The sequence below is a fragment of the Mixophyes fleayi genome, chromosome 4 (assembly GCF_038048845.1).
Source record: "Mixophyes fleayi isolate aMixFle1 chromosome 4, aMixFle1.hap1, whole genome shotgun sequence".
In the NCBI taxonomy this organism is placed as follows: Eukaryota; Metazoa; Chordata; class Amphibia; order Anura; family Limnodynastidae; genus Mixophyes; species Mixophyes fleayi.
In genome coordinates, this window is record NC_134405.1 from 91,161,952 (window position 1) to 91,234,040 (window position 72,089).

The window sequence follows — 72,089 nt, forward strand, 5'->3', positions numbered from 1 at the left end:
TGAGTTGCATAATCTGTGCCATGGTAAATTGGCTAGGAAGATGGACAGCTTATCAATGTGGCTTAATTTCCCCAAAAAGTCTGACAATTTTCTGTAACTGGTCTCAAGTTTTTTTTTTTTGTTTTTTTTTAAATACGTTTTATTAGTAACATCTTGTCTTAAACAATATTACGGTCTCAAGTTTTTTAAAGACACTTCCACACCTCTCCTGCCCCCAGGGCTTGTGTCTGCGATACTTTTTTCAATCATTATTTGCATGTTGCCTGATTTAATACCCAATTCTACTGTGACCTAACTTCTCTGTGGAGTGTCACACATATCCAATTTTATTATTAATAAATCCCTTATGACTTGTCCATCTTTTGATACCAAACATGATGAAATTTTGACAATGTGACATACCTTTTCTAGCTGTTCCAGAATACCACCTGTACCTGTCATTCACAACTCTGGTGTGATTTCTGCTCCTCAGTATTGAGTGACACCCGGATTTCCCAAAATATGAGCTTCCAAGGAAAATGCCTTCATAGTTCATATTTCTATATACCTGTATAGGCCTTCAAAATGCTTCCTTGGTCTGCAAGGAGGTCCAGCTGTGACGGCCCCAAAATGTCTATTCAGGAATCCAAAAACTTGTGTCAGGATATATCGTACAGCAAGAGCCCTTTGAAGCTGTCATAGGTGACACTCCTATCTTCTCACATTGGAATGTGCAAAGTCCTCCAATACATTGACATCAGACTTTCTGTCTTCACATTTTACACTTTAGTAGCTAACTTATCAATGAATTCATTTGATATAACATATTTACACTGCAGTTATGATTTATGCCTTATAAATAACTAAGTTCTTTATGTTCACAAAAATATTGCAAAACAAATTTGATTTTTTTGGTCCTTATTTTATGAGATTTTTCAGTTTTTGTTTGAATTTCAAGGTGGAAGGAGCCAAGGAATTCTCCACAAGTCCCTCTGTGCCGGCTTGACAATCTGCCAAACATGAGAAGGACAAGGGGTACCATTAGTGTCAACATTAGGGGCAAGCTCCTTGAATTTCCCCCAGTTAAAACGGGAAAGTGCATCCGCTAAGGCATTCTCCACCCCCAGCATGTGTTTGGTCCTAAATCCAAAGTTGTGTTCAAGGCAGCGCAAAACTAAGTGTCTAACAACCCTAATTGCAGGGAAAGAAGTAGTGCTTTGTTTATTTATGGACTGGACCACCCCCTAAATTGTTGCACCAGAAAATAATGTCACAGTCCCGCAAACGAGGAGCCCAAAGCTCCACAGCTACTACATGTGGGTGAAGCAGATTAAAAACCTAACCTGTCAAAACCCATTTTGAAGGCCACAGGGCCGTGCACCATGCGCCGTCGAGATAGGCCCCAAAACCCCTAGAACCTGGTACATCCGTAAACAGTTGACACAAAGGAGACAGCAGGTCCCGGCTCTACGCAAACTTTGATAAATTCGGCCAGAAAACAAACCCACACAGACAAATCCTCCCTAATCTCCTGCGATAGTCTAACTCGGCTTTAGTCACCACAGCCTTTACCCTCAGGAATTTCTGCCAAAAGACCTTCCCCATGGGTATAATGCGGTAAGAGAAATTTAGAGATCCTAACAACTATTGGATCTGCCTAAGGGGTGCTTTACCTGAAAGCCTAACAGACAATATAAGCTCCTTCAATTTCGTTTCCTTTAGCATGGAAAGGTGACAGTAACCACAATGGTGTCAAATTCTATGCCCAGTAATGACAGACACGTAGTCAGGCCTTCGGTCTTGTCATGTGCAATAGGTACACCAAACACTGGACACAAGGCCTGGGTATCAAACAAAATCCTGATGCATTTAGGGAGGGCAACAATAAGGAAATCATCCAGATAGTGAGCCACTCCCAGGTGCCCCATGCCCTCTTCCATGCACCAGTGTAAAAACGAACTGAAATATTCGAAGTAGGCAGATGATATAGAGAATCCCATGGGAAGGCACCCATCCACATAAAAACCCGCATGGAAGGTTTGATAGACTACTCTGGAGTGCTGGGGAGCAACAGAGTCATTAACTGAACTGCCTTCTGGAAAGGATGAGTGCTGTATAAGCTGAAATTTGGCAGGGGCCTTTTTGGGAAATACATCAACTGGCGTAACAATTAAATCTTCTAACAGGGGGAAGGGGGAAAGGACCACACATTCGGCCGAACTTCCTTCCTAATTTTTTCTGCAAGTATTCTAAGATGAGCCAATCGCAAATTCTTATTGGTGACCACAATACCAAAGCCTAAAATGGGCAACCTAAAACCCTGCAACAGGAACAACACAATTTCTTGATCGGGATATAACTGAAGCCAACGAGACCTGTCTTCTTTAGAGACAGAGGAAGAAGCTTTACTAAGGTGGAGCCCCCTGTGGAGTTCTTTTAGTGGCCAAGGGACCTGACCCACTGGTCCATTCCTTGATAGGATGTAATCTACCGCAGTGCAAGCAAGAGTGCATGAACCTGCACTGAGTGCCTTTACCGCAGTGGGAGTTGTTGAATGTGAAACATTTGTTTCTGCCAAAAAAGGTTGAACTGGCACAGCTAGTTTTCTACATGCAGCTGCCGAATGGTTTGACATGCTAGCTTGCTACATAGCCATCCAAATCTCCATGCCTTTAAACTTAAAAGGAATGTTAGATGCCTCGCTCATTTTTTTTTGTGAAATTCCTTGTCGTTAACCCTCCAAGCCGTGTCATCAATGGTTGTGTGCATATCATGTATCAAATGCAAATACTTTAACACCTCTTGATGCACGCTGGGCCTATTCTCAAGATATGTTGAGGCAAAAAACTACAAAATCTGACATCAAGGGATTGTATGTCTCAAATGCTTCCTCGCTAATACCATCCTTTGCCCTAGGCTGCGCTAACTTTTTCTTACCAACTTCCGTAATAGCAAACAAGTCAACATATACACCCTGGTCAATCTTTTGATGTAAACTAGCCCTTAGACCTCTTAGAATAGCAGCGTTCGCACAGTGCACCATGCCAACCCCCTTGCTGAATCGTCTCAACTGTGAAACCTACCTGTCCACAAACTTGTCGGCTTCCCATCTCATGTGTGACTGCAAAGGGCGCATACATTTATTGTGGCCCTGCTCAGAATTCAAAGAATCGTCCCAAGTACTCAGAATATCCAAACCATAGCCCAGGCCCCCAGCACTTGCATGTCTCATACTCACCAGGAAAAAGGGTACTGGACACACCTGCGACCGTCTCACGTCATCCATGCTGTCTGATCCTGACTGATATCCTTAGGCTGGAGCCTGCAGCAGACATGGGCACTGATGCTGCAGGCTCCAAATCTGTGTGGAGGGGGAGGGTGGTGCTCAGGTCACACATTGCTGGCTGTGATGACAGCAAGTATCTGACCGGAGAGTAGCTGGGGGGAACCGGGTGCTGAATCTGTGCTTTGGGGGCAGCTCCAGGACTGGCTGGGGAGAAAAGAGCAACTGTAGAGGCCATCCGACTCCTACAGACGTGCTGTGACACTAGTCGCGAATGCAAGGTGGCTCACAGGACCAGATATCCCTCCGCTGCAGGTACTCTGATGGTGGAAGTGCGGCCGCAGTTGTCAAAGCAGGCAACTCCAGCAAGGATGAGGGGATAAAGGAGTGGCTACAGTTGCACGGTCGGGTGGGCAAAACAGTGGGTACGGGGCATGGTGCACAAGTAGGATGGGATCATGGAAATGAATAATAGAATTTGAGCAGGGTAAAACGAGGCAGGAAAAAGAGCAAGAGAGAGCAGGGGAGGAACTAGGGCAGTGTTGGCTAACCTATGACACTCCAGGTGTTTGTGAACCTACAAGTCCCAGCATACCCTTCCAGCAATAAGCTGCTATATATTGGCAAAGCATGCTGGGAATTGTAGTTTCACAACACCTGGAGTGTCACAGGTTAGCCAACACTGAACTAGGGAAAGAAAAATACGGACGAACGGAATCGCAAAAAGCAGGAAATTATTAGCAGGTAAAGCAGGAAGGAAGGAGAAGAGAGAATACAATAAGAAAAATGACAGAAAGCGCTGTGAATTATAAATAAAAATAATGGATTATCCAGCACAGACTCTATTCCTGGGACTTCCTGTCCTTGGAAACTTATGAAGCCTTGTTTCGACACACTCCCTGAAGCTCATTGGCTAGTTCAAACAAGTGCATTGATCCACATGCAGGTTTTCATATATCATTATAAAAAAGCTAAAAACATGTTTTGGTTGAGAAGACTGGAAAAAAGAAGTTATAGTTACTTTTTAATCTTAAACTACTTAAAAGTAAAAATATAGCCTTTGCCATTTTTTTACATTAAAATGCTTACAGAGCTATAAAATTGCTTGTAAAATACAAAAGTGAAAGTTTGTTAGGTACATTGTGTCAGAAATGAAGAGCTAATATAGGAACAGTGTGTCTAGTTTGAAAAATAATGTGGTAGCAACAGGAGGTTGAAGTCTGTGTTTTATGTTATTGCTTTCAGAACTTGGAGCTATAATACTTGCAATTGGCTTCAGTTCAAGGAGAACATCAATTCTTCAGGAGCTACCTTACCAATATAGCCAATTTCTAAGTGAGCTAGCCTGGAATCACTACAATGTTTGTTTGTTTATGAATACAATTTGGTATCGTTTCACATTATTTCATGAAGTAGAAGCAATTTATTGACAGAATCAATGACAATACAGCATATGAAGTAACTAGAAACTATTGACATATGTTTGAAGTACTCCGTCATGTGTAAGTAACAGGTATACAATAATCAACAATAATGCTATTGCTAAAATATAAATTTTAAAAAATGTTTGTTTTTTCAATTTAGAATTGTATTTTATTATATTCTTCTTTGCTTTTAAGGAGTCGGGAAAATTGTGCCGCTATGTAGACTGTTAATGGACTTTTATAAAACTTCAGATCCGTTTGTGGGATATCACACAGTGGAGGCCATTTACAAACCACATTCAATGGACACGAAAATTCATTGAGGTTTTGCACACATGCACCTAGATGGTCCGCTAAGCACACATCAAGGTGAAGTCCTACTCTCCACTCTACGAAGGCATCTTTGCTACTAAATGTGTGCCTGGAGGCACACTGTGCAAAAATGTAAATGTCACATGAGATGTCCACTTCAGAACCACTTCTTTTTTTAAGTAAAACTTTGCATTTTTTTCTCATAAAACACTACTTATTTTAGCCTCATGTATGGCTTAAATGAATAAGGGAAGGTTTATCAGGACTGTCTCTATTACATGTGGCACTCTAGTGTGTTTAAAGCTTTTATTAGGCAAAGTACACTTAAAAATATGCTTCACTGCATTCCATTAAAAGTATAGGAAGACAAACGATTTTTGCCACCTTATATCTGTGTGTCCCTCTGCACAGCCTCCTCCGAAGCGAGTGTGTGGGTACAGTGCACCGCTAATAAAAATTCATCCTGCCGAGGAATCTCTTTCCCCTAGTACCAGAATAATTTCAGTTATTCTTAATTCCCATAATACTTTGTATATCCTGCTTATGTATTTTACCTATGTTTCACTGCTTATTGTGTCGCTGGTTGGTTGTAGTCCCTGTGTTGTGTTCTTTGAACATAAGTGTTCCTTACTTACTTGGCCTTGGTGGTGTAAGTGTGTGTATGGGGAAACTCTGTGACTAGAAATGAATGGGGATTATGGTTGCCGCTGAACCAAAGCGCTGAGAGCAGTAGCATGCGTTTGTGCAAATCCAGCTGTGTAGGCAGAATTGGGCATAGCTTGTGAGCTCACTGAAAGCATGAATACACCTGGGCTTAGTCATTGCCAGGGTGGAAATAATAATTAGGGAGATAGAAGAATCTATTGGGGCCAGTAGCAACAAAGCTAGAAGTAAAGTGTGTCCAGCCCGCCTTAGCACTTAGTGTAGGGTGGAGTACAATGTTCTGCTTAGAAAGGTCTAATTTTGCAGAGTCTCTGTCTGTGTGTGGACTGTCCTACCCGCACGAAAGTACCCAGGGTGCCTGTTCCCCTAGTCCCATAAAGGAGTAAGGCTAGGTTAAATAGTCGCTAGGTGAGTCATTGGTATGTGTGGCTGAATATTTAGAAATAACTTATTGTAACAATTTATTTCAATTAGTGACGCAGTGCGGCAATGTATATAATTGCAAATATATTGATTTTTGTTTTAGAAATGTATTGATTTCTGATGTAGTAGGCATATATTGGAGGATTGGTGATTTTGCAAGTAAGGTAGAAAGTAAATCCCATGCTAATTAGACCTTTCATTTGTGAGTGACCAAAGCATCTGTTAGGCTGAATGCACAGGAGAGGGGGGTCGTTAGACTTTCATCCTGTGTCAGGAAACCTAACAGCAAGTAATTTAGGAAATCACAGATTTATGTAAATTTTGTTAAGGTGAAATTGCATTTAAATCCAAGTTTAAAGAACATATTACATCCTGATGCTAATCACTGAATGTAATATCTCAAACTTTGTAGTGTCATGTAGGAGAGGAGACTGGCTTAACTCCTGCTAATATGTGTGCCAGAAACAGTATATAAAAAGAGTTCTGTTTGGCCATGTAATGTATTATACTATCTGTACTTCTGGATGATCACTAGTACCTCCAAATAGAGTATATTTGGACTTTGTAAGGACCCCCTTGAGCAAATAAACATCACTGCTTGAATATCCTGCCTTATTGCCTGCTGTATCCTGTGACCAACAGATAAGAACTTACTCTTTAATCCCTTCCCCGGCTGTCTTCTGTTGAACCCAGCGTCTCTGCCTGCTACCCAGTGCCCTGATCCATAGCAAGCAGCCAACCGAAAGCAAAGAGGCGCTGTAGCAGCTATACCAGCTTCCCCAGAAGTAAGCAGTTCTAGGCATCGCGAAGGAACTTAGTGGTGGCAGCGAGATTCAGTGTCGGGCGGCAAAAGGACTCCAGTAGGAGTGGTCAGTAACAGTCAGGTACTGACAGTGAGAAATCTATAAACTGTGTTGAGGACATGTATTCACATTCCTTAACCAACATTTCGCTTTGGTCTATTTAAAGTGAATTGCTCAACCACTTACCTTTGTGCAATGCGACTGACATTTTTTTGTAGCATTTACAGCAGCACAAGAGAAAATACATTAACACAATGTAATTAGTTCAAGGTCACATGGAGCAGACATTGGAATGCAAATTAGGGTCTACTTTTGGTTGGAAGTAAATAGAATACAACATCTCACTGATCTGTGCCGAGGTGATAAATGAATTTGTTTGGTCCCCCCATGGCTGTAATAGTACAGGAGATACTTTTTACTGCTATCGCCTGGATTACTGAAACATTCATTGGTGGTGTTGATGCCCCTCCCCAGAAAAACACCCATTGATACAAATGAGAAGATCACGGGAGAGGGCAGCTCAAATTTTATAATAACCATCCAAGCAGGATGAAGGATGTCTTGCACTGAACCATTACAGGCATAGGGGGAGGTACTGCAGGTAAGGTGTGCTATTTTATTCAATCTAATTCCAGACAAGACTAAAAAAAAAAATAAAAAAAAATAATGGCATATAGGGTGCAAGGTGATGAAGTGAGGTGGACAGACCTTCTTCAAAATTAATGACAGATCCCCAAGTTTGGTTGTAAATGTAATATTTATTAGTGAGCGCATCTCAAAGTTTACATTGCAGGTAATCACTTGTCTTCTAAAGATTTACAATAACAAAAACCACCAGTGTTTCTGAATTTTAAATTAAACTACACGGTTCACTTCTCTGCAACTAATGTAAACATGTGTTAAAACTGTCAAACACATTTATTTTAGAAATGTAATCAGCCAGGAACAGACCTACATGATTGAAACTGTGCACAGTATAGTAAATAATCTCAGTAAAGATCATTTTTCAATTACTTTTGTGCTATATGCATCACAGTGTCACTTTATTCACTTATCCAGAAAACCAGTTTCCAGATTTAAATGCATACAAATACAGATCAAAAGAAGCTAATACAGTTAAATACATTTGTGAAAAAAGTAATAAATATAATACTATAAAAAGAATAATAAATTTCAATCTGCAGGAAAAAGCATAAATGTGAGCCTGTTACCTACTGCCAATAGAAGCAGCCATAACATTCATAGGAATACAATTTACAGATATAGGATCTTTTATCCAGAATGCTTGTGACTTAAGGTTTTTTGGATAAGGGTTTTTACCACAGTTTGAAGCACCATACCCAAAATATACTAAATTACATAAAAAAATTATGCGGATTTAACTCACACTTGCCAATTGTATTGCTTTGCACTGCCCCTCACAGTGACTATAGAAGGACACACTTGGTGGTCATGTCTGCAAAAATCTCCTTTTATGTCCTATTTTTTAGAACTTTCTAGATAACTGGTATCTGGATAACACATCCTATACATATACTTGAAACTAGTAAATCAATTGGTTGAATATTGGTACACAATTTTGGAGCTCATTTAGAGTTGAGCGTATATACCAGCTATTTGAGTTACTTCCATAACGCATTTTCAAATCGAATATGCCATTGCTTGCGCCCGTATCTAGATTGCTCACTTGCATCCCCTTCCGTCTGAGAAAGAAGAGGACTGGGGGTAGGCAAGCATAAGCAGAGTATAGTAAGTGTGCGTTCACATAACTGTGACATAATTAGACATCGCCATATCCTTTTAGGAAGGATCTGTTTTGCGGGCGCAACGATACACAATGAGAATGACTGTCAGCAGCACTATGGAGCCACTTCTGATTGGCTGATTGTGTATTGACTCCTCCAAGTGACAGTATTTCAATATTAGCTATATTATATAAAGTCAGGGCCATCTATTTGCATTACTTAATTGACATATCTATTGGGACTACTGCAGGAAAGATTCCCATTTTTATTTTTAAGAGTATACAACAGATGAATGACTTTTTGCATATATTATTAACTATCAAATCAATATTATCTTGTGTATGACAAATCATTACATCATTAGATTGCATACAAGTACACAACTTTAGCATTTACTGCTGTCAAGCCGCATCGCTTATGCCTTACCCTATTGTTAGGCGAAAGTATACACACTTGTACAAATAGGCCTGGCAAAAATACTATGGATTTTGAGCTGGACTCTTCTTAAGACACAGCTGACTCAACATACTTAGTACTATTTTTTTTTTTCAAACACAAATGCATCTAACTCTAAATTAACCCCTTTTTGCAATCAGTGTAGACCTGAGCGATTCCATGTTAGTAAAAGGGAAACTCACAATGAGAAGGTCACCAGAGATACCCCTGGAGCAAGGGAGGCAGTGAAGGCTTGAGCAAGAGGGGATAGTACCTGGCAACAGCTTCTCCAACAATAATAGTTATTTGAGGACATGCATAATGACTCAACTAGGTCTCCTTTGTTAGGTAAGAAAACAAAACAAAATATTGTCATATGGTTACTTCTGTTGTAAATTATAAATACCTGTTATGGAGTAAATTTTCTGGATTAGCACTAACTGGATACAAAATGGTTATGTGCAAAGTGTACTGGCACATAATGGCGAAAAAAAACACTAAGGGGGGAAATCAATTGGCCGCATTATAGGTAAAAGTAACGCGGCATGCGCTTTATTACCGGTTTTACGGTAATAATGCGCTTTATTTCTGATTTTACGGTAAAAATGAGCAGGCCGTAATAATGCGCAGGCCCTGAGCTGCGAGCAGAAAGCTGGGTTAAAACTACCGTAATAACGGCAATAGTTTCAACGCCGCACAAATTCGGGGGGGGAATTGAATTTCCCTCTAAGGAGTTTATCTGGATATGTGTCTAAAAGAAATCCACAGGTGTCCCAAGAAAAAAGTATAACATTTACAAGAAAAAGAAAGTTAAAAGTTATTCTATTGTACCCTACAAATCGCAAAATTGTAAAAACTGATTTCATAGTAGGTGTATCCATAAAAAACAAATAAAAAAAACGCTTCCCCTCTAACGCTGTTGGTGTTTGAATTGTGAGAATATTTATAGTGAGAAACTGAACCTGGAGGTCTGGACAAGTAGAGCACAGTATATAGAGGTCTATAAAAGTATAGAGGCTTAGAAAGCTGGATACTGATATTTTTGGGTTTAGGCACATTAAAGTTTAGTCTTAGGATGTCCACAGACATTAAGATCTGGATGATTGGTCCAATTGCCAAATGTTCACACTTGTGTTCAATTTGCCCGTACACATACTGCCCAAATTGTACATATCTGCAAAGTTCACTGGCTGGATTCATGGAGGTCTATTAATACAGTAGGCCGATAACTAACTGCACACATGGTCGATGGCTAATTGCAGAAGTGGCATTTGATGCAGATTGTGCAATAAAATTGCTATATATTGCCAGCTATTGTGTCTATATTATAGCTCGGGAAGACATGGTATGTTATTGTATGAATTAGGAAGAAGCAACTGTGCTTTTGGAGGTCCCTGCTCCTTCTATTATCTGGGCCTCATTCTGTCACTACCTACTTGGCTCAATGCTCCTCACCACATGACATTGTGCAAAAATAGGCCTGCATGTTACAGGGTCAATCAGACAAGTTAACATGGTCCTGCCAACCAATGGCAAACTGAAATTGTACTGAAATAATCTGTACTGCTGTGATCATATCAATATGACTGGTAATGAATTGTATTTCACCCACTGCAAAACAGGGGATACATGGATGAGCAGGAGATGGTGATTGAGAACAAAAAGGTGCACACACTAACAAATTAATATGTGGCTCAATTTGAAAGTTATTACAGCTTTCAAAAAATGCAGTATGTTGAATAATGTAAGTTTTGTTGTATTTGGATGTTAATAGCACTTGCAATATATTACCCCTTAATAATTACTTATTACTTTACTGTGTTTCATCACATGCAAACACTCGGTCATCATTTATGTATGGAGCTTATCGCTAGTGTGAAAAGCAAAAATGGCGAAAACAAAACGGTTTACCAAACTCTCTCTCCTTTCATTTTTAGTCTTGATCCACATTGCAGAGAGATTCACCGTCATGGAATCAAAGAAACCACTGTTCTGTATATATGAGACACCTGGTAGTTTCTTGAAACAGAGACAGCGAGAATGGAGCATTCAGAGCCCTGGACACATCTGTTACAAAAAGAGACATAAAACAAACATAAAAGTTGAAAAGCCTCAGGGTTTAAAATGTTCCGCATGTAGTTAGCGCATCTGCCCAGCAAATACATGTTATGACGAGAACATCATTTCATCCACTGCCAATCCTTCCAGGGCAAAGCTAAATTGTTATGAAAAAGAAAACTATTCATCTCCTTAAAGAATATTATAGCAGCTAAAAAGCAATTGCAAAATAGGAGGCAATCTGCTTATTAGTCATACGGCAGCTATTGCACAATGAAGGGAGCAGACTTCAAGCGGAGCTGTCACCAAAACACAACTGAAGGTTTATATTTACTGTGTGTTACAGCTGTATATTTTTTTCTGTAATCACTTTTTCACATTCCTGGAGCTAGCCCTCTTCAGGGCTGTATTAAAGATAAATTAAAATATCGGTTAAATCAATCTGAATTGCTTATAAATTGTTTTGCCTGTGTGATTGCGAGACTAGCGACTGCATGTCACCGCAAATGCGGCCAATTGTAATTGCTTGGTGACGGCGAGATCGCTGGTAACCACATTGCTGGTTGTATCAATATCACAGTTCTATCATATTTCCATTGAGAATCATTTTGCAATAGGATTAGCCTAAGCATTGCGAATGGCGGGAGCTTCCATTCAAAGAGGTCTGAGGACAATGAGAGTTGTCTCCTGAAAGAGGTTTTCACTCAATAACACTCAACGCCAATGCAATACTAACTTTAGACATTAGATATGCTTAAGCTGTACCAATATTCATTTACGGAGTCTTTGACAAGATTCAAAATTACTTTGGGACATCAAACATGATTTATTGCCTTTCACTATTCTGAATGCAACATTGCATTGGTTAGTAAACAATTCTCATTGTCAGTGTGTGCTAAATTCACCAGTTATTATGCTCAGTTCAACATTGCAGGAATGACCATTGTCCTTGTATGACCTATATACCAGAGACCTGATGTTGGCAATAATGTAATTTGTGACCCTATTCCTGTGAATATATTGTACTACTCTGGCCCAGTGGAAGGCAGAGTACCCCAGAGACACTGCTGTGCTAGACTAGATAACATTCTATTCTTTGTGCTGTTTTCTTTTCTATGCATCCGATTATTCTGTGTGCGATCCCCTTGCATCTTAATAAATAGGTTTTGTGCTTTGAAACCACAGTGATCGAATGTAATGGAATATCACTTATTTACCTTTAATAGCAGCTAGGCATATTCAGAACAACAGAGTGTGAACAGCCCCTGTACTGGCAGGAGCATGCTCTGTGTACTCTTGGGAAACTTTCAGTGACATCAAACTGCCAGCTTTCAGTACACTGGTACTGAATGCTCACATACGCGAATGGAGGAGGGGCATACAAGTCCTGTGTTGACACGCTCTCTATAAATGACCCCCTTCCTTTTCTGCCCTGATGGACCACATGCTATCCCTCACAGTGGCAGCGGGTAGCTGAAGTGGTACCCATTCTTACAACACAAGTGAATGTCACAACAAGCAATATGTATCTGCAGTGTTCATGTTCACCCAAGGGGGCTGGGGACTGTGGAGAAGCTGAGTACCCCAGGGAGAGGGCCTGGGGACAACAAAAAACAAAACAAAAAGACAGTCAGCTTTTATTACTTTGTCTATGTACCCCCTGAATCAACAGTACGCAGTGTAAAGAATAGGATATATAATCTGTATACGGAGCTCCATAACACACATAGATATATCTATCTTGCTTGTCAGCTGTGTATATAATTATATATATATACACACACACACACACACACGAAGATGTTAACACTAAAATGTTAAGGCAATTTTAAAACACCCAACTGCTACAAATAACTATTATCATGTGTTATCATTGATAACTGCATTACATTTAACAATAAAAGTCTGTTGTACTAAATGTTGCACCATTTATTTAATTAGAACACTTCATGAGAGGGTCTGCATTTCTCAGGAATTGGACAAGGTCTTGCACATTGTTGTCCTATGCACAGTAAGGGTGGAGAATGAATAGGGGAAGGGGATGGATAGTGCATGCAGCAGCCATGTCCCTCCAGCTTATTTGCAGAGTTAAAGAACAAAAGTAATAACTTAGTTTTGTTATCTTTCATGTTAAATGTATCATTTTATGCCTGTACCAAAAGCACTTTAACTTTTTGATAGGGAGGACTGCAAAGTCTTCACCAGTGGCCCCCAGCCAATTGCTCCCGGTCTTATCAGAATGGTGGCAGCTGACTGCCACGTCATGTGACCTCCTCGGCACAGTGCAGGGAGGTCACATGGTATACCTGGAGGAGGGAGCATAGTTGCCAATTCCGCTTATAACAAGCGGAATTGGGCTTATTTTTGTGAAGTTGTTTTTTTTTCACTGCCGCGGGTAGCTTGTTTTTGGGCTTGGACTCGTTCTCCAAGTCCTCAGGCTGCATAATCGGTTTTTTTTGGTTTTTTTTTTCTCTGTTACCATTTTGTGATTGGTGCATTTAGGTTTTTTTCTTTGTGGGCGGGTTGTGCAGAGAATTCCTCCAATAAAGTGGCGCTTTGTAGGTGGGTGGAGTCAGAGAAGGACGTGGAAGAAATCATAGGAAGACGGATCTACAGCAACCTACTGAAATAAGTGCTGTGATGTGACAGACACTCGATCGCTGCACTTATAGCAGGTAACACTGATATATAACACCCTCCCCTCCCTTTCAGTAAGCTGCTCATGTCAGAAGACTGCTTATACTGTTATATCATGGGGGCTGTGTGGTATAGACATACCAGTGTCCTAAATTACAGCATTTGCTTTTTCATTTGCCATATCAGTGTATAAATGTGTCCTCTTATGTTTATAAAGGTTTTCTAAATGGAGATTCACTGTAGAAATTAGTGTTATAGAAAAGGACGGTCCCCTGTAAATTGGGCTTTTTAGGATTGGTTTGGGCTTGTTTTTCACCAAGTGGTTGCTTGTTTTTAATTTCAGAGTTGGCAACTCTGGGAGGGAGTGCACTGTGTTCTGCCTCCTTCCTAGAATGTCAGAGCAACCTTTACCCCATAATACAATCACCATATTTTAGATGTTGGCACCATGCTGCTATTATGCAAATATACATGTATTTGTACATAAATAGACAGTAATAGATAAGATAGAATTTCAGATAGATGAAATAATTTTAGGCTTCTCTTTCTATTGAATCACTTTTTAATTGTGTTCTGTATTTTATAATTTAGCAACGCTTTAAATGAAAGCTATATAAAGGAAATACATATCTATACATACATACCCATAATTAGGACTAGTGCTGACATTTTCCAGATTTCTATGGAGATCAGTAAACACCCTTGTGAGGGAAATATTCTGTAAATAATTTTCATTCCCGGTGAATCAAAGCAGGGAAACACTCATAGAATGAATTACATTTTATATTATTCAAGAAAGCCTGTTTAACCCAAGATTAACCAGTCTCACTAAAATATCCACACAAACAATTCTACAGTGCTATTTGAATGATCCTTTATGCTAAACCAATTCTATAACACATTCCCTTGCCAAGTGGTTGCATAGTGTTCTTGGAATCTATTGCTTCGATCTGGGAACGCTGGCAGTCTTTATAAAAGGATTAATGAAGTCATGAGGTAGCCAGTTGATTAACATTATAGCAGCTTAAAAATGTCAGAACACTGGAAATGATCATGATGGAGTTGATGCCAACAGCAGCCCACAAAATAAATTCAGGGCTCGGTTTCTAAAAAGCCCAGAATGCTGTCTCAGCTAAGGTTTTCACTTTTCCTGCACATCATGTGTGTGTGTCTAAGTTCCAATTCAATTAATTGGGGGTAATGGTAAGATCAGCTCTCTTCAAATAATCAGTTCTCCTTTCCCCAGTCATATTTGGCAGACATCCCCGGTAATGATGAAAACCACAATCTGCTCAGAGTCTTCTTGATTTATATTCCTCTTTTTCTTTCTTTCCAATAGACGAAAGAGAATATGACTAACAATAATTCCACAAACCAGCAGACTGCTTCACAATTATATCAGTAATGATCTAACAGTGATGGTCTACTGGAAAAAGAAAATGAGGAAAAAAAAATAAAATGGCTCCTGAACAGTTTAAGTTAAAGAGAACACTTTGCCTAAATATAATGCAGGCTGCTATTTTATGAGCTGACCCAAAATTCATGAGAAGGCAGTTTATTAACAACTAGTGACATCCCTCATAGATGAAGCATTTGATCCACTCACAAAATGGCTTTCACTACTGTATGGAAGGTAAAAGGTAAACTTTAAAGGATTATTAAAAGGAAAACTTTGTTTATTGCATGACATACTGAATCAGTCTGAAATTGTTGCATAGTACACATTCACTTCAAAATTATAGTTTTATTTCTTTGCATAAGAGACAGTAGCAAAATATTTCAGGGAATTGTCATAAATGACACTTGAGAAAACTTCATCCCGACGTACCAGATGTGTCCTGATTTATCTGCTGCTAATAAGTGCATACTCTAAGTTCATGGATATGAATTTTAGAAGATCTATCCTTAACCTTACCCATCCCAATTCCTCTTCTAACCTTTTCTGTGTAAACCTGGGTTTAATAGGAAGTGTAAACAATTTGGGCTACGTTCACCTTAATAGAAATATAATGGTTACATTTGATGTCCTTACTAGATTAAAGTCACATTTACTATGTTTAAGTTTGCCTTATTTTATCTCAAACCTTAGGTATGTTTTATTGTTTGTAAATGCTCCTTGTAATACTGCAGAAATAAAAAGAAAACAGGTATTTATAAATATCTAACTACATTTGTCTCGTCATTGGTTTACCTTTTAGTGACATGAGAAGTGATCAGTTATAAAGTTCACGCTGGCACGTGCTTCCAGGTGCTCACAAAAGCAGTGGGTATCAGGGAGTAAGGCACAGTCGTGATACTATTCCAGGAGTCAGATATTGGATCATAACAGTCTAGTGTTTTACACCTTTGAGTGCCAAAGTATCCTCCAACTACATAAAGTTTATTGCCCGAGGCTAGAGCATGGCAAGACATACGTTTGGCAGTCATATCTCCAATTCGTGTCCACTGATTTGTTTCACAGTCAAATCGATAGGCAGAGGCAGCTGTAAATTCTGTGTCCCCTCCCATAATGAAAATCTGGCTTCCCAGAACAGCAGCAGCAGTATAGCGCCATGGCTGGGGGCATTCTGCCTTTATACTCCATCGGTTTTCAAATGGGTCATAGCACTGCACCTTGGAGACCCGATCTCTGTGTATACTTGTTCCTCCAAATACAAAAAGCTTCAGCTTGGCACTGACCACAGCTGCATTGCTCACACCATCTCTTAGTGGTGCCACCATTGTCCACTTATTAGACAGCGGATCATACTTCTCCACTTGCTTTAATGAAACTGAAGGGGACGCTGGAAAAATTCCAGCAACTGCTGTATGTCCTCCGACTACACAGAGGCAGTTTTGTAACTCCGCTGAGCCATGCCCAAACCTTGCAATAAGCATGGGCGCAGCCTTAGACCATTCCTCATGAACGGTGTCATACACCCAAACATCTTTAGACACTCCGTTCTCAGAGCCCCTTCCACCGGTCACATAAACCTTGCAACCAATGGCACAGGCACTAAATTCTTTCCTAGGACTTGGCAGATCAGCTTTAGGAATGATTTCTTTAGCCTTGTGATCAACTTGGTAAATTTTATCGCACATAAATGTCTGCCCACCTAGAATCAGCAGAGTATGGCCTGCTTTCCGAGGCTTAGCACATAGGCTAGTCACAATGCCATCATTCTGCAGTATCTTTCTCTTGCAATGAACAGCCTCCTCCATAATTAATTTGCTCCTCTCATCGGCCATTACCAAGTCCTCGCAAGCAACGGCTTCCTTCAGAGATTCAGAGGGGAGCAGAGCCAACCTGATGTTTTTTAACAGTTCCGGGAAATAATCTTTCCTTTTGTCCAAGTCATATTTAACCCACTGTAGTACAGCATTGAAAACCACCTGCTCATCCTCAATCTCAAGTTCATCACTGGAAACCAAGTCGAGCAAAATGTTTTTTGAGAGGCTGTTAAAGTCTTCTGTCCTGTGCACGGTTTCAAAGTTAACGAGACACATTAGCAAGGACAACTCGTACAGTCGTCTGCATTGATGAGCATCGGACAGCAGCAGCATTCCCAAGCAATTTGAGGGATAAAGATTTTTTTCTAAAAACTCTGCTGCAGCATCTCGTATGTCATGAAACTGAAGCATATCTCCAGCCTCTAGTAGGGACTCAGCATTTTCTTCATTAATTATGATGTTTGAAGAGTAAGCAAAGTCAAGTAATAGTTCCAACACTTCAGGATGAAGACTGTCGTGGAAATTCACAGTGTTATCAAGGCTCTCTTTCAAGCCATTACTAAACATGGCCTCAAAGTACTGGCTGCAGGCTGCCAGCACCACACGGTGGCAGGGGAAAGAGCGGTCTCCTGCCCACAGGGTGACATCGGTAAAAAGTTGTTGCTTTCGCATGGTGTTGAGATGGTTCAGCACACAGTCTGGATGAGCTTGCTTGTGGTATAATGAAATATTCATAGACCCAGAACTGGTCCGGGATTTGCGGTTCTCATGGACACTGACTGACATGATGACATCTAATGCAGAAAAGAAACAAAGAAATAATAATTATTTCATCTTATAGGTTTTTAAGCAAGACTCAAATGAATGGTTTACAACACTTCTACACAAACACACTAAACTAAAGCTCAAAAACCGAAGTAGGCTCCATGGTATTTTTCAGGAGCATTAACAACAGCCCTTGGACTCAAGGGAGCCGCAGTTTATCTCTAGAGAGAAGAAATCAGATCAGAAGAGAGCAGCAACTACAATGCAATACAATAATGTCAGCTATTTTGTCCAATTGAGACTATATTGCGCATGTGTGGCCTCAAGTGATATGCTCAATAATAATCTCATTAAATTGGATTGGACTATTATCAGACATGCTAGTAAATGTCGTTGGACAATAACCGCTATCAGAAAGGGTGTTCCAGTAGTGATCCCAGCACTCTGCTTGAGCTCTGAGTGGCAGTACCTCGTACAATTTGTCACCGACACTCTTGTGTCAAGATCCGTGTGTCCCCAATTATATGGTTGTCTAGTCCACTTATCTAGTGAAAAGACCCGGTAAACGTCTGTTAGTGCACTGCATTCACCAACATTTATTTATATAGCATCAGAAACTTCCGTAGTGCTTTACAATTAGGAACAAACCGCAATAAAACAAAACTGGGTAATACAGACAGACAGATGGGTAAAAAATGCCCTGCTCAAAAGCTTAAATCCTCTGCAACTTCCAAATCAATATAAAAAGAAAACAAAAAATTGGAAGTACTCCGTTAATGCAGGCAGCATGTGACCACTTTAAGAGCAACACATGAGAGGGATGGAGGGGAAAAGTGAGTACAGGCAGGTAACTATGGCCCAAGAGGGTGGGCACGGATGACAGGTTGAGAGTCACAGAGGGGAGCGGAGAGAAGCGAGAGGAGACAGAGGGCAGAGGGACTGAGAGGAGGTGAGCTGAGTAGCTGGAGAGCGCAGTTAAAAGTGATGGAAACAGAAGGTAGGAGAGCCCTGCTCAAAGGAGCGAACAATCTAAAGGGAGGGGAAGACAGACAGACACATGGATGAGACGGAGAGACGGGAGGAAGGGGGAGAAGGGAAGAAAGGATGAGAAGAGAGGTAGCCGACCGGTGGGAGTTTAGGCATGAGACTGGAAGGCTTTAAGGAAAAGGTGGGTTTTTAATGTTCGTTTGAAAGAGGACAGATTAGGGAAAGTTCTGATGGAGCGGGGGAGCTTGTTCCAATGGAGGGGAGCGGCGCGGGAGAAGTCTTGGATACGTGCGTGAGAGGAGGTAATCAGAGGGGAAGAGAGGCGACGATCATTGGACGATCGCAGTGAGTGGGAGGGAGTGTGAATAGAGATAAGGTTAGAGATGTAGGGAGCAGTGGAGTTGGCGAGGGCCTTGTAAGTCAGAGTGAGGAGCTTGAAAAGGATTCTGTAGGGGAAGGGGAGCCAGTGAAGGGCTTGGTAGAGTGGGGATACAGAGGTGGAACGGCGAGAGAGGAAAATAAGCCTAGCAGCGGCATTAAGTACAGATCTAAGGGGAGCGAGATGAGAGAGGGGGAGGCCGATAAGGAGAAGGTTGCAGTAGTCCAAGCGGGAGATAATCAGAGAGTGAATGAGAGATTTGGTGGCATCCTGGGAGAGGAAGGGCTGAATGCGGGCAATGTTGCAAAGCTGGAAACGGCAGGATTTGGCGAGAGAGTGAATGTGAGGGGCAAAGGAGAGAGAGGAGTCGAGGATGACACCTAGGCAGCGGAGTTAGGGAACAGGGGAGATAGATGAGTTGTCAACAGTGATGGAGAGGTCAGAGGGGAAGGAGGTACGAGAGGGAGGAAAGACAATGAGTTCAGTTTTAGCAAGATTGAGTTTAAGAAATCTAGAGGACATCCAGGAGGAGATGGCAGAGAGGCATGCGGATACCCTGGAAAGAAGGGAGGGAGAGAGATCAGGAGAGGAAAGGTAGAGTTGAGTGTCATCAGCATAAAGGTGGTACTTGAGGCCGAAGGAGCTGATGAGTGCACCCAGAGAAGAGGTGTATAGTGAGAATAGTAAGGGTCCAAGGACAGAGTCCTGAGGGACCCCGACTGGAAGGGAGGAAGAAGGGGAGAGAGAATCAGAGGTGGAAACAGAGAAGGAACGGTCGGCAAGGTAAGAGGTGAACCAGGAGAGGACGGTACCGGAGAGGCCAATGGACTGAAGGGTGTGAAGCAGGAGAGGGTGGTCAACGGTGTCAAAGGCCGCTGAGGGGTCGAGGAGAATCAGGAGGGAGTAGTGGCCCATGGCTTTAGCCGAGAGGAGATCATTCGTAACTTTAGCCAGGGCAGTTTCAGTGGAATGGAGGGGGCGGAAACCTGATTGGAGAGGGTCAAGGAGGGAGTGTTCAGAGAGGTAGGTGGAGAGACGGTTGCAGACAAGTCTCTTGAGTATTTTGGAGGCAAATGGGAGAAGGGAAATGGGGCGGTAATTAGAGAGTGAGGTGGGGTCAAGATTGGGTTTCTTGAGAATGGGTGAGACGAGAGCATGTTTAAAGGTGGAGGGGAAGATGCCGGTGGAGAGGGACAGATTAAAGAGGTGAGCGAGGTGGGAGCAGGTGGAGGTGGAAAGGAGCGAAGAAGGTGAGAAGGGATGGGGTCCTGGGGGCAGGTAGAAGGGGGGGGAAGAAGAAATGAGAGAGTGGACTTCCTCACCCGAGGTGGGGCGGAAGGAGAGAAGGAGTTGGTGGCTGGGGGAAGAGGGGGGGAGAGTGGAGGGGGGAGGAAGGGCGAGAGGGGGGGTGGCGGAAGAGTGGGTGGAGGAGGAGATTTCAAGTCTGATGGCCGCGATTTTAGAGGAGAAAAAGGAGGTGAAGTCAGTGGCAGATAAGGAGGAAGGGAGGGGGGGGGAGGTGGGGGAGACAGGAGAGTGTTAAAGGTAGCGAAGAGGCGGCGGGGGTTGGAGGACTGGGAGGGATTTAAAGAAGGATTGCTTAGCGAGCGAGAGGGCAGAGCTGTAGGAGGAGAGGATAAACTTGAAGTGGAGGAAATCAGCCAGGGAGCGAGATTTTCTCCAGTGGCGTTCGGCAGTACGAGAGCATTTTTGGAGGAAACGGGTAAGTTTGGAGTGCCAGGGTTGGGGATTGGAGCAGCGAAGGTGGATGGGCTGGGCAGGGGCAACCGCATCGAGGGCAGAGGAGAGGGTTTGGTTATAGAGGGAGGCCGCCTGATTAGGGCAGGACAGGGTGGAAAGGGGAGAGAGGAGAGTTTTGAGAGAAGAGGATAGAATAGCAGGATCAAGGGTGTCGAGATCGCGCCTGGACCGGGTAGATTTGGGTGGGGGGAGGGGTGCAGGAGTAGAGGAGAGAGAGAATGAGAGGAGATGGTGGTCCGAGAGTGGAAAGGGGGAGATAGAGAAGCCGGACAGACTGCAACGGTGGGAGAAGACAAGGTCAAGGGAGTGACCAAGGCAGTGGGTAGAAGAGGAGGTCCATTGGGAGAGGCCAAGGGAGGAAGAAAGGGCAAGGAGTTTGACGGAAGCAGGGTCGGTGGGGTTGTCAATAGGGATATTGAAGTCGCCAAGGATAATGGAGGGGATGTCAGAGGAGAGGTGGTGTGGGAGCCAGGCAGCAAAGTTGTCAAGGAAAAGGGAGGAGGGCCCAGGGGGGCGGTATATGACAGAGACGCGGAGATGGATGGGGTAGAAGAGACGGATAGAGTGGACTTCAAAAGAGGAGAAGGAGAGGGAGGGTTCAGGAGGTATCAGGTTCAGGGTCCATTAGTGTAGTTGCACCCACACTAATGGGCACAGGTTTCAGTCTGCTCTGAATATATCCTTTGCACCCCAGTGGCTGTGTTGAGAGTTGTAGTGTTATTTGTTTACTATATTGTACGGTTATACCATGTACTGCCTTGTTGTTTTCCCTCTGTACGTTGCTGTGTACCTCATATGGCGCCCTATAAAGAATAACACTGACAGGTATGTAGCTTGTACTCAGTACAAGTATAAAAACAAACCAATGCTTTGGATATTGAATACGCTTTTATGTTAGACTCTATGGCCCTTTAAGAAACAGCATCTCTAAAATCATGGAAAATCTGGAACCTATGAGGACTGATTTGAAAACTCTCCAAGAATCCATATTTAACAAAACTATGTTGAAACGAAGATCTTATTTATGAAGTGTTACTGTGATGTGGGAACCACTTCTGTAAGGTATTTTCACACCTGACACTTAAATGGGATTTTTTATGCTCAACAACATGGGTGGCAATGCGATCTATACAGTCATATTAAGGCAAGTGTTTGGATACATTATTGCATGATTTTGGAGATTAAAAAACCCAAAAACAAAACAAAAAAACACCCCTAGCAGCATAATCCTAATTGATCATTTTGCAGTTCAGATGTGTAATCTTCTGATACACAAATAAGAATGCATTGCAGTATTTCCCAGGAGTCCCAAGCCAAATCATTAGATAGACATCTCTATATTCTGACATGACATCATCTGTCATGTGGTTGCTGCAGGAAACCAGCATGGGATTCATTACCGCAACATTATTTGTTTAGTGAAGTCACTGAAAAAAAAAAAAAAAAAAATTAAAAGGAACCTCAGAAATTGTGCTTACTCTGTGCAAAACACAATGGCGTGAGTCATTGTAATTCATCGACAGATCAATGTAGTACCATATCCCCAGTGTAATGATATAGGATATGGCTTGTGCCTACATTACATGAGCAATTCAAAGAGCTCATGTCTGACAAATGCACAAACTCCTGCAATTAACTGAACAAGCTCTAACCTGCAAATAATGCCCAACAATGGTTCTCCAGCAATGTTTTACCTTAAAAGCGCAGAAAAAAAAAAATGATTGCCCTAATTCATTAGACATTGTTAGAAAAATGAGGAAATACAAAAATGCTCTAAGTGACTGTATCAGTTGATATATGTAAAATCCATATTATACAGTGTGAGAAATGGTGAGTGTTCTTCTTTCAGGTCTTTACTGTGAGATTACTAGTGTAAAAAAAAATGCTGAGGAATATATATATATATATATATATATATATATATATATATATATATATATATATATATATATATATATATACATATATATATATATATACATATATACACACACACACACACATACTTATATACACACATACATATATACACACATACATATATACACACACACAGCAATTTTTTAGAGTGAATGTAACAGAGAGATGAAAATGTCATTTGGGCCAATTAATGAGCCCAGACTGCTGATCATTGCAGAGATTTTCTGCTGCACTTATTACACTGGGACTGTCACTCAGTGGTATTGAAGCTAGTAGATCCCGTACATTAAACCAATCAGAATGAAGTAGGGTTTTGTAAAGTTCATTTAAAATAAAACAAGAAGAATGAGGCCATGTTTTTATGGCCACTATATTATATACTATTATACAGTATATGTACCAAACTACTGCAACAGTCGCCCTCTCCAAGTACAAGAGATGAAACTATACTTTAGAGGTAGGCGGGGCACTGCAGCTACCACACCAAGTGACAAATCTAATCTTGCAGAGTGAAATACTTCAACACCACAAACAAAAGAGATTCTTCAAACCCACAGTAAATGCTGTATTCAAAATGCTATAAAAATGGATCTGTTTTTATATATTTTGCAGAATTTCTGTTCGCGAGAGATGTGAATAATATTGTTAATGATTTTTCCCCCCCAACTATACAGTTTATTAAAAAATGTAAGCAATGGAATTTGAATTCCAAAAAATGCTAAAATTACTTTGAACTGAAGAGTGTGTTTAAATAAAAACAAATTAAAATAAAATATGGATTTCAGTAACATACTGTGGCTCAAACACCTCCCTTTACCACCATTTTAAAGTAGCAAATGAAATGGACTTGCCATTTCAGTATTACAAAAGTGAAGGAGCTCCTGGGAAAATGACTACATGGAGCATCTCCAGAGCTCCGTCTAGGACAGTGTTGGCTAACCTGTGACACTCCAGGTGTTGTGAAACTACAAGTCCCAGCATGCTTTGCCAATATATCACAGCTTATTGCTGGAAGGGTATGCTGGAACTTGTAGTTTCACAACAACTGGAGTGTCAAAAGTTAGCCAACATTGGTCTAGGAGAATTAGTACATTTATTGTCATCCCAGGCCCTCCACACAATCCAGTGGACGTATTCTCAACACCAGACATTTATTTCACCATCAATTTACCTCAGCTGTTAGCGCTGCCACATTAACATCTCTGCACATCGGCTGCTTCTCACTCTACAGCAGACAGGAGATAAAAATGATCAGACCTAATACTACATACAAAGTGTGCATTTCAGGATATACGTCATCCATTAGAAATCTCCATTTTCCCTCGATGTTCAGCTCACTCAGGTATTAAATGAAAGAGTATTGTCCTCTCATCCCGCTGTATTTCCTTCTGTCTAGTCGGATGGGTGTCTGCATGTAATTTGGAAATAAAATTACTATTCTAAATCAGCTCATTAATTTAAAGATTGGGTTTACTCTAAATGTACTGTGGAAGGCTATATTTGCTAATAACTAAAATAATTTCCAGTAAACTGCCAAACATGTACAGCTAACCCATCACACGTGGTACAGTATAGGGGGGCGATTCCCATCAGGACCTGTGTACTTCACTTGGTTATCATGTATTTTTGTGTTTCATACATCTCCACTAAAACTAACTTTTGAAGCACAGAAAATAAAGAACAGTGAAGTACATTCAATATACAGAATAAGTGAAACTCTACTGTGTAGCTATCTGGTCATACTGCAACATAGGGGTATTGCCAGGAAAAATAATAACTAGAATTAGATCATTAGTAGTTGGGACTGTTCCTGGATATCATGGATCTTTGTTAAGTGAAGTACGAACAAGCTTTGCTCCACTTTGGGGGGGGGGGGGGGGATTTGATTTTGGTCATGAGTTAATCGTAGAATTAGGGTACGGGCTACATTTCAGGACTAAAACAAAAAATCAAGTTGCTGAAACATTTTTTTTTTTTTTTAACTATTTATTTTGAAAAATAGCAATCATGTACAGATAAGAATCAACAATTAGTACATTTGCAGGACAAGAGACCAAAACAGAGAACAGTACATTGCATGGGCATAAGTCAAAGAAGCTGAAAATATTTGAGTAGCAAATATATAAAATAGCCAGATGTTGTCAATAAACAGGCAGGTAAGTATACAATTGTTATGCAGAATACTCAAGACACTATCACTTTTTATATCAATATAGTGTGTGGGGGGGGGGGGGGCACTGGTCGCCACCGAGACTGAAAGAAGAAGAGAACATTCTTCACAATTATCCACATAGTTCCCCAACCATATCCTTCCTTTTTAATAGGAGGAACAAATAAATAGAAGAGGGGCAATGAGGGTTTCAGAGGAGATTACTGCTTAGATTCCCTGGGAAGGGAAACAACATCGAGAGTCAAGAGTAAGGCCACCTATGAACCTAGGGAGTCTATTTAGGAGGAAGGAGATGGTACAGGAGGTAAGGGGGTTATAAGTAAAGCCAAGGGGCCCAAACCTGGTGAAATTTATCATCCTTATCATGCAGGTGGTATGTAATCTGTTCCATCCGGGCAATAAACCAGATATAGGATCGCAGGGCCACCATAGTGGGGGGATCAACTTGTTTCCAAGACTTAGCTACTAGGCAATGCGCAGCAGCCAGGACATGGGAGGCCAATTTTGCAGACTCTCTATCATCCTCAATCAAAGGGTAACAGTGAAGAAAAGACCATGGGTCTTTCCGGACAGGGCATGGAAGGAGGGAGGAGAGGAGGGCCCTAACTCGGTCCCAAAAGGAGGATATTTTAGGGCAGGACCACCAGATATGCAGAAAGGAGCCCAGCTGGCCACAACCCCGCCAACATAATGGAGAACTAGAGGGGAACATTTTAGTGAGTTTGTCAGGTGTATAGTACCACCTATAGTATACTTTATATGCGTTCTCCTTTACCAAAGTGGAGATAGAGCTGGTGGCAACTTGATCCCTTATGATTTCCCAGCAATCCTCCTCTGGGGGGGGGCCCAGATCCCTCTCCCACTCCCTCTCATGCCTACCGCCCGGAGGTGAAAGTACATTGAGAATTAAGCTGTAGATAGAGGAAATCATGCCCCTACCCAAGGGTGAGGAGAGACATAGGGATTCAAAGGGAGACCTTAGAGGGGGGAGAGGAGCCCCCCCGAGGAGAGAGCCCACAAAGTGTCGTAATTGGAAATACTCATAGAATTTAGGATGGAGCCTTGGATATTTAGAGCGTAGGTCATCCCAGGAGATAAAGGCCCCCTGAAATAATAGGTCTCCAACAAATCAAACTCCCACAGTGACCCAGGGACTATAGAAGGCAGAGGAGAGCCCAGGAGGAAAGGCAGGGTTACCCCAAAGAGGTAGGACAGTAAGAGAAGACACCGGTATCTTGAGATGGGGTCCGCAGGTCTCCCATATTGCAGCTGAGAATAGAAGGGTAGGGCATTGTGAGGTAAGGGGAGATCTAGTTTGTTTTGAGAGACCCCATATACAGGACAAGATTGGAAAATTAAGATTATTATTATTATTATTAATATTTATTTATAAGGCGCCACAAGGCATCCGCAGCGCCGTACAGAGACAAACAAAATCACAATACAATGGGAGACAGCACAGTACAGTAAACACAGCAACTCAGTACGCTCAATGCACAGCTAGAGTGGGCAGGGAAGGGGGAGGGAGGATCCGCAAACGATGGGGCCCAAGAAGGAGGGCGCGGAAGACAGGGAGACCCCCAGGGGGGAGGAGGAAGCGAGAGTGGACGTGGGGTGGAGGGCTAAGTAGCTGGAGAGCAGAGTTAGAAGTGGTGGAAACAGGAGGAGAGATGGCCCTGCTCAGAGGAGCGTACAATCTAAGGGGAGGGGTGGACAGACAGAGAGACGCAGGGGAGAGAGGGAGAGTAGGGGGACAGAGGCAGAAGATAAGGTAGGAAGTTAAGTGGGAGACAGAAAGGCTTTAAAAAAAAAAAGGTGGGTTTTTAGGGCCCGTTTGAAGCTGGACAGATTAGGGGAAGTTCTGATGGAGGGAGGGAGCTTGTTCCAGTGGAGGGGGGCAGCGCGGGCGAAGTCTTATATACGCGCGTGGGAGGAGGTTATAAGGGGGGAAGAGAGGCGACGGTCAGAGGCAGAACGGAGAGGGCGGGATGGAGCATGAATAGAGAGGAGGGTGGAGATGTAGGGCGCAGTGGAGTTGGCGAGGGCCTTGTAGGTGAGTGTGAGGAGCTTAAAGAGGATTCTGAAGGGGAATGGGAGCCAGTGAAGGGCTAGGTAGAGGGGGGAGACAAAAGAGGAGCGGCGAGAGAGGAAAATAAGCCTAGCTGCAGCGTTAAGGACGGATCGAAGGGGATCGAGATGAGAGTGGGGGAGGCCAGTGAGGAGGAGGTTGCAGTAGTCCAGGCGGGAGATGATCAGAGAGTGGATAAGGCATTTGGTGGCATCTTGGGAGAGGAAGGGCCGGATGCGAGCGATGTTGCGCAGCTGGAAGCGGCAGGATTTAGCAAGAGAGAGGATGTGGGGGCCAAAGGAGAGAGAGGAGTCAAGGATGACACCAAGGTAGCGAAGTTGGGGGACAGGGGAGATAGAGGTGTTGTCGACAGTGATGGAGAGGTCAGAAGGGGATGGGGTATGAGAGGGAGGAAAAACTATGAGCTCAGTTTTGGCAAGGTTAAGCTGGAGGAATCGAGAGGACATCCAGGAGGAGATGGCAGAGAGGCAGGCGGACACCCTAGAGAGGAGGGAGGGAGAGAGATCAGGAGAGGAGAGGTATAGTCGAGTGTCGTCAGCGTAAAGGTGGTAGCTGAAGCCGAAGGAGCTGATGAGTTCACCCAGGGAGGAGGTGTATAGAGAGAAGAGTAAGGGTCCCAGAACAGAGCCCTGAGGGACCCCGACTGGAAGGGTGGATGGGGGGGAGAGAGACCCAGAGGTGGTGACAGAGAAGGAATGGTGAGTAAGGTAAGAGGTGAACCAGGACAGGACTGGGCCGGAGAGGCCGAAAGACTGGAGGGTGTGAAGGAGGAGGGGGTGGTCAACGGTGTCAAAGGCTGCAGAGAGGTCAAGGAGGATGAGAAGGGAGAAGTGGCCCCTGGCTTTTGCAGAGAGGAGGTCATTGGTGACTTTAGCCAGGGCAGTTTCAGTGGAGTGGAGGGGGCGGAAACCAGACTGGAGAGGATCAAGGAGGGAGTATTCAGAAAGGTAGGAGGTGAGACGACTGCAGACGAGCCTCAAGAATTTTGGAGGCAAAAGGGAGAAGAGATATGGGACGATAGTTCGAGAGAGAAGTGGGGTCGAGATTAGGTTTCTTAAGAATGGGGGATACGAGAGCATGTTTGAAGGAGGAGGGGAAGATGCCAGTGGAGAGGGAGAGATTAAAGAGGTGAGCGAGGTGGGAGCAGGTGGTGGGGGAAAGGGAGCGAAGAAGGTGGGAGGCTATGGGATCCAGGGGGGCAGGTAGTGGGGGGGGGGGAGGATAAAATGAGAGAGTGGACTTCCTCGCCGGTGGTGGGACGGAAGGAGTGGAGGGAAGGGTGGTTGGGGGGGAGGACAGAAGAGTGGGAGGGGTGGAAGAGAGAGTGGAGGAGATTTCAAGTCGGATGGCCTCGATTTTAGAGGAGAAGAAGGAGGCGAAATCAGAGGCAGTCAGGGAGGAGGGGGGTGGGGGGAGGGGGCCAGGAGAGTGCTGAAGGTGGCAAAGAGGCGGCGGGGGTTAGAGGACTGGGAAGAGATGAGGGATTTAAAGAAAGATTGTTTAGCGAGTGAGAGGGCAGAGCTGTAGTATGAAAGGATGAATTTAAAGTGGAGGAAATCAGCCAGGGAGCGGGATTTTCTCCAGTGACGTTCGGCGGAACGGGAGCATTTTTGGAGGAAGCGGGTAAATTTGGAGTGCCAGGGTTGGGGTTTGGAGCAACGGGGGTGAACGGAGTGGGCAGGGGCGACCGCGTCCAGAGCGGAGGTGAGGGTGTGATTGTAGAAGGAGACCGCCTGGTTGGGGCAGGCCTGGGAGGAAAGGGGAGAAAGGAGGATATTGAGAGAGGAGGACAGAGAGGCAGGGTCAAGAGCATCGAGGTTGCGTATGGATAGAGTAGGTTTGGGCAGGGGGAGGGGAGCAGGAGAAGAGGAGAGAGAGAAGGAGAGAAGATGGTGGTCGGATAGAGGAAAGGGAGAGATGGAGAAGTCGGAGAGATTACATAGGTAGGAGAAGACAAGATCAAGGGAGTGACCAAGGCAGTGGGTAGAGGAGGAGGTCCATTGGGTGAGACCAAGGGAGGAAGAGAGGGTGAGCAGTTTGCTGGAAGCAGGGTAGGTGGGGTTGTCGATGGGGATATTAAAGTCACCGAGAATGATCGAGGGGAGATCGGAGGAGAGGTAGTGAGGAAGCCAGCTAGCAAAGTTGTCAAGGAAGAGGGAGGTGGGGCCAGGGGGGGCGGTAGATGACAGTGACGCGGAGATGGATGGGGTAGAAGAGGCGGATGGAGTGAGCTTCAAAAGAGGAGAAGGAGAGGGAGGGTTCAGGGGGAATGACACGAAAAGTACAGGTGGAGGAGAGGAGGAGGCCAACTCCACCGCCAGGGCGGGCACCAGGCCTGGCGGAGTGGGTGAAGGAGAGGCCACCATAGGAGAGGGCAGCGGGGGAAGTAGTATCAGAATCGGAGAGCCAGGTTTCAGTAACGGCAAGAAGGTTAAAGGAGTTGGATAGAAAGAGGTCGTGGATAGCAGTCAGCTTGTTGCGGACGGATCTGGCATTCCAGAGGGCACAGAAGAAAGGGGGAGAGGAGAGGGGGGAAATGGGGATGAGGTTAGCAAGATGAGCAGCACGCGGGGATGGCGGGGAGGAACGGGAGAGGTAGGGCGGGGAGAGAGTATGGGTATGGAGTGAGAGCGGGGAGGCATAGTAGGGAGAAAGAGTAACAGAACAGTGAGATAGTGGGGACAGTGAAAAACAGGTAAGAACAAAGGCAGGAAGTCAATGAAAAGGTGGAAGATAATAACGAATTAGGGCATGGAGGGCATGGAACAACAGTACAGTGAGATAATAAGGACAATGAAGACAGGTAAGAATGATAGCAGAACAGTAAGATAATAAGGACAGCGGATAACAGGTAAGAATAAGCAGGGAGACAATAGCAAGATGGAGGACAATAACCAAATAGGGCGGATAAGACAATAACCAAAGATAAGCGGATTCGATGTCAACCCACGACAGTGCTGCGGGGGGGGGGGGGGGGGCAAAGGAGGCTTAGATCTGGCTCAAATGAGCCGCCCAAGAGTAAATTTTCAAATCCGGGAAACCCCTACCACCTCTGGTGAGTCTCTTTAAGAGAGCCAGCTTAATTCTGGGAGACCGGCCGTTCCAGATAAACCTAGAGAGACATTTTTGGATAAATGTCAGATCCGAAAGGGGAACTCGGACAGGAAGGGTCTGGAAATAATAGAGGAGCTTAGGGAGGAGGTTAATTTTGACAGAGATAATCCTGCCCAGCCACGAAATGATCAGTGAGCGCCAGGAGAGCAATTCAGACTTGATCTTAGCAAAGAGGGCCAGGTAGTTCTCCCGGTAGAGGGAGTCATAGGAGTCGGTAATGAAGATACCCAAGTATTTAATTTTTTTTTCTCTGCCACCGAAAGTTAAAGCGGGAGGTGAGTACCAATCCTTCTGGGGAGGGAATATTAAGGAGGAGAGCTTCTGATTTCGTAATATTGATCTTGTAGCCTGAGAGGTGCCCATAATGGTGTTATATGTTAAAGAGTCCAGGGAGAGACTACTCGGGCTGCAGGAGAGTCAGAAGGACATCGTCCGCAAAGAGAGAGAGCTTACTCTCCAGGTTCCCCATCCGCACACCCTGTATGTTCGGGCAGGCCCGGATAGAGGCCGCTAGAGGCTCAATAACAAGGGCAAAGGTGAGAGGAGACAGAGGGCACCCCTGGCGGGTACCGTTGGATATGGCTATAAGGTCAGAGGGAGAACCGTTGATCATGACTCTTGCGGAGGGTCGAGAGTATAAGGCTTGAATACCCGTGAGGAGGTTGCCCGAAATCCCAAACGCCGACAAGGCTCGGGACATAAAGCTCCAGGAGATCCTGTCAAAAGCCTTCTCGGCATCAAGGGAGAGAATAATGGCTGGGGCCTTCCTGGTATTAATGATATGAATCAGATCAACGACTCTCCTGGTATTGTCTCTGGCCTGACACCCCGGTATAAAGTCAACTTGGTCATAATGTATAAGAGGGAAGTACCGAATTTAGTCTATTAGCCAAAATTTTTGCATATAATTTGACATCTATATTAAGCAGGGAGATAGGGCGATAACTAGCGCAGTCATGAACATCCTTGCCCTCTTTATGAATGACGGAGATCCGGGCCTCCAATGAATCCCTAGACCAGGAACCCCCAGTCAGGACTGAGTTGAATAGGGTGTGCAAACGGGGGACCAGGAGCCCAGCAAACCTCTTATAGTACACAGCAGTAAAGCCGTCTGGCCCCGGAGCCTTTCCTGTTTTCTGAGACTTTATGGTTTGTTCAATTTCCTCTCTAGAAATCTCAGCCCCCAAAAGAGTACTAGCTTGTGAAGAGAGTTTTGGAAGCTTAGCGGAAGAAAGAAAAGATTCAATCAGCTGTGAGTGTTGTTGGGAGACTAAAGGATCAGATGGTTGGGGGAGGTTATAAAGTTTGGTATAAAAGGATTGGAAGGCAGCACGTATCCGCTGAGGGTCATAGTGTAAAATTCCATCGGAGTCCCTGATAGCCAGGAGAATCCGGGCCGCTATCTTAGCTCTAAGTTTGGTGACCAGCAATCTATCGGCTTTGTCGCCCTTTTCACAGTAGCGTTGATTGAGCCACTTCAGTTTATCGGCAACCTGGTGGGACAGCAAAAGATTTAATTCACCACGGACAGAAGCAATTTCCTGGAGAACCAAGGGATCAGGGATCAATTTGTGGCGTTGCTCTAAAGCTCTCAGCGAGTCCATCAATTGAATAGTTTTAGCCAAACGGAATCGCTTAGTCCGAGACGCCAAGGCAATAAGATGACCCCGTATTACAGCCTTATGGGCGTCCCAGAGAGTCATAGGAGAGATATCAGGAGTGTCCTTCGTCTCAAAGTATTCAGAGAGAAGAGAATTTAGGCGAGTAGTGGTTTCTTTATCATGTAGGAGTGATTCATTGATTCTCCAGGTTGCTCTAGGTGGGCGGTGAGCGAGGGTGGTGAGAACAGTGGAGACAGGGGCATGGTCTGACCAGGTAACAGGGAAAATTTGGGAGGAGCAAAGTTTAAGAGTGAGGTCGTGGCTGAGCAGGATCATGTCAATCTGGGAGTAGGTATTATGGGGAGAAGAAAAGAAGGTATAGTCCCTGGCCAGAGGGTCCAATACTCTCCATGAGTCATACAAGTTATGGAGTTTTAGAAAAGCCTGTAAGGCAGCTGTGGTGTGAGCATCTCTCCTCGAGGGAGAGGAGGAGGGGCCTGAAGAACGATCTATAGTCGGGGCTAGAACAGCGTTAAAGTCACCAGCGACCATAAGTTCACCTTGACGAACACGTGCTAACAAAGAACCCAGTTTTTTGAAGAACCTATGCTGGCCGGTGTTGGGTGCATAGAGGTTCACTAGAGTACAGGGGAGATTATTCATAGTGCCTATAAGGATCAGGAACCTACCTTCCCTATCTTTATGAGAGTCCTGTAGATCGAAAATTAAATGGCGTGCAAACAGAATTGCTACACCTCGCTTTTTCTGCCTATGGTCACATGCATGAAATGTCAAGGGAAATTTTCTGGAGCAAAGCTCAGGGTGGAGATGATGGACAAAATGAGTTTCTTGTAGAAATATCAAATCTCCTTTAAGAGAGTTAAGAGAGGAATGGAGTTTAGCCCGTTTCTGAGGGGAGTTGAGGCCCTTGACATTATAGGAGATAAGGTTAAGGGTCATTGGAAGATCAATGAGGGGAGCGCTAGAGACCAGAAGAGGGAAGAAGTGTCAGGGGAGAGGAGAAAAAAGGAAGAATGTACAGGGGCTGACCTGGTAGGTGGCGACCAGTGAGGAGAAGGAGGGGAGAACCAAAGGTAAGGGATACAAGGGGATCGACATAGCGGACCAAAGTCCACTTGTCGTGAATGCTGCCAGGGGATAGGACATGATGGGCATGCCATCAGGGGGACCAGCATAGAGCCCTAGGCGCAACCACAGAAGAAAACGGAGAGCCGGGGGACCCAGAAGGGGAATCCGAGAGACCATTTTAGTGTGTATGACCTATTGGGAGGGAAGTGAGGAGGGAATAAGGAGATTACTGACCTCTACGGTAGATGGGGAGAAGGGGGAGTACAAGAAGGGATAAGGCAAAGGTAACAATTAACAGCAATAAACATATTATATGAGGTAGGAAATAACTCAAAAACACCAGGAATATTGTAGAAGACATTTGTGAAGCCACCGAGTGTGGCCCAGTAAACGAGCTATAGGAAGAGAATCAAATGAACAACATAAGAACCATAAATACAACATAGAGACAAATATAACAAAGTGTCACAGCTACTTATCGGTGGCGAAAGCAGGAGCCGTGATGTGCGCGTCGTCAGTGTCTCGCCCCACCTAGACGATATAAAGAACAACAACTCGCCTTCTCAGGGGGCAAGCAGCGAGAAGGCAACAGATGATATAAGGCATTACAGTGTCTAGCACCAACATTATAGTTTTAGTGTAGTAAGAAATGGACGCCTTGAGTTCTGTGTCCAATTATAGGACTATACCAGGAAGTGAGAATGGCCACATCGAGGCCTGTAGGGGAAAGTGCGGCCGCACATTGAGGAGGAAGCAGGGATGGGAACTTGCCGGTCAGGGATCCGCAGATTGCTGTTTAGAGTGGCGAGGGACAGTTGACCAGTCTCTACGAGGGAGCCGTTGCGCTCTCGGTGTGGCGGGGCCCGCCACATTAGCAAGGGCTTGAGAAGCACCCGGGGAGGCCTGTTGACTCAGTCCAATCTTTCGCAGGAGGTCCCGTGCTTCGCCTAAGGTTTTAGCTGACAGTTGTTGATTCTGGTGCCAAAGATAGAGACGGAAAGGAAACCCCCATCGATATCTGATGTTGTTCTCTCTGAGGATTGAGGTGACAGGTTGGAGTTCCCGCCTCCGAGACAAGGTAGTGGGAGAGAGGTCTTGAAAAATTTGGAAGGCAAATCCTTCATAAGATAGAACAGGGAGCTTTCTAGCTGCTTGTAGGACAGCCTCTTTGGTCGTAAAATAATGAAGGGGGAGGAGAACGTCTCTAGGTGTAGATTGATCCGATGGACGGGGTTTAAGAGCTCTGTGGGCTCTATCCAGCAAGAATTGATCTTCTGGGACTTCTAGGGTAAGCTGGGAAAATAGTTTCCGGAGATAGGGGCCAGATGCACAGTTTCAACGGACTCTGGAATGCCTTTAATTCGGAGGTTATTTCTCCGGGCTCTATTATCCATATCTTCCTGACGTTCATGGATATTATTGAGCTCCTGGCGGATTTGAGTTAGGTTATCAGACGTTGCTTCCTGACCCGAGATGAAATCATCCATCTTCCTCTCTATATGGTCCGTGCGAGACCCCAATTAGGACACCTCTGATCTCAGACTATGAAGAGCGTGTTGAACCTCAGCGTGGACTGAAGACCGAAGCTCCTTCATTTCTTTGATCAAGGAGAGAAAGTCTTTCTTGGTAACTGGAGCAGACACAGCTTCGTCGGAGTCTGAGTCCTCATGAGAGCGGGGGGAACCTGCTTGTTCTGTAGAGGACTTATTAGGGTAATATTGAGCGATACCCTTCGAGTGGAGTTTTTTGTTTTTCGGCATAGCGAAGTAGAGACGGGTCAGAGATGAAGGAGGAAACGGAGAGGGTAGGTCCCATACAGCAAATTTCAGGGCAGAAGATTCAATCAGAAAAGGCCTCTCGGGAATGAGGCAACCGTTACATCACAACTGCATACTAGATAGGGTCCCCGGCCATCCTCAGCGAGCCAGATGCGAAGTTAGAACATATGTGCAGACTTTTGGTGTCGTACAGGTTGTAGGAGCTGCAACTGGTGGACGACCCCTGGAATTTGGCAGCTGGCACGGGGCTTGCTCACAGGCAAAAATACAGATTTGTAAGAATTGTAATTATAGAACAGTAGGTCTCAATCGTGAGGCTCTATAGCAGATAGTACAGGGTTTTCAGCGAGATGTTATTCCTCTTGCTTAATGTTCGGCTACTCTCCTGTCTGAGGGGGCTCAGTCTCTGCAGGTCTTCCTGCGGGCAGAGAGCAACTCCCCACTGCAGTCAGCTCCGTGTCACACTGCGTCCGTGGGTAGAGGGCGGCTGTGTGGAAATTTTTATGTGGTAGAGTGACACTACCTACACTTATATGAGGTTCACCACCGGGTGGCAGTAGAGAGTTAGGCTTGTCTGTATTAAGTCAGGAATCCCTGAGAAGCCTCTCTTCAGGCATGATCAGGAACTGGCCCAAATATGCTATAGTCTGTTAAATTTACAGAGTGAGGGGGGGCACACACTGGCCTAGCAACCCCTATACCCACACCACTTTCTTGTGTCAGGCTGTGACCGGCGGGGCCCGCAGCCGTGGGTGGAGGGAGGCTGGATACCCCTTATCCTGCGGCAAGACCTCTTTCCCAGGTGCCCTCAGGCTTTAGTATGGGGATGAAGAGAGAGTGTTGTAGAGGCAGGTCCAGCGCCACGGAGCTCTGCGCTGTCCGACCGGAAGTCCTGCGGCAAGACCGGAAGTGGCGGGGTCCGCTGGGCAGGTCTGAACTTTACCTTGGGGTCTTAACCGGAAGTAGGCCCAAAGGCCCGGAAAATGCGTCCCGGGTGACCGGGACCTCGGCCGAAGATCAGCGGGGTCAACAGGGCTTCTCCGGAGGCGTTGCTGAAACATTTTGAGACATAGCAAAAGTGCAAATAAAGGAATGAGTAATTAGCTCAAGTAACAGGTTGCATGTGTGCTCATCCACCAGGGCAGATTTAAGTAGAAACCTATATTAATAGTAGGACTACTAAAAGCGAGACATTGCTTTCTAATTTGGATACCCCTAAATACAGTTCAAAACCAGACAGGTGGCAACACTAAAATGAAAAATCTTTTCATATGCATTTTGTGAGTAAAATCAAATAGAAATTTAACTTTTTACCTTTGTTACTTTCCATTCTCTTTCAAACATAATCTTGCCCATTACATATGTTGCTTCTTGTGATTATCCTCCTCTTTAGAATTTGGAATTTATTTTTATAATAACCTGCAGGTTTCACTGATGTCCATGATAACCTAGGAATATAAGCTCTTTGAGCAACTATGTACATTTCTCTATTTAACTAAATTGCTCAATTGCATTTCATGTTCCACATCATTTAAAAAAAATAGTGCAGAAAGGACTAAAACACACAGTACGCTATGTGCACATGTTATTGGCCATTTAGAACAAATTAAATCTGACAAAGACATGCTGAAGAAAAGCAGACAGTGAAAGGTAAAATGTCTAAGCAAGAACTACTGCAAGTCACACAAAATGTATCAACAATTCCACTATATGGGACCAAAAGAACATTGTGTTAATTGTGCTCTATTAGCAGATTTGTCCCATTTCCACACTATACCAACAATTGGTTACATTTTTAGCAGTCAAGGAACATAAAATAATTAAGGTCCTCTAGGAGCCGTGTCTAGATAAGACGCAGCAAGTACAATTGTGCAACATTACATATCATAATGAAGCCAGGTATAATAAAGCCTAGAGCAGTGTTTCCTAAACCCAGTCCTCAAGTACCCCTAACAGTGCATGTTTTCCATATCTACTTTTTGGAGCACAGGTGTATTCATTACTGACTGACACTTTGTAACAGATCCACAGGTGGTATAAATAGAATGTGTCAGTCAGTAACGATTACACCTGTGCTCCAGCAGGGAGATATGGAAAACCTGCACTGTTAGGGGTACTGGAGGACTGATTTTGGGAAACACTGGCCTAGAGTGATCTAGACTGGACTAGTGAAACAAGTATTCTCACAGCATTATGTGACTTTATTCACCATTTTCTAAAGTTTAGTTACATGTTAAGCAACCACACACAATAAGACCTGTATACTGGACTGTATTGATGGGCAGATGGTTCACCATCCAGTACAACAACTATCCTAAACATTCCACCAAGGAAACAACACAATGGCTTATGAATAGGAAGGTGAATGTCCTTGATTGGCCAAGACAGAGCCCTCACCTAAATAGGATAGAAAAATTGTGGATGGAAAGCAATATCAGCCACAGCTATAAATGTGCGTGTTCCACATGTGGACCCAGAGTTCTCACCGCACACTGACTTACAAGATGTTTTATCTCCTGCGGATGGATTGGTTGGAGACGTCCCTCCAAAAAGACAAAGTAACCCATACATTCTTTGGGACTTTGGAAAGCTATATCAAGTACACTGTATGCGTCTGAGGGAAAAGCTTCAGGAGTGCTTTCACCGGACGATTTGGTATGAAACTAGAGTATTTCTACAGGATCCTCTGATTTACCTCTTACGGGTATGTGTGCCCCCCCCCCCCCCCTGGTCTCCCTGCACCTTGGGACTCTACTAATATTTGTATAGTCATTTCTTTTCGACTCTTAGTGTAATTGTTTTTTTCAAAAATAAGTGTTACAGCCATTATGCTATGCTTGCTATACTCCTGCTTGTTGAATCCGACCACTTACTTTAGAATGTAATGAGTGATTGTACATAGACGGGTCTAACCCTTTACGACTGTGAAAAACAAAAGGTATTCTCTTATCACCTGGAATTTTTTTCATTTGCACGTGTGTTATTCCCATACTGTACACATCTGAACTTCTTTAATAAGAAGGTTGCTTTAAAGAAAAAAAAAAATAGAAAAAGAAAAAGAAGAAAATCTGTGGATGGACTTGAAGAGAGCAGTTCTGCAAGGTAGAATGGGCAAATATTCCCCAATCTAGGAGCACAAAGCTGGTAGAGACATATCCAAACAGACTGATGGCTGTAATTACAGCAAAAGGTGGCTCTGCAAAGTATTAAATCAGGGGACTGATCACTTTTACACCCGTTATTCTAGATTTTCACTTTTTTTTTTCATTAGTTCAATAGTGCAAGATGAAACGTGTAAATTTGATTTAATTTATTTCAATGCCCATGTGTAATGTAACAAATTACTTATTTGGACAGGGTATGATGATTTTCTGTGGGCATCATCATCATCATCATTTAATTATATAGCGCCAGCAAATTCCGTAGTGCTTTGGATTCTACTGTTTCCTACTTCATGTTATGGGTACCTGTTTTATATACTCAAAATTTGCATTTGTTTGGTTTAAATTCTTATTTTGATGTTTTATGAGTGATGCTGTGAGTCAACACTCATCTGCTTTGTATTTGCAATGTGTCACCGGTTTATATTTTGAGTTATGCTTTGCAGCAACATTTATCATCATTTAAAAAAAAAAAAAAAAAAAGTCTTAATAAAAAGAAAAACAAGGCAAGCAATAATACTGAGAATATCAGTGATATTATGCAATCAATCTATATTAAAATGATAACACCACCCAAAACCAAAAATTCAATTCCCTAACATATGATAAAACACAAAGGGATAGGTTCAATTAGCCACGCTCTTTAGAACAACGTGGTCTGCGCATTATTACCATTACTACGGTAATTTATCCGCAAATGTTTGTTTGCGGCTCATAAAGCTGCCAGCAAAAATCAGCTGAGAAGTTACCATAGTAACGGTAATAATGCACAGCCGTTACCGCGGTAACGGTAATAGTGTGCGGGCTGCGTTGTTCTAATTTGATTCTACCCCAAAGTGTCAAAAGCCTTTCTTCCCTGTGAATGTATAAATATATTATATTTGATCTCAAAGATTGCGCCGCTCTGATTGATGGCAATAGGCAGTGAGTACAGCCTTCCCATACTCCTCACACTGCACCCTCCCCCCCCCAGTGATCCCATAATGAGTGGGGTTTCTCCTGCCAGGGTATACACCCATTTCTTCTTATATTTTTACCTGCAGAGTAGACGTAAGAATACTATGTTCCTATTCTGCCTTAAAAGTGGGAAGTACTTACCTAGCTAATCGTTATAAAGTTTAGACATTATGCCCGACACAGTTTCACACATTCCCTAGCGTTGCCAAGGGCTCTGCATTAGCTAGATCCCGTTTTAAAAGCAAACAGTTTTTTTACACCATCGGATTCAACTCTACACCCCGTTTAAAAAACAAACAAAACAGAAAACAAACAAACGAGAAAAAAAAAGTAATATGTTTTAAATTAAATTACACATCACGCGCCAACAGCATTATTTTTGGAGCCACTAATAGTAATCACCATGTACTACCATAATAGCTATTAAACATGGAGTGCTGTATCTAATTACATACATAAAAACACAGAAACATTCCAATGAAATCAACAGCTTCCATCACAGAGTTGCTGAAGATACCTTTTATATTATGACAAATTTTTATTATTTAAAGGAATTGTTGCAGGATATTTCAAGGAGATGAAGGACCAGAAGTGAGGAGACAATGCATAAAAAGATGCATGCTAACCGCTGGGATATAAAGGATGTTTAACAGGCAGGGGGATGAAATACTGAACATTCCTTCCCTCTGTCCCAAACAGCAGCACATTCCAGACGTTCCACTGGGGCCTGGATGAAACAGAATTTGCTTGTTGCTACAAATTATATCTAGTGTAAACAGCCATGGGGAAAAAGGACCAGGCAGATTACAACTGTTAACACAGGATATAAACCAAGGGAGATCTAAATTATTGCACATCGTACAGTAATTTATCACATATACCAGCTATAATATAATACCCACACAGCTGAGTGTATATCTGAGTGTTTAGAGTAGGGAAGATGCTGTTCAAATGTAGATAAAGATAATGACATTCTGTACTGATGTAATATGCAACAAATAACCAGCCCAAACACATACTATATAGAGATTAGTGCTGTATTAATACTGGTACAATTAGACATATATTATCTGTCTTCTACACACAATGGTGGCAGCCATTCGTGAGCTGGGCAAGAACCAATATCCACAAGAATGAAGTATAAAAACGCAGTAGGAACTAGCGACAACACTTTCCCTTCAAAGATCAATCTCCATATTGTTTACTTTAACATACAGTAACTTATTATCTATCTGCTTTCCATTGACCATTGTGAGAATATACATCACTTGCACTGGTCAGTATCCTGTTCTCTAGTATGCGGAGGCTGACTGGGCTGGGGGGGCATCCCATAGTGGGCTACCTCGGCTGGGTCACCGGGCTAACTGCAATTTTGCCCCTTTAAAAAGTAGCTAATAGGATGCTGAGCCGAGTCTCACTCCCCCTTCCCCAGTGATAAAATTTGCCTGCCCGTCACTGCTAGTATGTATGGATACTAAAGAAAATTACCTAGTTATACAATTTGCATGGTTACTGTAGTAATGCTTCACAATACCACAGGAGATAGGTGACAGCTTAGAGTGCCTTCAAAGAGTGCAGTGATAAATATATCTAAATGTAGACCATGATCCTACCCAGGAACATAAACGATAACTGGAAAATCTTAACATACAAGTAAAACTTGAAAATACAATGTTCAATATCCAGAAAGCAAAACCTTCTACATTAAGTCCAGGCAGACCTATGTTATGACATCTCTCACTAAGGGAGAGATTAAGTGCATGTTTGAACAATATCTACCGCTTCTCGGTTTCACACCCATCTTCCTCCCTTCATCAAATGACACTAGCCCCAGCAAACCCTGCTCTGTCCTAGCCCCTACCTCATGCAGCATTCCATCCTAGAATCTTCTGACGGAACACAGTGGATAGCTTTCTTTTCGCTCATTTCAACATAAATAAAACAAAATATATAAACTGTGAAAACATAATTTACAACAATAGCAAATAAATACTAAAATGTTTAAAATTGGTCATAAAACAATGCCTAATGTATTGTAAAGAATAATGTAAGAATAAGCTCTGTGACCTGTATAACAAGCATTCGGTCTGCTGGCACTTGCTATTATATTATCACAGATATCCTTGGTGACTTGCAATATCCTTATAATTCACAGAAGAGTGCGCATTATCAAATCTATATCTATTACATGGAAAAGCGGAGAAGAAATCCTAAAACAATGTCATCAACCTGTCAACACATTCCACAAACTATATTAAAAACTGGTTATTGCAATCTTACTTTCTGGATACCAAATTGTCAGTGTCATGCTGTGGCAAACTATATATGCAGGAACACCTTAAAATCTTGGACAACCCCTTTTTAATCCAACGTTTCCCTGTAGAGCAAATAGAGGAGACCCTGCCGTTACCTTAACTTTAGAGCTGCAAAGAAGCGAAAACAAGTACATTGCAAGGTGTACATAACTCTACAACAAAGCTCTAATCTATGCTATAGATGAAGGCTGCTTTCAACTTAAGATACCAGTGAGGGTTCCTCATGTATTCCAAATATACACTCCGAGTGTGGGAATGCATATTTGGAATACATGAGTGGAAGGTTTAGTTAAGCAAGGATGCCCAAAAGTGGAGAGCCCAATTTAAGAATAAAGACCCTAAGCTACAAACATTAGCATAACTGTAATAATAAAAAGTGGGGTGCTCTCAGTTTCACATAAAATTGCAGTTGACAACATAATATTCTTGCATGTCAAAACTGTTGGTTTACCCTGCTCAATCCACTAACTAGCCTCCTGCCCCCCTCCTCACATTATAAAACTGCCCTTGTCAAATACAGACATGTGCTCACCCAATCAAATGTGTGGAATTAACTGCTACTGCTGTGATCATTCTGATGATTTGATAGAACAATCTCTAACCTGTCTCCGTTCACTACAAAACTGGGGACATAACAGACAAGCAGGAAATACAGATTGGGATTGGAAAAAAAAAAAAGAAGAGAAATGGAGAAGATCAGATCAAGTACAAGTGAAGGAAAACCCATGGGAAACCCTCAGAGTTGAAAGAGAAAATCTGATGCACATGTGTACCACTAGGTGATTCATAGTGTAAAACTAGAAGATATAAAGATATAAGTAAGGGAATAAAATAACTAAAACATGGTGTTGAAGATGATCAGACAATTACCTATCCCATGACAAATATCAATTACAGGCAGGGTAACCAAATCATAAACATAACAGTACTTACTGCAAACTCTGTTGCCACATAAACGAATCAAAGTGTCACACATGTAGCAGGAACTTCCAACGTCACAGGATCCTACTGCTGCACGCCCAAGCAATGTTGTATTTCTCATACAATGTAATAGAGTCCAACCATAGAGGATATATAGCTAAAATTACAAAAAAAAATGACTTTACACAGGCACACAGTAAAACACAAGGACAAGATATGTTGCACACTTGTGGGATATCATTCTTCATGATCAGCTTACACTGTGAGACTACAAGTCCCAGCATGTCCTCAACCTGGAGCTTCATGTTAAAAGAGCCACATGATGCTGGTTGAGGAACTTATAATGGGTCTTCCACCTAAGATCCATTTTCTCTGTATGTACCCCTGATTACTAACACATTCCTCTGTCTCCCATATTACATTGCAACAGTGTGCCTCCTTGTTCCTACACTTATGGATCCTATGGACACAAATGGTGAAGATGGACGATGGCCATATACACACTTCCTGACAGACCCAGGTTAGACATTGAGATCACCTGTGGGCTGCACAATTGTGGATGAGCACAATTGTGGATGAGCACCACTATCTTGCTCTTGAACGCTTCCATTCAAGATTGAAATGTGAATTCAATTTTGTTTTCCCCAACAGAAACAGGAAACATTAAAAACAATTATTGATGAACAGACATGTGAGCCTTACAGCACTGGGGTCAATTCCCGACCATGGGCTTATCTGTGTGGAGTTTGTATGTTCTCCCTGTATTTGCGTGGGTTTCCTCCGGGCGCTCCGGTTTCCTCCCACACTCCAAAAACATACTGGTAGGTTAATTGGCTGCTATACAATTGACCTTAGTCTTCCTCGGTCTGTGTGTGTGTGTGTGTGTATATGTTAGGGAGTTTAGACTGTAAGCTCCAATGGGGCAGGGACTGATGTGAGGGAGTTCTCTCTACAGCACTGCGGAATTAGTGGCTCTATATAAATAAATGGTGATGATGAGGAGTAAAGGAGGTCATGTGTTGTTGGTTTGCTTTAGTCTCCAAGATACCAGAGTATGCAGTTATAGGCTCTTCATGTATTACACATTACAGGCCTGATGCATTAAGGAACGTACGCAACAACGTCCAATTCTTCTTCATGCGCAAAGGTACCTTACAATAGGCTATGATTTCAGGGGCGAAATGGGGAGGGGAAGGGGAGTATGCACGTAGTCAATGTACAGTAAGGGCGTGCCACTCTCCAGCGCACGCAGCAGCGTATTCCATCGGTAAGGTACGTGTTTTTCTTTTGCATCATTTGCGCCAGCTAGGGGTCAGGTGTAGGTGCTGATTGCTAGTGATGACGGATGTCTATGTAAGCTAGAACACGTGTTTGCCATCAGGAGCAACTATAAAAAGGAATTTTATGTACAGTATACATTAATAACATCACGGTAAATATATTTCAAGCAAAGAATTTTTTTTATTAATGACAATATTATTAAACAGGTGACAATAATTGAAAACTTTTTTTTTCTTCTGTGCATTCTGATGGTACTTAATATTCCACATATATATTGGATGTATACTGCAGTGTATTGTGTCTGTCAAAGCAGAGAGTACCTAGATCCTCATTCAACAAGGGACACGTCTTCAGATCTCCTGGTAGTTGAATATGGACGTCCGATTTACATGTGTTTTTAAAACAAAATTACGGTCGGTTTGCATGCTTTAATCCATTAGGTCCTACACCTCCATTATTAGACAACTGTGGCAGCAAATTGCACATGCAATATATTTAATATACTTCACACACACTTTTTAAAGGCATATACTGTACTTTACGGAGAAGGGGGGTGGGGGACTGCGCTCCCTTAATATATGATGTGTAGCAGAGGTGGCTGCCAGGGGGAACCAGAAAGGTCAAAGGGAAGTTCCAACCCTTAGATAAATGGGAATACGTAAAAGAGATAGTCCTCTTGGCGCAATGGTAATCAGTATTTATGTACTACAGATAACATATATCCAAAAAAATTACAGTTTTATTACTGGTATAAATATATACATGATATTGTATAAATAAAAGGTTGCAACTTGTAACAGAAATTATTACAAGTTCTTACCAGAGGCAAATCATATCATACATTTAGCACAGTATTCACTAACAATAACAAGTGACCATAATAGGCCCAATATAAGTCTTTGGGTCAGTACCAAGATTGGTGTGTGTAGGGAGGTAAAAATCATCGAATTAAGGATTGTGAAGACAGAAATGTCAGTCTGATTTTGGTGATGCAGTAAACATCAGCAGGTCACACTAAATTTTGTCAGGTGGTAGGTAACCTGGTCTTCAGTATTCCAGTCTCTGGATAGACCAACCAATAAATGTATATTCCGCAATAACAAAAAGGTAAGAATGTCCGGAATGCAGGATAAATTTCAATAAAATCAATAGTAGATCGGTATCAAGGATGCTTCCTCCGCCCATATGTTGGAGTCAAAGACAGATCTAATCAATCTGGGTGGAGCGGAAACTGTACTTTACATTTAACAATTTTGTTCCAGTACACCAAGAGTAATAAAACTAGGGCACTTAAACAAAAATTGCTCAAAATACACTGTAGTTCAAATTATTTAAACCCTAAATTAGTTTCTCAATTCTGGACCCTAGAACCCATAACAGGTCATGCAAATCATGCACAAGTGGATACCTGTAATCATCTTATCTGCACTGACACAGGGAATCCGCCACCCCGTCCATGGTTAGTTATACAGCCCTGGCTGAAAACCAGGGCTATTTGACATTTTGGAGGGGAAGGTGGTGAGAGCGGTAGGAGCAATGAGAAGCCTCAATTTCAAACATTGCATCTTCTGATTGGTCCTCTGGCTCACCAGCTGTTCACCACTTTAGGTGACAGTGCAGCTTTAAATGCCCACTACAAGGCATGTTTCAGAATTTCTTTAATCAAGCATAGGTAATTATTAAACTTTGTCAATATTTACCCTGCATTCTCACACAGGAAAAACCTCATATGTCTTGTTAGATATACTTGAGGAGAGGTTTGAGAAACTCTGGGATTACTACAATTATGATTATTTAGATTTGTTATACAGACAACATGAGTTTATGATTTGTGTATTATGCTTGTCATGTCATATGAGATTGGAATGCTGGCATTGCAGGCTGTTGTTGCTGGTACAGCTGATTAGCTGCATGGACAACCAACATTGAAACTCCAGGATGTGAGCCTTGGAACATCAACAAACTACAGGATCAGTAGGGGCAAAGTTTTTCCAGATTATCAGGGATCTCGATAATGGGACCCCCTATGAATTAGCGGTAGTGCCATTTATTGAATAAAAAAAAAATTGTGTAAGTTGTTCTTTATTTTTTTTTGACACAAATTATGTTGCAAGAGGGCATCTTAGATTCTTAGAACTTGAGTAGCCCAGAAAAGAACTTTTAACAAGTCCAGATTTGTAGAAAAATCCACCAATGTCCGGCCTTAGGGCGACACACCTGCACAGGTGGCAGACAACCCTTGTTTCATCATCTTAAAACACATTTTGCTTTCTTATATATATAGAAGATTATTATGACTGGAATTAAAAAAATAAACATTTCTTTTACTTCATCATCGTCATCATTTATTTATATAGCGCCACTAATTCTGCAGCGCTGTACAGAGAACTCATTCACATCAGTCCCTGCCCCATTGGACTTATACCTAGAGATGCCATTTCTGGTTGAGGTGTTTGTACAGTATATTGATACAGGGTGTGCAGAGGTGGAACTTGCAAGGTAAGCGGGGGAGGATGGAACAGGGGCCCCCGACCCTCTGCCATGCAGTGGGCCCCATTATTTCCATGGGCCCCGATGCAATGCACCTGCACCAATGGTAGTTCCGCCACTGGAGGTGTGGGAGAGTGGGAGGAAGACAGACAGAAAGTTAAAACTGTTAAATCTGGGCCTAGCCAGTACAGATTGAGGTTCTATAAGGTTCAGATTTAGGACATACTTGCCAACATATGCAAGATGATTCCCGGGAGGTCCAGGTGGGTGTGTGGGGGCGGGCTCAAAGAATTGTCTCATTAGCCCTGCCCCCAAAACGGACATCACTACTCTGAACCAATAAAAACAGGGGGTGGGGCCACGATGCTGGGTCCATTACGTCACTAGGCACCGCCCCCTCCGTTTAGTTTACACAGCCAGCCAGGATCAGGGGGAATTGCCTGCTCTCCTGGGAGTCCGGGAGAGCAGGCAACTATGATTTAGGCTGTGTACTAATATATAGGTTATTAGGATTATTTAATAAAGTTCAGTCTCCTTAATAATACAGCCCACAAAGAAATTCTATATGCCTTCAACTCACTCCACGACAGCCATCGTTTATCTTCAACACACTAGAAACCGATCAATGTGATAGCTGGGGGCAATATAAGAAATGCCAAATTGTGTTCCAAGAAGAAATATAAAAGATTTAAAAGACCATTCACAAGAATCCCTTAGGACAATGTCCATCACATGAATATCAGATTTCACTCTTCATTTGTTTCAATCTGGATCATGTTCATGCTTAATTTTATATTTAGTATCTTCCATGGGAGAAATCAATGTGTCTGTCTGCCCTGAGAACACAATATAAAGGAGGAAAAAATTAAATCGTTCTATCAGGACAATTAGTGATGTGATTACTGTGTTTAGATGGACTTGGACCCCGGGGGTGTCACAATACAAGAGTTTAGAAAATGGGCAGAGAGAAAAGAATTCTCCATGGATTACAGTGAATCGGGGGTACAAACACATCAAAGTATACTTTAAATCAAGTGACCTGTGTGTCTATTGATCTGTGTTTCCAAAAGGCTTTATTTGCATTTAACAAATTATTAATTTATCTCACAGAAAGCTGGAAGAAGCACCTGTTAAACAGCATTCCTAAAACCTCCATTGACTCTACTGATAACAGTTTTTTAATTGTATTTTGTTCATGAACTAATTATAATAGAAATGCTGCCCCCTTCATGGAAATACTTGGAGTAAACATAAGAAAGCAGAATAAACATCACATGTGTCTGAAAGACCACGTGAACAAAGCTGGAGTCTTGTACATCACGTATTTTGTTTGCACTTTAACACTCCTCAGATCATATGATAAATCCATAGTTGCCTACTCTCCCGGAATGTCCAGGAGAATCCCAGGAGAGCGGGGCAACCTCCCGGTCCCTGGCCACTTCATTAGTCAAGTGGCAGGGGCTTAGAATCTGATTAATACATCACAGTGGTCACACCCATTTCTGTAATAGGCTATAAATTGTGATGACAGTTCAGGGGGTGGGACCAAATGACGCAATTTGCCGAAGCCCCTTCCCCCACACATACAAACCTTTCCCCGGATCTCAAGGAGGTCCACTTGCCAAAGTTGTCAAGTATGGATAATTCTATATACAGTATGGTTAGTGTGAGAAGATTAAAATCTACTGGTGCTCTATTTATTTGGTAAACATTACCATATTGAACTCCACCTGTTACTCTTACAAGTCTTTCGAAATGTGTAGCTTTCATGCAAATGTTAAAGTCTTTAAAAAGATTCAAACAAGGTCTACCAAAATGGTCCAGGAAAAAAGAATTGGCAATATAGGGGGCATGATTTACCTTTGGACCCATCCTGCACGCAACTTGAGTTTTAAAAAAAAAAAACAACACAGAACTTGAGCTTAGTTCTATATTTAAATACAAATGGATCTCTCTCTCATATATATATATATATATATATATATATATATATATATATATACACACACACACGTTTCCATTTGAATCTGGCTATAAGTACGCTTTGGCTAAATGTTTGTATATAGACAGATAGAACAGAGTGCAGAATACGCATATGTGCAACATAAAGGCACATTATAATGCATGCACAAAAGAACAAACAAAAAAAAATGGATAAACTAACAACTCAATACTGCAATAATAAAAATATTTGTTAAAAAAATTTGAATAGTAAATACATAAATCAGAGGGTGTTCTTAATGTGTATTATCTTTTTTTATTAAAAAAACAAGTTATTTTTAATGGTCAAGAGTATAAAGTAATGGAAATCAGAGGCGTTAAAGGGTTGCTTTGGTCAATGGAAGGAACAACACTTGAAGTCCATGTAAAAGAGAGAATAGAGTGAGAGGTAGGTTTTTGTGTAATTAAGAAAGTCTCAGAGGGAGAGAAAGAAGGAGGAAAGGGGAAAGAAAAAAGGAGTGAGTGAAAGATGTGAAACAAGAGAATAGAGAGAAAATAGTAGAAAATGGGAAAGAAGAAAAAAGTAAAGAAAGCGATGAATAAAGAAAGGAAAAGGTTGTGGGGTGGTTTGGCAGAAACCACCATTAGATTGTTAGAGAGAAGGGGAAGTAGGGGGTCAGGGAGCACAGTCAAGGTAAAGGGGGACTGGTATAGAAAATAGGACATCTAGGGTTCCCAAACCTTGTTGAAGGTTTTGCGTATAATACTGATCATAAATTCCATTCGGTGAACCTGCCCAATCCTGGCAACCACGGTGGAGATAGAGGAGGGAGAGATTTGCTGCCAGTCGGAGGCAATTTGGCAGCAGAGAGGATGTGGGTGAACCAGTTTGTTTTGATGTTTAGTTGCTGAAGGGAATCCAAGGGGGTGAGTAAAGAACTTGGGTTCGAAAGGAAGTGAGATTTGAATTATGGATTCCATCAGTGGTCTTGTCCGAAACTTGAGTTAGTTTCGGACAAGACCAACATATATGTAGAAAAGTGCCTACACCAAAGAATAAACGCTAACATCTGTCTGATGAATCAGGTAATATCTTATGAAGACTGGTAGGGACCTAGTACTAGCGAAACAGGAGCTTATAGACATTTCCTTTTATTCTCACACGCATTTAACTACAATCGTCAATGTCCCGCATTTCTGACCAGTCGTGTACTATCTTTTTTGCATACACATGTTGTGTGCTATCTAGTGACACGCATATGTGTCATTTTTAATAGAAAGACTATGCCGTGTCAGTCATCACTATCAGACGGCACTTACATCTGCTCTGTAGCTGGTGCAACTAATATGGCTAAAAAACATGTACATAAAGGAAACCCAGGACTTATATTGGCTGCATCTGCGTTGGAGCCCTCGGCACACCATTATTGTACATTTCCTACATTCATCCTCCCTTTCCACCCTTCAAGTTGTAGGCAGTTGTAAGCATCATTTGCATTCGCACCTGAATTGCATGCAACTGTGTTCAATGGCGTAAGGTCTGTTTCTGAGCATATACAGAGCTATTTCACACAAGATACGGCACGTAGATGGACTTAGGTCTGAGGATGAGTCAGGCCCATGGTACCTAATATCTACAGCAGAGGTGAAGTGGGCAGTGTTCTGTATTGTATGCACATGCACTGATGTAAAAGGAGGAAGCTGAGGATGGAGAGAGCAAAGCTTCAACTCAGAAGTCGAAGTCAAATGATTTACATATTGGACAAACTCTATTTATGGGATTCTCTTCAGCAAAGAAACAGACGGAAATAAAGGAAAATAGCACATTATGGCAAACAAGCAAGTGTTTGTTATGAACACAGGTCTATCCTGAGACAAACAATAATATGAATGGAGAAAGAACATTTAAGTTTCTATGTGAAGGTACATTCTGCTTACTGGTACCGCTAAAGTGACCATATATGTTAATCAGTATCTTATTACATAAGGATTTAAAATATATCCATAGGGTACTTGGAAAACAGACTCTCAAGCTAATTAATTGATGGAATAATAAATGTATAATAGATGAGATAGAATAGATTCGATGCATCATGAAGAGATTACACAGCATCATTTAAGACTTGTTCACAAAATGCTGAATTATGTATTTTAAACAGTTGCCTACCAACCAGTTTGAGAAGATGGCCCACTAAAATAAAATATTTGGGCTATACTTGTAAAAGTGAAAGAAAATAAAAGTTTCCAGCGTACCTATCAGTTAACAAAAAATATGGCCATTTAGATTTATCTTTCATGAAGGTGAAGCATGAATAACTAAATAGTAATGCATCTATGAAGTGCTTGGACAATGGTGCTATTCAGAAAAATAGCTGTCATTGCACCTGGCACCTCATATTACAGAAGATGCTTAACAATGAATTTATTTACTATACATCAGATTTTCATCTTGAAGAGGCGATTTAGTATTGTATATCATTTTTGATAGATTGGTGGATCCGATCAAGTCACGCAAACACTTAATTGAGCAGAAGCAAACTAGTCTCAAATAAGCTTTAGTAAATCACCCTTGGATCCTAGATAGTGGGACAGTGTACATTGGTGCTATATTAACTAAAAACATGCCTCATTTTAAGCAGAATTTAGTTGTAGATTCTTTTTCAACCCTTTAGACGCAGAATATCTCCAAACATGTTGGCATTGATCGCAAGCATCTAACAAGGTGCAGATCTGGGCACAAGATTTGCCAGTGGATGCTAAAGATAGATATTAATAGCAATTCCAGAAAGATACAGCAACAAAACAAACACACATAGTATGTGTGCTGCTTACTTATTAATCTCCTCGCGATTTTATGCATTAACCTCACTCCTGCCAGACCTAACCTGAACTCAGTTAACCCCTCCCCTGCCGGACCTGTCCAAAACACAGTTAACCCCTTCTCTGCCAGAGCTGTCTTGAACATAATTAATCTATCTCCTGCCTCGAACAAAGCAAGTCCACTTCATGCCAGCTGAGACATTCTGCCTCTTTGGCACATTTGGGGATAGCACGTAACGCTATCAAGAAATTCGTCGTAACATATACTAAGAATACACAATGTTGCATCCATTGTATCGCATTTAAGTCTGTGTGAAATAAACAAGACCTTGCACGAGTGTTTCCCTCTTGCAGTATTGCTTTGATGTACTCACCCCAGAGATCCCCGCCTGTGTCTGAGCTGGTGGTCTGCTCTCACCATGCCCGGTCAGGTAAAGTACAATATCATGAGATCAGCCTGCAAACAAACTAGTTCTCACAGAAGGGCGGAATGAATGACAAGATGAAAGCACCAATGGTGGAGCATCAGGAAGGGGAGAGGGCGGTTCTGTTCGGCAGACAGCCAATGAGAGCGGAGAGACGGTAGCACTAGCAGTACATAAGGATCACTGTGGGAGGTGGTACTGAGTGCAGAAGAGTTAGTCCCAGGACACAGAATTTGGGAGGGATTATTAAATAGAGGGATAAGCCAAAAGCCTTCTGGGAAATATATCTGATGCTGTCACCGATCTTGCACTGCAAATATATAACTATACATACCATAACATCTTATCAATATATACTAAATTATTTATACATCTATAAGGAATATGTATCATGTCTCGTGACATTTAGCTACCCTGTTAAGAGTTACAAAATGCTTTACATTAATATATTAGACTGGATATGAGTCAGATAAGGCAGAAATAAGGACAGGCTTTCTATTGACTAAAGTTAGCATTTTGTTATATTGCACAGATTGGGTTTTCACACAAACTGTTTAACACAATGATCAACTATATTGTCTGGTTGTTATTTTTTTACGTACTGTACTTGAAGTTTGGGCGTTATTGCGTTTTTTCAATTACTAGGCTGAGGCATATTCTATCTTGCTGTCAAGGAAACACATTAAAACTACCATACATGTGTATATTTTCTATGTATGTTATACATATATTAAATTTGGCAGCATTTTGCAAAAATAAGTGCAATGGTGCCCATTGAAATCCTATCTTTGACACTCGGGCCTATTTATCATTGTAAATTTTTCTTAAAATCCCCCAAAAACAGCAGCTTTCAGAGGATATCCACATTTTAAAGAATCTAATTAATCTAACAAAAAGGGATTGCATCTCCGATATCTGCTGCAGTCCCAATGTTTATCGTTTTCAATGGCAATCCCATCGGTTTCGATGGGGACTGCAATTTAATGTAATTTAACAAGTTACAAAAATCAAAGATGTTCGGAAATTGTGCTCGATGACCAATGCCAACTGAAGATGGAGTTAGTCATTGAAGCTTATGGGGAGAGCATTGCCGTAGAGGGATCTTCGGATCACTGCATCTTACCTGCTCTCCCCTCCGTTCACTATTGAAAGGGATGGCCACTTTGCAATAGTGACCATAGAGGACATAGGAGATAAGTCTTCACAGGAACAGCAGTTTTTCATGACTGCTGTTCCAAAAGAAGAATTTTCATAAATAGTCACGATCTTTCCTTATCATTGTGCTAAGGAATGAAAATGATTGCGTTTGAAAGATGGTGATTGTTCAATATGTTCCTATGTTATTTTGAGTTTGACATCATAGTGATATAATAATTTGCATTTTACTATAAAACTTGTATTGGGAATCCTGCACTTGCCCCTGGTACTTTCTCTATATAAATGGGGCATTTGAGAGGTATGCATCAGAACATTCACAAAGACTCATTTGTGAACGGTAGGTGCTGCATGAGTGTCCCACAAATTCTGTAGTCTCTGTGGAAGGTGTACCTGTGGAGCATGCACCCATGTCTACAGTATTGTGTATGGATGTGTGTGTTGAAATGCAAAATTAAGAACATTTTTCATAGCGTGAATGAGTGGCATTTCTTACTGCTGTGGGTTACAAGTAATGGCACACCTAGCTATGAATAAAATCATCAAAAATATTTGAATGATGCTCAGAAAGTAATTTAATTTTCTTCAGTAACTGGAACTGCCTTCATAGTTCATCGCATTTTTCTTCAGCCTAGGGACTGTCGATCCCTATGACAACATGAATATCTCGTTTCACATGTCAAAACGTTTCCTCTTGTTACATTACCTACTTTTCATCATCATCATCATCATTCACTGCTTGGCTTTGTAAACAGACTACGCATGTCGCCATAGGGAGTTTAATATTGACTGGGGTTTCATTCCAGGAATGCTCCAGACAGTGTGTGGAAAAAAAAGGTAATGTAAACAAGTCCTCTGGCTCTTTTCTGAAAATGCAAAAATAATGTTGGATGCCATCTTTGTGCTTGTCAGCGAAATTATTGGTGCCGCTGGCATTCCGATGAGCTGACAGTAACTCACAAGACGCAGCGGCGCCCTCCCCTTCACTTCGCATTGTTACTACTCGATCGGGAGGATTTGGAAAGCTTTTTGTGAATCAGACACAGTGGAAAAGCATTTAACATCTCTAGTCGATAAGTGGAAGGACATCTGCACTTTCCTTGAATGTGGATCATAATGTATTGGTCTTCCCAGGCTGGTAAAAGGGCATCATATTTAGGACCCACTGCATAATATGAAAGATAGTTTTCAATCCTCTTCGCATAGATAAGGATTGAACTATCTTTCATATTTATTAAAAAGCCTTCACATGGACAGTAGTTCCGAAAAACTGCTGTTCCTGTGAAGTGCAAACTCACCTTTCACTTGCCTCTCTCTTCTCCCATGTGATGCCGGCTGCGATGATGTATCCTCCTTTCAATCCCTGTGTGCATGTGCCGACCGAAAACCACAGGCATGCTCACAGAGATTCTGGACTGCAAGAAGGTGAGTCTTGTGACAGGGAGGGATCACATGATCCCTTACACACATGCGCTGTCCAGCTCTGCTCAGTGAAAGTTTTCAATTATGTAAATATTTTCTACCATTGATAAACAGCTATACTGAGCAGTCCCATACACTTTTATGGGGATTGCATAGTGAAATGAAGACAGGTGCAAAGCAGTAAATATCTATGATATCTGATGCGATGCAATGATGATAAATCACAATTTTGCGGTTAATCGTCAGTTTTCGGGGATTTAACAGGATTTATGTTTAATAAATAAGGCCCATAGTATTTTACATTGTTCCAACTGTTTATGGTCACTGTATATGTATATGCTGATTATATGTCATGTTACAATGATTATTGTGTGTAGTATTGGTGGCAACCCTCAGCGCTGTACATCTTTTACTTCTTACTACATTGCCTGCTTTTCACTGCTTGGCTTTGTAAACAAACAATGCATGTCACCATAGGGAGTAATAGTCCCTAAGGCTTCTTTATTATTCGCTGGACTTTCATCCCTGCAATACTCCAGTCAGTGTGTTGAAGAAAAATAACAGTAATGTAAACAAGTCCTATGATGCTTTTCCGAATACTGTGTGTCATAATATGAACTGGGTCTCAATAAAAATAGTACTAGACATGCATCCTGGGTGGTGCTAGATACACCACTTTGGTGGGGTAGCTCAGAATTTGCCTTCCTAGATTCTCGTGGATGCACACCCTTATGAAATGTGCTGATGGTCATCATCATAAATCTTACACCAGAGGGAAGCAGCTGCAAACGATATGCTACCGCCTCAACATAGTACGTAAGGAGCATCAACACGTCCTCATATGTCTCTCCTGTTCAAGTTGCTCCACTGGCTCTGTAACTGGTGGATGAAGGAACTGAGTTGACTGACATGGGTCATGAGGGGTGTAACTGATGACATCAGTTAGCAGATGCTGCTTAGCTGCAATTTAACTCAACCAGCATGGAAGCCCTGCTCTGGAATTATCTCAAAAATTGCATACAGCATTGTCCCAGCTGAGAAAGGATCCACCCCCAAGTGAAGAAATCTGAAAAAATGTAGGAAAGAGAGTCTCCACCTATACTGAAGCCACAATCCATGAGATGTTAATCCTTGTTAGACTAATCTGCAATAGAAAATGGATGGTGCTGGATGTCAGCCAGGACCAAGCAGCTAGCAAGCTAAAAATAAATTGCAAGTTTCGATCCAATAGTACAATGTAAACTGTGTTGTTGAAATGCTGCTGAGGGCCAGGCGGCAGATGTTTGCAGCTGCCAAATTAGCCATCTGGCAAATAACAAACTTAAGCTGTGCACCTATTCAATTATTGTACAGATCACCTGATTCACGACTGTTTTGTCACATATTGCAAATGTGTGTATGGTTCCACGATCATGTTTTATTGTACTTAAATGAATCACTTCTATTGATTTGGTTTTATAACTTCCTAAAAATAACAATCAAAAATGGAGCGATGTCTGGCAAATGCGGAAGTGTGTGTGCACTCACGACCAGCGGTGTAGGCAGATATCTGTAGAGTGACAGAGTCACGATCTTTTTTAAGCAGATGGTTATAAAACATGAAGATCACAGATTTGAAGTTAGCTTGTGTAGGTGTGTACGGATATATCAGTATGCTTATCTGGACTTTCAGTTATTGGTGAAATCATTATAGAAATTGCATCTAGAGTAAGATTTTATAGATGTGAACCCAGTTTAAGCTGTAGAACTGGCTTTGATTCTAATCACTGTTGAGGATGTATAAAAGCGGGGAAAGAACTGTAAGAGAAGTCTCAAAGAAAAGATAAGAGACCACCATCTCTATGACAGCGATACTGGTGGAGGGCCAAGAAAATAGGTTGATTTGGCCCTACCTTGAACAAGCAACCATAGACTGCATTATTATTATACTTTATTTATAAAGCGCCAAGATATTACATAGAGCAGTACAATGAGGGGTTCAGGATATAAATAAATAATATGAAACAGAAGATAAGGATGACCCTGCCCAAATTAACTTACAATCTAAGAGGTGTGGGGAGCAAATGATGAATAAAGCAGTGGATTACACATTGTAACTTGTGAAGAATGTGTGTGTGACCACTGTAAGGCAGAAGCATTACCAGCAATATTACAGCCGCCTTTGGGGTATGGCATTTATGTGCAGCTAGCAGTACATGGTATGATTGGAATGAGGAGAGACAGTGCAAGGTGGTGACTGTAGAAAGATCAAGACAATCAGCTCCTGGAAATCCTGACTATCTTTTACCATTTATTTCAACTGAACCGCCTTCCTTTTCTGGTTCTAGAAAAACAAAAGTTTACAGGAGTCAAAACTATTGTTCTAGGATGGTGACAGCCTCCCAAAGAACTATGCTTCCCTTAAAAAATTATGTGAAACATACAAATGTTTTATGTGTCACAGAGTTCTAAGCACCGGGTCATGTGATCAACAGAACCAACTTGGCCTAGAAGAGAAATAAAATTCAGTCAAGTGGATGTGAATATGTAAATTCTATGATCGTAAAATCACATGAATTGTTTCCTAGGAGATATGTGGTAACCTCTAGTATGTTACCATCTCTCCTTTGGAAATAAATCATGTGATTTCACGTTCACAGAAATTACATTTTTAAGACATTAATAAAACTTTCTGCAATTAGTGCTAATAATGTAAGGGAGAACACTGTAATGTGTGTTAACTTATGGAACTAGGAAGCAAATTGGTAACTATGTAAAAGTACAAAGGAGCACCTGCAAATGGATTTATGGCAAATAGAGCCAAGGTATTATGTCAGGAGCTTCAACCCGAGGTTGTCGCTTCCAGCTGAGTCTAGCAGATGGAATCCGACCTGTTTATTATCCATCTGCGAGGTCCTCATTTCACTTTACTGATTCCTTTAAATATCTGATCTCAAGAGCAGACAAAGGGGGCCTCTGTTGCTAGGTGGCAATACCTTGTTCCCTAGAACAAATAGATGTTGCAGATTATAGATTCCTGCAAACTGCCATTTTGTTCTTCGGGAGGGCTTGCCACCTAGTAACAGCTAGTGGGTAAAATAGCCAGTACCTGATGATTGCTCTGAGGAACTGCTGTCTATGCAGTAGTGTCTAATGAACGTACAGGAGCAAGACCAATGGGCCGCATGCATTATAGTCGGTAAGGAGATACCTTTCCTTAAGGCCTTGGTAGTTCCAAGAGTAGGAACCCCGTAGGCTTCTTGCATGGAGTGAACTTTTAAATTGGGAAGTATCAATCCTGGAATTCAACACAGCACATAAAATCCATCTCCTTATAGTGTTGTGATGAGCAGCTTTATAGGACTTTCGACATGTATTGAGTATTTGGGAAAGCCCATACTCGTGTACGGTTGTGATCTGTAAATAGGTGGTCAAACGTTCCACTATGCACAAGTCCAGTTTAACAGAATCTGTAACAAGATCAAATTCAATAACTGGCTGATTCAGCTTATATGTTTTTGTTCTGCCTTTGAGAATAATATGGTAGCCACCAGTCTGGACGTTCCATTGTATACTACTGTTGTGGCTGGATCACTTATAAATAACTTATTGTATAAATATATTTAAATTATAAGCGCAGTGCGCTAATTTATATAATTGCAAATATACTGATATTTTTTTAGACTGTGTGGGTTTTGGTATATGCAGTGTATTGATTTCTAATGCCAGGCACTTTCATGTGAAGTGACAAACACTTTATTTAGCCTAAATGCCCTGCAGGAGGTCATTATCTTCCTTTCATGTGTAGTTTTCATCCTGTATCTTAGAACCTGTCTGAATAATGTAACCTGTGAGTTTTAGGATATATCAGATTGGTGTCAATTTTGTTAACTTTGCTTTGCATTTAATTCCAAGTTTGGAAAACATTGCTTCCTGATACTATAATATCTGATGTAATATCTCAGTCTTTGCGGAGCCATCTAGGATTAGGGAGCGGCGATACCCCCTGCTAACATGTGTGTCATAATGTGTATAAAAGAAGGACTATTTCACCCCGTAATGTAGCATTTTCCATCTGACTTCTGGGTGATCACCAGTACCACAAACTGGTGTGCAAGAGTCCTTGTTAGGACTCTGAATAATAAACCATCACTGCTTGAAGATTCTGCCTGCAACTATTGCCCGCTGTATCCTGTGATCAAAAGAGAAGAGCTTACACTCTAATCCATTCCCCAGCTGACCTATGTGGAACCCAGCGTCTCTGTGTTAACGCTCTGTTCGCTACACAACAGCTCTGATCCATAGTAAGCAATCAGGAGTTACCAGCCAGCCCCACAGGATAGAGGCATTACAGCAGCTATACCAGCTACCCCATAAGTATGCGGTTCTGGAAGCCGCAATGGAGTCCAGTGGTGGAAGCCGAATGCTCCCACAACTAGAGCGCAATTGGCGTTCACAGTCGAAAACTGTCTAGTGGCAAGGAAACACCAGTAGGAGGGGAAAGCAGCAGTTGGTTTCTGATGGTGAGAAGGAAACTAAGATAAATTTCCACTGCTGTTTGATTTCAAGTGCTGTTTGTTTAAAGTGTGGAGTTAGATCCAGTAAGGAGTGATGTGCTGTGTTGAGAGAGTGATATACATTGGGGAATTATTCTGAGTGTTTATTGAAGGGAATTTGTTTTTCTGTGTGTTTATTAAGTGTCTTTTTTTTCTGTTCGAACTAGTGGATGGGGTTTAATTGCATTAGTTGATACAGCTGGTTAGTGCAAGCTGTATTTAACAGGTGGTGGTAAGCGATTTTATTGAGCTTGTGATTTCCACTACTGTTTGTTTAAAGTGTGGCGTTAGAACCAGTAAGGATTGCTGTGCTGTGTTGAGAGAGTGATATACATTGTGGAATTATTCTGAGTGTTTATTGAAGGGGATTTGTTTTTCTGTGTGTTTATTAAGTGTCTTTTTTTTCTGTTTGAGCTGGCTTAATTGTATTAGTTGATACAGCTAGTTAGTGCAAGCTCTATTTAACAGGTGGTGGTAAGTGATTTCATTGAGCTTGTGATCTCCACTGCTGTTTTATTTCAAGTGCTGTTTGTTTAAAGTGTGTAGTTAGATTCAGTAAGGAGTTAGGTTAGCCATAATAAGATGAGTGGTAGCAGGCTTGATGATCTCACTCAATGCATATCTTGTCATATGTATGCACACTTAAAGCAATTGTTCCAAGGTTTATACCTCTGTGAGAACTGTGAGCATTTAGTCTCTTTGGAAGCCCAGGTAACTGATCTAAAGCAGACCATTGCAACATTGAGAGAGATTGCCAACCTGGAGCAGAGTTTACAGCTCACCGTTTATACGTTAGGTGAGCAGGGTGCAGCAGAGACAGAGGAGGATGCACAACTGCCTCACAGCGCTGGGGTTATTAGTTCAATTCCCGACCATGGCCTTACCTGTGTGGAGTTTGTATGTTCTCCCTGTGTTTGCGTGGGTTTCCTCCGGGTGCTCCGGTTTCCTCCCACACTCCAAAAACATACTAGCAGGTTAATTGGCTGCTATAATTTTTTTTTTACCCTAGTCTCTCTCTCTCTCTCTCTCTCTCTCTCTCTCTCTCTCTCTCGGAATTTAGACTGTAAGCTCCAATGGGGCAGGGACTGATGTGAATGAGTTCTCTGTACAGCGCTGCGGAATCAGTGGCGCTATATAGAGAAATGGTGATGATGATGATGAGGAGGATTGGGCGGCCAAATGGAATAGATAAATGTAAGGTTATGCATTTAGGGATCAAAAACAAGAATGCAATCTATTAAATTATCTATCTAAACTAGTTTAGGAGAATCTATAATGGAAAAAGATTTGGGAGTGCTTGTAGACAGTAGACTTATCAATAGTGCTCAATGTCAAGCAGCAGCTGCAAGGGCAAATAAAGTATTGGCATGCATATAAGGGGTATAGATGCAAGGAAAGACAGTGTAATTTTGCCACTGTATAAATCGTCGGTAAGATATATATATATATATATATATATATATATATATATATATATATATATGTATATATTTCTTTAAACATATATATTTATATATATATATATATATATATATATATATATATATATATATATATATATATATATATATTACTTCACAGGGAGTTATAAAGGAGGAAAGTCATAAGGAAGGAATAATTTCATTCATGAGATTGATTATGCATCCATCCTCCATGCTCCTGGGGACCACAATCTAGACACAAAACTTGGGGTCTGAGCATTGAAACAGATAGCACAACAGGTCTTCACAATTTTCAAATGTGCATATAGGCTTAATTAGGCTCATTAGTGAGTTATTATATTTGGCTGGGTCAATAATTACCCCACTTGTTCTACAGATAGAAATCCTTAAAACATGACCTGTTGGTAGTTCTTGATGACTAGGTTTGGCCACTTCTTATGGTTTTAAGGTTTATGTCACAATCTGCATCCTGCAGCTCCTGTCTGCCAGGAACTATGTTAGACTTTTGCCTATATATGTATTCTGCCTGTAGTACCACTGTTCCGCCAAAGGGGCCACTCTGGTACTTAGACTGCTCTGTTACCTGCCAGAGCTAGGCTTTTTACTCCTGGATGCTTAGCACCTGTTCCTGGCCTATAAAAGTCTGCTTGTCCCACCAGCCTTTGCCAGATCATCTGTTGGCATTACCTGTGTAGCTTTTCCTGTATGTTAACCTGATTGTTCTCCTGGTACTGATCTCTGCTCGTCCCTCCATTTTGGCACTTATTCCTGTGACTTCTGATTTGGCTTTGATTGTGACTCTGCACCTGCTTCTCCCAAGTATCATGGTGGACCATCTGGCTCTGATCCCTGGCTCACTTTACTCTTCTGTGTCACTATATGCAGTGGATTGCTTACCCAGCTACCCAGTTTCCACAGTCTGAAGCAGCTACCCAGCCATTCCAGCACCCGTGTCTGCAGTAGACACACCATCGTGTCTCCTGAGTCCTGCCACCCGTGACTCGTGTCTTGTGGTGGACCATCTGGCTCTGATCCCTGGCTCGTTTGACTCTTCTGTATCACTGTGTATGCAGTGTATTGCTTACCCAGCTACCCAGCTTCCACAGTCTGAAGCAGCTACCCAGCTATTCCAGCACCCATGTCCGCAGTAGATACACCATCGTGTCTCCTGAGTCCTGCCACCCATGACTCTTCCAGTGCGTCATGTGCCTTACACGTATTTCTCTATTTATTTTACCATTGCCAATGTTATGTCTTTGAAAAAAATTATCATATGCGGTTGTCCAGCAAGTTGATATACTGCTATATGTTGCCTAGGCATCATCATCATCATCATTTATTTATATAGCGCCAGCAAATTCCGTAGCGCTTTACAATTGGGAACAAACATTAATAAAACAATACTGGGTAATACATACAGACAGAGAGGTAAGAGAACCCTGCTCGCAAGTTTACAATCTATGGGACAATGGGAGTTTCAAAACACAAGGGCATGTGCTACATCATATTCCACACTGGACCAGCTAGAATGCAAAGGTAAAAGTATTGAGTGGGCTGTGTGTGTACCAATGTTGGTCAGAGGGCTGTTGTCTTGTGTTAGCTGTGTAGAGGAAGGTAATAGGGTAATCTAGGGAAATTAAGATGGTGGTTGAGGAATATCATAAGCTTGTCTGAAGAGGTGGGTTTTCAGAGAACGCTTGAAGATTTGTAGACTAGAGGAAAGTCTTACTGTGCAAGGGAGGGAATTCCACAAAGTGGGTGCAGCCCAAAAAAAGTCCTGTAACCGAGAATGGGAGGATTTTATGAGAGTGGAAGACAGACGCAGATCTTGTGCAGAACGGAGGTGTCGAGTAGGGAGATATTTTGAGACAAGTGAGGAAATGTATGTCGGTGCAATTTTGTTGACGGCCTTGTATGTTAGTAGAAGAATTTTATATTGGAATCATTGAAATACTGGCAACCAATGTAGAGACTGACAGAGGGACTCAGCAGAGGAAGAACGATTTGCAAGGAAAATCAATCTAGCCGCTGCATGCATAATGGATTGTAGGGGTTCAAGTCTGACTTTGGGAAAACCAGTAAGGAGGTAATTGCAATAGTCGATGCGGGAGATGATGAGTGCATGAATTAAGGTTTTTGCGGTGTCTTGTGTGAGATATGTGCGTATTCTGGAAATGTTCTTTAGATGTATGTAAAATGATTTAGATATGGAGTTCATGTGGGGAATAAATGATAGTTGTGAGTCAAGGATATCACCTAGGCAGCAAGCTTGCGGGGTGGGATTTATGGTCATGTTATCAACAGAAATAGAAATGTCAGGCAGGAATCTTCTGTTTTTAGGTGGGAATATTATTAATTCAGTTTCTGAAAGATTGAGTTTGAGTTGGCGTGAACACATCCAAGATCACAGATGGTGAAAGATCTGGAGAGGATAGATAGATTTGTGTATCATCCGCATAGAGATGATACTGAAATCCAAAGGAGCTTATTAGTTTTCCAAGATAAGTAGTGTAGATAGAGAATATCAGAGGACCTAGGACTGAGCCTTGTGGTACTCCAACTGATAAAGGAAGCGGAGCAGAGGTGGATCCAGAGTAATTAACACTGAAAGAGCGATTAGATAGGTAGGATGAGAACCAGGATAGGAAAGTGTCTTCAAGACCTAGGGATTGCAGCGTTTGTATGAGGAGGGTGTGGTCAACATTGTCAAATGCAGAGGAGAGATCCAGGAGAATTAGAAGAGAGTAATGGTTTTTACTTTTTGCTGTGATCAAATCATTGACAACCTTGGTCAACGCAGTCTCTGTGGAGTGTTGAGAGCGAAAGCCTGACTGAAGAGATTCCAATAGGTTGTTTGCTGTAAGAAAGTTTGTGAGGTGAGTGTAGGCAATTCTCTCAAGAAGCTTGGAGGGGCACGGGAGCTAAGAGAGGGGGCGATAATTTGCGAGAGAGTTTGGGTCAGAATTTTGTTTTTTTAAAATGGGAGTAATCACTGCATGCTTGAATAGTGATGGAAAAATACCAGTAGAAAGAGATAGATTACAGATTTTAGTTAGAGGGTGAATGAGCACAGGAGACAGGGACCTACTAATTTGTGAGGGAATGGGATCAAGAGGACAGGAGGTAGAGTAGGAAGATGAGAACAAAGTAGAAATTTCCTCTTCATTTGTAGGATCAAATGAAGAGATAGTGTTAGAGGGTGCTACAAAGGAATTGAGCTGATTGCTTGTCGAGTGAGATGATACCATTTCAAGTCTGATCTTATCTATTTTGTCCTTGAAATAGGAAGCAAGATCCTGGGCACGGATGGTAGTTAGAGGATTTGGGGCGGGATGATTCAGAAGAGATTTAAATGTGTTAAAAAGGTGTTTGGGGTTAGAAGCCTGAGCATAGATGAGAGATTGGAAGTATGTTTGTTTTGCAGTGTCCAGGGTATTTCTATAGGAGTGCTAGATACCAGTATATGTGATGAAATCATTAGAGGTGCAAGATTTACGCCAGTGACGTTCTGCTCTACAAGAAAGTTTTTGTAGAGTTCGTGTTACTTTAGTGTGCCACGGTTGGCAACGAAGTCTACGCGGAGTATGTAGTGTCGCTGGAGCCATGTGATCAAGGGCAGTTGCTAGGGTTTGGTGAAAATAGGGTACTGCCCGATCAGGGGAGGAGAATGTAGAAATTGGGGAGAGAAGGTGTTGGAGAGAGGTGGAAAACTGTTGAAGATCAATAGTGTTGATATTCCTGCGGTTGTGAGGAGGCTTGGAAGAGTTTGACACTAGGGAGGGTAAAGAACTGGGGGTGAGCGAGTATCTAATAAGGTGATGATCCGAGAGGGGGAAAGAAGTGTTAAGGAAATCATAAACTGAGCATAATCTAGAGCAGGCCTGTCCAACCTGCGGCCCTCCAGGTGTTGTGAAACTACAAGTCCCAGCATGCCCTTCCAGCTATCAACTGGTTGTCTACTGGCAAAGCATGCTGGGGCTTGTAGTTTTACAACACCTGGAGGGCCGCAGGTTGGACAGGCCTGATCTAGAGAAAACAAGATCAAAACAGTGGCCATCCTGATGAGTAGCGGATTCAATCCACTGGGAGAGGTCAAGTGTGGAGGTTAGAGAGAGTAGTTTGGAAGCTGCATTGGAACGTGGATTAGAAATAGGGATGTTGAAATCACCCATGATGATGGTGGGGATATCAGAGGATAAGAAGCGAGGGAGCCACGCAGAGAAGTGTTCAAGAAATTGTTGGTGTGGACCAGGGGGGCATGTTGGGGATCTCTCGGCACACATCTCCAAAAAAGCACTCTGGCAGAACCTGCAGACTGTTGGTGACAAGTCATCCTCACCAGCATCTTTAGAAGATACAAAGGGGACATATTATTATTGCAATCATCATTTATTTTCAATGATTAATAATTACATAATTACACAATAAATCATGGATAGGCAACCTGATACACTTCGGGCCACATGGTTCGGCCCTCTAACCTTCAAAAAGGCTGCAATTTACCTTTAATCTCAATGTGAAGTTTAAACAATACATTTAATCAAGGAAGAGACACCTATCTGTAACAACATATCAGCAGGCATAAGTGTTACAAGCTGTAACAAACAAATCTGGCAATAAAGTAGGAAGGAGTTGTGGGACGCAGGTGAAGACTGAGAGGGCAGCATGCGGCCCTAGGGCCATCTTATTGCCTGTCACTACATACATCATTATGCTGAATGGGGGGATGGTTATTTGTCATGTTTTTTTGCCCTTTTTATTGTCTATATGGTTTCAGATTATAGGCTTATGCAGCTTCACCTATTACACAGAGCTCTACTTTATAGAGCAAGTCTCTTCACATGCTCAGACTGTACAGAAACCTCTAGTAATTTCAATACTTCAACACATTTTCTAGATATTTCTCCTACAGAATGCCATAGGACAGCACGTTGCAAACATTTATATGTCTGCAAACACCTATACACTGTATGAAGTTTCACCTATATCTTCATTTGTCTTGGCCAATCTATCTAAGGGCTACAGTGTCAGGACTACATAAACAAACATGGTTGGCAAAGAAGGCACCAGTATGCTACATTTATTTACCTTCAGAAAAAAATGCCATTTACCCCTCTGGCCAATTCTATTAGGCCTTCACTGGCCCCTCTTCCTGGACCTCTGATGTACCCTCCTTCACCATCCCCTCATCTGTCAGCCATTTCTCCTTTTTTTGAACCCCTGCTGGCCCCTTGTCTGTTGGCCCCTCCTCTTGGGTCTGGGCAGCCAGCGCGGCCCACTCTCTGTGTTGTTACCTTGTGCAGCACACAGAATAAATTGTTATTTTCTAATGTTTTGTTTTGAAATCAATAACTGCACAGCTGTACTTATGTACAAGGTTAAAATCTTTTAGGTTTTTGGTGAAAGGACTGTTTCACTACACTCTTCACATGGTGCATGTTCTTTTTATCTTACTTTTAAAGTAGCTTACATTAAACCTTGAGGTAACGTTCAGAAGGGGCCATCATAGTAAATTAGTCACAATAACTGATCCAAAGATTATAATTCGTTTTGCAATATTTTTTGTGGCTTACACATTTTGACCTAGAACTTTTATATAACAATTACATAGCATGTGTTTACCTTTTTGTTTGGGGTATTGGGGTGATTGCTATGAAAACCACACAGTACTCTAAATACAACTTTCCAGACGTCTCTAGGATTTAGACATATTTTACATATTCTAAAATGTGCAACTATTGGAGCTTCACCAGTATATCTGCTGCCTTTTCCGCAAAATTTCCCTATCCGTGTTCTAATCACTCATTGGAGCATTTGCAGCCCATCTCCTATTATATGCGCCACTTATCGGCCTTATATGATGATTGTTTTTCAATATTTCTTAGGTATGGCAATGCCATACCAAACTCAGAATCCATTACAGGGGCAAGGAAAGTTGAGGCTCGCATGTCAGCAATCAAATTCTCACTACAAGCAGTCTTAGACATCACTCAGCAGGTCACTGATTGCTGGCTTTCCAAATTAGATTCCTTAACAGAACACAGCAATTATAAGGACCTGCTCAGTGCACTCCTCAGTGCCTGAGTATTAGTTGTGTCCAACATCGATATTCCTGTTCCAGGACTATACTAGGAAGTGTAGCTGCTTTTTGTGTTTCTCCAACTCCTGTGTCCAGTCTCCCCAACAGCAGCACACACATACCCGCATTTCCATCTGCAGTGTTTTTGCGGCTAAGTACTCTGCTGAAATGATGGAGGGATCCAACTATACTGAGCCGCACCCTGGGTCCTCACTGAGTGAAGTCCAGATCTGCTTGCAGGGGTCCTTGGTGAAGTCCGGTGGGGGTCTAAGATTCTGTGTCAATGTATTTGGTTGTGCCAGTCCATGGGAGGTTTCTGTCCTCCCTGAGCTCGCCTTAAGACACCTTTGTTACGTTTTGACAGGTGTACGTCAAACTTCCCACCTGCCACTGTCCTCGGTATGGTTTGTTTGCTGTCTGTCTGTCCTACAAGACCACTGTGATATACTCCGTTGTAGCCATCTGTTTATTGCAAGCTACATGGTGTTTACACAGTGCCAACACATCCGTGTATCTGATCTGCACGCTACGGGCTGTTCAAGCAATACCAACCTATCTGTGTACCTTATTACACACTACAAGCTGTTCAAACAGAACTAACACATCTGTGTATCTGATTGCACGCTATGGGCCGTTCAAACAGTACCAATACATCCGTGTTCCTTATTACACTGTACAAGCTGTTCAACAGTGGAAACACATCTGTGTATCTTATTACACACTATGCGCTGTTCAAACAGTGCCAATACATCCGTGTACCTTATTGCATGCTACAAGCTGTTCAAACAGTGCCAACACATCTGCGTATCTTATTGCACGCTATGCACTGTTTAAACAATTGCAACACATCCGTGTACCCCAGTACATGTTACCTGCTACCCAGGCAGTGCCTACAACATCTGTGTACTCTGTTGCACATTACCAAACCCTCACATTTTGTGTTGCCTACAATGTGAAACACCTCAGTGTATTCCCGTAGAGCAACCTCTCTTTGTATCGCATCCATACATCTTCTGGTGTGTTCCCCTGTAGATACAGAATACCAAGTTCTTACAAAAGTGAAAAGAAAGACATGGAAAGAATCATCAACATCATCATCATCAACAACATATATTTAGCGCCAGCAAATTCCATAGCGCTTTACAATTGGGAACAGCCATTAATAAAACAATACTGGGTAATACATACAGACAGAGAGGCAAGAGGGCCCAGCTAACAAGCTTACAATTTATGGAGCATGACATTGAGTCACTCATTCAGTGTTTTAAACATCCCCTATACCCTAGCACACTCGGTGACTGCCTAGATTTGCCTTGTGGTATCGCCAACTCTCTGTGTCAGTAAAGTGAATAGCGTGCATATGTAATATAAAATGATTGTGCAGATGTAAGGGCGGACTTTATTCCTAATGAATTTGACCTGGCAAGTATTAGTACAAAAGTAAAGCTTTCGTATTTAATGTTCTTTTGTTAAACAGAAATCTCGCTCAGGTTCAGTACCCAGCAAAGAAGTGTTTTTCGCATTTTCGATTAGTAGCAATGTATTGAAGGAAAATACCTGGATTATATAAAGCCTTGTAAAATCTGACAACAGGATATGTCATCAGCAATGGTAATAAAAGACAAAACTAAACAGTGAAGGAGAGTGAACAACAGAGTATATGTGCCAGAAACTGTGTGTATGTGACAGAAGGATAGTGTTGTGCTACATTTTCATTTACAGTTTATACTATATTATCTCATTAAATTTGGACAATTCCTAGTGCTTCCATGAAAATAAAACTGCCGCCAAATGTTCTCCTAGGTTTATTATGTAAAGTGGTTCACACGTTAGAATATTGGCAGTTACAATAGCATCATACTGGAGACAGGACATGTAATAGAAACCAATAGTAGATTTTAGTTCATTGCATAGTACTAAGTTTAAATGATCAAATAAAGCAGCATAATAAAACTCACAAATAATCTTGGATCCAAATCAGTAACGCAAACCAAGAGATCCCAGTTGTCACATTGGCTGCTTTGCAATAGATGTTTTTTTATTTTCTCATTAAAGCGTACTGTTAAAAGAAATGTCAAAACTAAAAGTAAAAGTAAAAATATAAAACAATAACAACAAATTATTTCCGTTTAGAATGTTTGGAAAGTGTTGTTATTTTCTACATCCTTCTGATGCTACCTGAAAATGATTGAGCCACATCACTGAGGGTCACTGTCTAACAAGATCATTATTTTTTTGGCAGAATGAAGGCACAAAACATTTTATTGTTAAAACCAATGCACTATTTCTTATAGACCAATGATATATTGGTACTATTACACACACAATATATAATCAAATAAAAATCGCAGCTGGGATATTTCATTATGTGAGGCTTATAAAATATCTCTCTAAAAGTATATGGGTCTTTTAGGGTCGGACACATTTGCTGCATGCCAGTAAAATAGCACACTTATTATTTTATTTTGATTTGCACCTTAAGGTCGCATGAATCAGACTTATGGTAACACACCATTACAGTACTCAGCTGACGCTTGCACACCCCTTCCCTCCCCTGTTACACCTCTCCAGCTTTAAGGAGATGCAAGTCAAGGATATGCGAAAAATCTTGATACGAACGTATGCATTTGCATTTCTTTGTGCATGAAAATGCGTCTTTGACACAGAAAAAGGACTTGCGTACAACTTTAAATGAGCCCCTATATGTTCTGATTTGTAAACTCATATTAGACATTTCTTTTATACTATGCATTCACCCAGATATACACCTATGACTGAGAATTTTGTAGGGAGGTTGAAAAGGGGGCTCTTTATATTTTCTGCACTGGGTAGTAGCTACTGTCTGCTTTTTAATGCATAGATTTGATACTTAATACCTGCAACCTAGCTGTCCACTAATATATGTCAAGGGCTGAAGTAAGGGTAGAGCCTGAGCACCACGACCCCTCTGCTGAGCTCCAGGGATATGACATAAAGTAGGCCTAAGTGAATGACAAGTTGCTGGTGTTAGTACCACTTGAGTCCATGTTAGCATTACTACACTCTACTTGGAATAGATGAAAATAACATGAAGTCATGAAGGCTTATACAAGTTTTATTTATAGTAGTTTGTACAAATAATCAAGTCATATGTGCTTTACCTGTATATTTTATTAACAAGTTTTACAGAGCCTGTGGCTATAAAATGAGTGTGTAAACTTGTGCAAAATATGTGACTGTGGTATGACACCTGACTGTTCTTCTAGCCGTGGTTGTGTTGCCAGATATCTTATGGGTGAAATTTTAGGTACTTAGTGAGATGGCTTTAAAAGACAATTAGCATTAGGTTCCATCAGTAATATTACTTTTGCTGCAGCTTAACTCCTTTAAGAGTGGCTCTGACCCATAAGGAAGCATTTATGGTCTGGTAATGTCTGGTGCCATCACTAGACACATAATTCTTATTGTTCTGCCTTTACCACCGGGGACAGTGTGCCATCTGCTTGTCTCACAGTGATGTAACTGGCTCTGTCGACCTCTCCTTCCATACCTATAGAATAGTACCATAGGCCGGGATTAATATTATTATTACCGTTTATTTATAAGGCGTCACAAGATTTCTGCAGCGCCGTACAGAATATAGTTGACCATACAGGTTAAAACAGTACAGAAAAATAAATGAGTAAGACTAAGGGGGGTATTCAATTGACGGCGGGCTCGCCGAAAATCCCGCGCTCAAAAATATTACCGTTAATGCGGTAATCCTGCGTGTAAATACCGTTAATACGGTAATTTACTCGCTGGATTTCGGCTCGCAGCTCAGGGAGCCGCGACCTGAAATCCAGCGAGTAATTACCGTATTAACGGTAATATTCTTTGAGCGCGGGATTTTCGTCGATCCCGCCATCAATTGAATACCCCCCTAAGACTCCATTAGCTCCAAGCATAGCTAGTACAGTGAAGTTGGAGGAGAAGAAATAGTATAGAGACAGGAGGAAAGAGGGCCCTGCTCACAAGAGCTTACATCCTAAAGGGAGGGCAAACAGACAGCAGGAACAAGGCGAGTCAGAGGGGTGATCAAGCACAAGAGGAGCGCTTACAGGGACAGGGGAAGAGAGAGGAGATCAAGTATGGAGATGGTTAGGTGGATGGCTGGTAGGCTTTGAGTAACAGAGAAGCACAGGTGTGAAAGAGCACAGATTAGGGGACACTCAGATAGAAGGTGGAGTCCGTTCCAGTGGAGGGGGGTAGCCCGGGAGAGATCTTGAATTCTGATGTGGGAAGAGGTTATCAGTGCAGGAGAGGCGACAGTCACTGGCTGATCACAATAAATGGGGAAGGGGGGGGGGTGTGAATGGAGAGGAGGTTGGAAATATATTTCAGCGATGAGATTATACAGAAAGAGCACGAAGCCAGAACTGGAGTTAGTGGTCTACAAGTCCCCTTAGTATCATTAGCACACTTTTCTTTAATTTATTTGTTCTTTAATTGAAGTGTTTACTTTGTAAAGTGGGCAGCAATGTATTATTTTACAGGATGTATATCTAGGAATCTGGTGCATGCAACAACTCGCGGAAATGTGAGTGACCAAGGTAGTATTTTAGAGAAATCCCGGCAATTGTTATTATCTAACAAAACTCATGTTTTTGTGGTTAGGAAGTTGAAAAAATTATGCTTAGAAAGTGTTTATAGTATTCTTCCATGTACTACCATTGCCCCCTAGTGGCTTAGTATGTTGCCAGTAATTGAAAGAGTACTCCGACTACAAGGGCTATCATGACAATTTGTTTTTACATGTTAAACTTAATTGACTGTTCCAATGTATTTTATTTTAAAAACTGGCTTTGTTTTAACTTTATTTATTGTTTTAATATCATGACTCTTTAATATGTCGATACGTGTGGAGAACATTTATTCTCTGCAATAAAATAGCCCACGCACATCTACAATTAATAGAATACAGACTCAAATACTAAATAGGATGCAGCTAAAGGATCCTATCAATCACAATTAACCATTGGAATACAAATATTACAATAAGTAATAACAGATCTAAAAAGTGTCCTTGTTTGATGTTTCAGCTTCCTGCTTGGTGGCAGTGGTTCCCCAGTTTGGTCTCTTGTGGGAAGAGTGAAAATACCCAAGTAGTCACTCACTGGGTAATATGTGTGAATATTCAGTGCAACAAGCTAAAAACACTTACTTTTAGATAATAACCTAAATGAACCATCCACTTAGTGGAGTGAAGATTTTTACTGCCTGTGCACTTTCCCAAGAATGGAAATGACATGGCCGAGCCATGGTGATGCACTTACACCCAAACAGGAGAGCGGAGAAGCTGGTACTTAATACTAAAAGGCCTCCTACACATTTCGTATTGCTACTTCTGCAAAGGTGTACAAAATAGTGTGCGCATTATAAAAAAGCAATAAATTAAATAAAGGCAATAGGGTATATTTACTAAACTGCGGGTTTGAAAAAGTGGAGATGTTGCCTATAGCAACCAATCAGATTCTATCTATCATTTTGTTGAATGTACTAAATAAATGCTAACTAGAATCTGATTGGTTGCTATAGGCAACATCTCCACTTTTTCAAACCCGCAGTTTAGTAAATATACCCCTATGTATTATTCTATAATCTAGCAGAGAATCAGAGCAAACTGTAAAGTGACAAATGAGAAAAATGAATAAATAAAATCATTATAAAATTAGTTGTAATAGATAAACATGTATCACATGAATATTCAACATCACTAAGACACAATACTTAATAATTATGCAACAATAACATAGTATATATATTAATGCCTGTCTCACACACCTACGTCAATAGGCATATTGCTCAATATCAGTCTAAGCTGGGGCCATTGGTTGCAGCATAAAACTTCAGTCATGTAAACTGTGATCTGGTATCCTTCTGTCATAGAGATCACCATTCCCCATTCATCACCATGCTCCCCTGGTGAGAGACAGGAATCACTGGTAACGTGATCACTGGAGATTATTTGGGACTAGTAAACCTATAGCGTAAAGCTGGGTACACACTACAGAGAAGTAAACGATTAACGATATACCAACGACAGAATAAATTAAAAAAATCCCGATCAGCATACCGATTGACGTGTACACACTATACACGATTATCATCAGATCTCTGCTCTTCATCTGTCAAAATTATCGGCTGCAAGGTAGTCCATAAAAGGCAAGTGACAGCTCAGGTCTTAATTCATTGAGAAATGTTCAGCGGAGGACAGCAATTGTATTGGGCAGCCTGTCTTGACACAGCACTGTGTTAAGTGCAGAACTGTAAACTGGCCGTAAATTCTGTGTGACAGCTTTATCTCCGGCAGCTGAAGTTTAACCCCAGGAACGGACGCTGCTCTAATCTTCTCATGCTGCACTAATCTTATCCGTTCCAGCCAGCACACAGAGGGTTAAGACTACATGTGCAGGAGGTGAGAGAGGGGGGAGCAGCCCGTACCATCCATATCAGTCTCTTCTCTAAGGAAAAACAGCCGCAGACAGTTGACAGAGACCTG

The 72,089-nt window shown here is 41.9% G+C and overlaps 1 protein-coding gene across 4 annotated transcripts; it reads right to left on the reverse strand.

Moving 5' to 3' along the window:
* Positions 1-7,637: 7,637 nt before the first annotated feature.
* Positions 7,638-51,133, reverse strand: KLHL25 (kelch like family member 25). 4 transcript variants are annotated; one of them, XM_075207744.1, is made up of 4 exons: positions 50,886-51,133; positions 41,992-42,136; positions 15,954-17,766; positions 7,638-11,134 (listed from the first exon to the last, which is right to left on the reverse strand). In XM_075207744.1, the coding sequence occupies exons 2-3, from the start codon at positions 42,098-42,100 to the stop codon at positions 15,989-15,991; spliced, it is 1,887 nt and encodes a 628-aa protein (XP_075063845.1). In that variant the 5' UTR covers positions 42,101-42,136; positions 50,886-51,133; the 3' UTR covers positions 7,638-11,134; positions 15,954-15,988. The 4 variants fall into 4 exon arrangements, with proteins under 4 accessions (XP_075063845.1, XP_075063846.1, XP_075063844.1 ...); XM_075207745.1 differs by lacking the exon at positions 7,638-11,134 and adding an exon at positions 23,956-24,009 and having other exon boundaries at positions 15,492-17,766; XM_075207743.1 differs by lacking the exon at positions 7,638-11,134 and having other exon boundaries at positions 15,492-17,766.
* Between the last annotated feature and the right edge of the window lie 20,956 nt (positions 51,134-72,089).

Coding starts and splice junctions, on each gene's coding strand:
- KLHL25 (XM_075207744.1), bottom strand. CDS start 42,100: ATGAGAAATACAACATTGCTTGGGCGTGCAGCAGTAGGATCCTGTGAC. Junction 17,767..41,991: donor ATGTGGCAACAGAGTTTGCA/GTAAGTACTGTT, acceptor TTTCTGCATTAG/ATGTCATCATGTCAGTCAGT.